The sequence below is a fragment of the Triticum aestivum genome, chromosome 2D (assembly GCF_018294505.1).
Source record: "Triticum aestivum cultivar Chinese Spring chromosome 2D, IWGSC CS RefSeq v2.1, whole genome shotgun sequence".
NCBI lineage: Eukaryota > Viridiplantae > Streptophyta > Magnoliopsida > Poales > Poaceae > Triticum > Triticum aestivum.
The window spans coordinates 430,725,854-430,797,330 of NC_057799.1; the positions used below are offsets into that span (position 1 = coordinate 430,725,854).

The 71,477-nt window shown below is 45.6% G+C and overlaps 3 protein-coding genes and 1 pseudogene across 18 annotated transcripts; 2 read left to right on the top strand and 2 right to left on the bottom strand.

The window, feature by feature from the left end:
• Positions 1-9,004: 9,004 nt before the first annotated feature.
• On the top strand, positions 9,005-12,693 carry LOC123053624 (F-box protein At1g70590). Of its 2 annotated transcripts, none has more exons than XM_044477120.1 (4): positions 9,005-9,667; positions 10,414-10,547; positions 10,971-11,153; positions 11,994-12,693. In XM_044477120.1, the coding sequence occupies exons 1-4, from the start codon at positions 9,100-9,102 to the stop codon at positions 12,165-12,167; spliced, it is 1,059 nt and encodes a 352-aa protein (XP_044333055.1). In that variant the 5' UTR covers positions 9,005-9,099; the 3' UTR covers positions 12,168-12,693. The 2 variants fall into 2 exon arrangements, with proteins under 2 accessions (XP_044333055.1, XP_044333056.1); XM_044477121.1 differs by having other exon boundaries at positions 11,998-12,693.
• Positions 12,694-15,134: 2,441 nt separating this feature from the next.
• LOC123053625 (copper methylamine oxidase) lies at positions 15,135-21,670 on the bottom strand. The gene is made up of 12 exons (XM_044477122.1): positions 21,128-21,670; positions 18,849-18,958; positions 18,453-18,758; positions 18,081-18,193; positions 17,644-17,974; positions 17,338-17,553; positions 17,015-17,251; positions 16,692-16,877; positions 16,355-16,495; positions 15,740-16,008; positions 15,570-15,651; positions 15,135-15,447 (listed from the first exon to the last, which is right to left on the bottom strand). The coding sequence occupies exons 1-12, from the start codon at positions 21,336-21,338 to the stop codon at positions 15,322-15,324; spliced, it is 2,328 nt and encodes a 775-aa protein (XP_044333057.1). The 5' UTR covers positions 21,339-21,670; the 3' UTR covers positions 15,135-15,321.
• A 2,032-nt stretch (positions 21,671-23,702) lies between these two features.
• On the top strand, positions 23,703-32,668 carry LOC123055821 (thylakoid lumenal 17.4 kDa protein, chloroplastic-like; annotated as a pseudogene).
• Positions 32,155-36,854, bottom strand: LOC123053626 (uncharacterized). 15 transcript variants are annotated; one of them, XR_006425720.1, is made up of 7 exons: positions 36,370-36,854; positions 36,016-36,145; positions 35,343-35,611; positions 35,199-35,238; positions 34,760-34,916; positions 33,197-34,684; positions 32,155-33,019 (listed from the first exon to the last, which is right to left on the bottom strand). XR_006425720.1 is itself a non-coding variant. In XM_044477124.1 (5 exons), exons 1-5 carry the CDS (start codon positions 36,474-36,476, stop codon positions 34,821-34,823), a joined length of 645 nt encoding a protein of 214 aa, XP_044333059.1. In that variant the 5' UTR covers positions 36,477-36,854; the 3' UTR covers positions 33,056-34,820. The 15 variants fall into 15 exon arrangements, 5 of the variants coding, with proteins under 5 accessions (XP_044333059.1, XP_044333063.1, XP_044333060.1 ...); XR_006425718.1 differs by having other exon boundaries at positions 34,760-34,919; XR_006425724.1 differs by having other exon boundaries at positions 32,699-33,019; positions 35,199-35,251.
• Positions 36,855-71,477: the final 34,623 nt, after the last annotated feature.

The following is a 71,477-nucleotide window of genomic DNA, read 5'->3' on the forward strand; positions in this document are numbered from 1 at the left end:
GACACACGAGGCCGAGGTAACATATACTGACAGTAAAAATAGGGAATGGAGATATCCAGTTAACCTAGCAACTAGGAAATGCAGTTGTAGGCAATGGCAGCTCTGTGGGAAGCCATGCATACATGCCCTACATCTGATGACTATTATAGGTGGTGAAGATGGTGAAGTTGATCAACACATCTATGACTATTTTTCTGTTGCCAGATTTAGGGCTACTTATGCTTCCAATGTGCCTGCACTCTTGGGAAAAGACCAATGGAACATAGTAGATCTAGGGTTCAAATTACATTCTCCTGTACTGACTAGACCACCGGGAAGACCAAGGAAGAACAGGATCAGAAGTGGTGAAGAGGGTCGTGTAAAAAGACAACATAAGTGAAAAAAATGTGGAACCCTAGGGCACATTGCTAGGCTATGTACCAATACAGTGGATGCTTCATTTGGAGAAGAGGAACAATGGGCAGCAAAAAATTCATAGGAGAATGCAGCATTAGAGAAGATTGAAGCTAATGCAGAGGAGAATGAAGCAGCAAAGCAGATTACAACTAATTCGGAGGAGAATGAAGTCACTGAATTAGCACTGCCAGCAGCTTGGCATGTGTTCAACAACCTTCCCTTTTTGTGCATTTATTATTTTTTGTCGATGGCTTATAATCTTTTTCTATTTGACCTATCTCTAGGAAAATTAAGGAAAAGGAGAGAAAACGCCAAGAGAGAAAGAATTAGAATATGAAGCCATGGCTTATGAAGGTTTTGAACCCTGTCAACTGGCCAGTGCAAGTTCTCCGTCAGCACCTCGACAGCCACCACCCAAAGTGAAGATCAGAAGGAAGAACAAAAAGGTGGATATCCCACCTAGGGAAACCAGGAGCAAGGCTGTTAAGCCATCTCGGAACACAAGGAGTAAGGCAAAGATGTGAACTTCGAACCTTGAATGCAAGTTGTAAACTTTGAACTTTAAGGATTTGTACAAAGGTTTCTGTCGTCAATTTGAACAACTGTGAAAACTTGTAACATTTAATAATTCTATTCGTACTTTGATGTGAAATTTTAGGGTGAATTTTAGGCAAAATTTGAATTTTAGGCAGAATTTGAATTTGAACCAACAGTTGAACTCCGGCATGTGGTGTGATGTTGCAATGTCTGCTGAACATTGTAAACGTCAGGTGATCAATCCGATCTCTTTTGCGTGGTAAAACTTATAGTCATGGGAAATGTGCTCCGGAGCTAGGGTAAACTGCCCCATTTGTAATCAAGTATTTTTTGGACCTACTCTAAAGGAGCCAAATATTTTTTTATTAGCACCTATTCAATCTATATAGTGTAGATTCGAAGTCTCACTATTTATTGAATTAATATTCATATTTTTACATTTTTTTGAAAATGATGTGATTTAATAGAAAACCATTAAAAACACGTTTAAAATATGGAAAAGGAAAACTAAGTTCAGATCCTTCTTAATCACTTTGAAATGAAGCTTTGGTGTTTTAAAAAAAATCCAAAAAACCTACCTCCTTTCCTTGAACTCTCTGTAACGTTGTACGTGATAGCTCATATTTGTGAAGGTTTTTTCATGAAAAAGACCATATAACAAGTTTATGATTTTTTTGGTAACATGTCACATACGACAACATTGTGCGCAGGTTTTATATTTTTTTGATTTTTTAAAATTAATGGTGCTCATTTAACCATGATCGTGCCAACTATGTTTTTTTAAATGACTGTAGACCAAGTTTAGTATTTTTTTTCCTCATTAGCATGTCTTATAAAACGACGATTCGCAAAGGTTTCATATTTTTTGGATTTTTTTATTAGTTATGCTCAGTTGAATATTGGTCAAACACTAGATAACCCCGTTGACCAACTCAAAACCCCTCTAAACCCCGCGGGGTTTCACCTAACCCTAGCTCCGAATATCAGCCGTCCAATCATACCCTAGCGCCAAGCGATGGCCCTCAGATATGGTCTTCTAGAAGGAATTCTAAGGCCAGGCTACATGCAGGCTCCGCGTCGTTGGATCACAAGGACGGCTCCGCATTGTTGGATCCTTGGGCGATTCGCGAGACGTTGGTTGTGCTCGCCCACCATTGCCTCTCCTGTCTTCTTCTTCTGCAGTGACCAGAGGAGCCACTCGTCTACTTCTTCTTCTCCGGCGACTAGATATGTCGAGCTACACTTCAGCCTCCCGCCCCTCTTGGCCCCAGTATGGTCCAGTGCCCATGGAGCGATGCCCTGACTACCCACGCACAGCGCCACTTAAAAGGTTGACTTCGAGGGAGGACAAGAATGGTAACTTTGGGCATGAGTTCGTGAAATGCGAGAGCAAGCCAGAGGGGCAGGTTAGATCTCATGATTTTTCCTTGACCCTTTCTATTTTCTATTTACTTCTAATTCTTTTTCATTGGATCTGAGATTTAGGGTTCATGATTTCATTTCAGATTGTGAAGAAATGCACACATTTTGAATGGATGGATGACTATGTTCGGAGGCTTCAAGGGGAGGACTTGCTTCAATTCAATGGGGCCGCAACCCGGGAGGTCAATCTGCCGTCAGCCACTCGGAATTTGGTTTTCTGAAAGTGCTGCTCCGACAGTTGAGGATGAGGATCTGAAGGGGGAATTAAAGAAGATGAACAAGAACTTGAGGCAGATGATTCAATTGAACAAGCACGTGAATATGATAGCTTTAGGATTTTATTTTTGTGTGGTTGCTCTAGGATTTGCTTACTTGCTGGTCATCACTCGTAAAAAAATTATTTGTGTCGTGTCATGTGCTCTATGATTTGCTTAAGGGTTTGTGGATCATGTGCTCTCTGTGTTGCTTAATTTGTGGATCATGTGCTCTCTGTGTTGCTTAGACCATGTCTTTATCTCCATCTTTGAATCTCTGTAGGTGTTAGTTTTTGACACTTTCAGTTTCGTCAAACAACACCGCGGGCAAGAGAGAAAAAACGTAGTTATTGGGCCCAAATGAAACCAAGCTCTACTTGGGCCGTCGCATTGCGTTGACTGTGAAAGGCCCACAAAGATTAAAGAGGCCTGGAAAAATAGTGCATGCGCTGGCTCTGTTTTTCCTATGTTTTTTTGCTTAGAGAGATTGAGTGCATGTTGGTTACATTACAAGAATAGGTTACATCATTTTGTTTCATGCAATATTGCCACCAAGAAGTGCTTTTTTTCCTCTGCTTTTTTGCTTACAGATATTGAGTGCTTGTTTTTTTGCTTACAGAGATTGAGTGCTTGTTTTTCCCTCTGTTTTTTTGCTTACAGATATTGCCACCAAGAAGTCAACAATTACCGTTTTGTTTCATGCAATATGGCCACCAACAAGTAAACAATGGGCTACCCTTCAAAAAATTATTTTCATCCTGCCAAATGGCCACAAACTATTCAAAAATTAGCCTCTTTTTGTTCATACAATACAGGTATCCTACAATATATATGGGCACCAACAATTCAAAAAAATAGCTTCTTTTTCTTCTTCTTTTCAACATCAACATGGCTCGTCTTTCCAGCTTTAGTTTCCTTTTTGACACCTCAACTAGTCCATTAGCCGTCCGTGCCAAAACTTGGAACCAATAAAACCTATAATATAAGGGCCAAAATTAATTTCATCATGCCAAATGGCCATAAACTATTCAAAAATTAGCTTGTTTTTGTTCATACAATATACGGAATAGGGCCACCAACAGTTAAAAATTATCTTTTCTCCTTCTTTTCAACATCAACATGGCTGATTTTTCTAGCTTTAATTTCCTTTTTGACACTTCAACTAGTCCATTAGGCGCGCTTGCCAAAACTTGACCCTAAAATATAAGGGCCAAAATACAAATATTACACAACATGAATATAACAAGACGAATGGGCTACCCTCCAACCATTTTTACAAGGCTAACCCCAGAACTTGCTGGTTTTCATTGAGGGATACCCTTTCATTGATTTATTTAGCAGAAGGGCTCGGCTACGACACCATATTCATCTAGCAATATCTCACGTCAAATAAGGGTACAACCAACGACATACAAAAGTAGCAAGCAAACACACGGATAACCAACGACATATCAAATAAGGGTAGCAAGCATAACATAGTTCTTAGGGTTCCCAACATGATATAACACGACAGAGATAAAAAGTTCACGGTACAACCAACAACATAATTAAGATAGAAATATATAAAAGATAAAAAGCCCTAACACCCTAGGGAAAGACAAGCTTCACGAGACCGGTCCTTCACCACCATCTTCACTGCACCTCCTCTTCGCTGCTCCTCCTCCATGCCGTCCTCGCCGAGGTAGTAGGGGAGGTTGTGCATACCATTGTAGGTGGGGAAGATGCTATTGAAGTCGGTGAAGATGTTGTAGGTGGTGAATGCGATGAACTCACACCCACACCAAAACACCTTGCCGAGAAGGTAGTACGCATCAAATCTGTTTGTAAAGTTGATGATGAGCCCTATCGGCGGAGTGCTGGAGTTTGGACGCACTTCCTCCAGTCGAAACATCATTGGCGAGCCCGCCGGGAGGTGGGCGAAGCCCGCACCAAGGAACCATTGGGCAAACTCCTTTGCACCCCTCCAGCGTGAGAATGCCCACACGCGGAGCGTCGTCTCCACGACGACGCTAGCGGGGTACCGCCTCCCAGCAAGGTCGGTGGGAGATCGAAGGTGCGGCCATTGTACTGCATCCTCGCCTTGCTTTGAGAGTGCTTTGGGTTTGGGTGAAGATGATAAGGGGACAGCGCAAATGGATGTGTGGAGAATAGGTGGAGGGGTGGGTGGTTTAAATAGGGGAAGGGAAGGGAAGAGGAGTGGCACCGGTCATGCTTTGGATTTGCTACGTTCAAATGAGCCGCGTCGATCGATATGCCACTTTAATTGCCAACAGTTTTTAATTGCCACGTTGAATAGATGCGAGTGGATCGAAAAGTCTGAAACCATGCTCTACATCAACGAGACAAGCGTGCGAGATGAGACGAACCAGCGGTAGCGACCGTGCCTGCGTTCGTGGTGGCTCGCGTGCAGAAAGAGGCCGGCCAGCGTTCGTGGCGGCTCACATGCAGAAGAGGTCGGTCAGCGCATCATGGCGGCAGGCATCGACGCATGCAGGCAGGCTAGCTACATGCATGCAAAGCAGGCTAGCTGGACATGCTCGTGCATGCATAGCAGGCTTCTGTCGTTGCGGCGCACGCAGGGCCCAACAGTCTAAGCAGGGCCCAACAGTCTAAGCACGGCCCAACGGGCGAATAGCAGCACCGTCCAACGCAGCCCCAATCGTCAGGCCCAACGGGCGACACAGTCCAGCGTGGCACCACTCGTCAGAGTTAACGGTCAAAGCACTAACCCGACGCATCCGCCGTTTGTGACCATTTCTGAGGGTTTCAGACAAGAGAGTGGGGAAAAGTGAGCAAATGTTAAGAGAGTGGGGATGAATGTGTATGGCTAAGGAACCAGGGGCACGGATGTAAAAATCCCTATTAAAAATAGTTTTGAGAGAAACCGAAAGCATTTCGGGGTTACCGGAAGAGTTTTGGAGTTTACCGAGTAACACCAGGAATAAGGTGGATTTTTTGGAGATGTTAAATAAATGATAAAAGGTTTAATGTTGATTAGGAGGCTTTTAGAATATATTTAATATCAATGAGCAAAAGAAAATATCAATAAGGCCTAATAGGGGAGAGTTGTTGGGTCTATAGGCCCAATAAGAGTATGGCGCCCCCCTAGCTTGTTGGACAAGCTTTGGGGGGCGAATTGGATTGGCAGAGGGACTCCCTCTCCCATGGGGGCATAGCAAGGGGTGGGTCCCTCCTCAAGTTGGCTGCCCCCTCTTCCCTACACCTATATATACATGAGAAGGGCACCCCTAGAGACATAAGTTTCTCCCGTTGTCTTGGGCGCCCCCTCTCTCCCTCTCTAGGTCTAATCTTGTTCTAGACTTGATCTAGTTCTAGTTCTCCAATTCCTCACAATAGAGAAGCCCCGTGAGGTTCTCTTCTCCCTCCTCTAATTCTTCGGCGACGATTAGCTCTGGACGGCTAAGAGCTGCCGGATCATGAAGCATGTATGCTTGCAATCTATAGAGAGGCTATGCCTTTGGTATTTTGTTAGAGGGATCATCATGGACTGTTCGAGGGACTTCAAGAAAGATCTACACCAACTCTTCTTTCGCTACAACTCGAAGTTGGTAACGATCCAATCTAACCCTGTATGCATCTTCATAGTGTTCCTAGGATTGTGATCGTACGATGATTTTATTTTATTTTCTACTACGTTTCCCAACAGTGGCATCATGAGCGGTTCTATGAGTAGATGCGGGTTACGATCTAGATCACATGTGTTTGTACTTTGTAGGGTATTGCACAAAGTTTTTAGTAATGATTTTGATTTATTGCTAAAAAGAAATAAGAACTAGATGAGTTTTAGGGCTTAATAAAATTGTGCGAGTAGAAGATAAGGTATTTTACTTGATGTTCTTGTTTGCTTCTCATGAGTGTTTCTTCGGTTCAGTTCATTGGCAGCATGATATAGCTTTCTACAAAGTTCTTACAATCGGTTGGCTCTAGCTGTCAACGATCTGTAAACAGTTCGTTGAGCTACATCATAGTCTACAATAGTGAACCGTCGCAAATACGAGAGGGCATGAAGATGCTTGATCTTCACGAGGGTCACGCGTATTGATGAAGTTCAATGTGGGGCTATACATTTTAATTAGGCCTCTTCCCTCGCACACCCTGCAAAGTTAATCTAGCAACAAGAATAATCATACTTGATCATAGACATAGGTAGCTAGTGTTCTCCGAAACCCTAAAAACCACACAAATTAAAATTTGCTAAGCCGATTAGAGGATGTCTAACTTGGTTTTGCAGGATACATATGATGTGGTATATCCTTCATCATGACAATGAGTTTATGTATGAGATGGTTATATGATGTAACATTAAGTTTCCCGCACGTCACAATACGACATGATGGTTGGAGCAAAGGATTGTCACTTTAACGACCTGGGTGTCAAACTCGTTATTTTAATTTTACTACTTAACAAGAGTGACGAACTTGCTATGGAGGACCCCGACGCAAGGAGGCTTCATCAAGGCGCGGAGGAGAAGGGCTGAAATGTTGGTGCCACAGCAGCGGTTTTTGAAATTGCTGCTACGACAACGATTCCTTCTCTACATGGAATTCTTTTGGAGTGGAGTTGCACTGTGGTCTTGAGATTCTTCAATGGAAGGTCGTTTGTTCAAATGGGAAGTGCTCCGAAATTGCATGTACGAATTTCATATACTTGTTGCAAGTACTGATGAAATGGAAGGTTACGTGGTTACATCCAATACTGGAGGGTTGGTTCTAGTTTTGCCCTATTGGAAAAGCCTTTTTATGTGGCTATAGTTTTGCACAAATTCAGTGGGAGATTGCATGGCTGATTGGTTCCCCGCGAGCCAATATTTTCTACTGCTTCAAGGAATACTCAAGTCTTTGTGGTTTCAAGCTACTACAATGGAACAATGCATGGACACTCGACTTGGAGTCCTCTACAATGAGCAGTGGAGGTTCTGGCCATATTTCATTTGATCTGACGGTTGCTCGTACAAGCTATGCTTGTGTGATGGATTTTCATCATGGGTCTCCAACAATAACCCAAGTGGTATGTTCTTTGCAGAAGTACTTGCAGTAGTGCACAAAATGCCTTCTCCTTTTCACTTGTTGACGAAGATATATGGTTTCAACATGATTACCAGCGAAATCATGGCTTAAGTGTTCTGCCATTGACATGGTGCGCTGCAACTTCTCACAAGCTCATCCATCTGATTTTGTAATTGTTGCTTTTGTACAATTGGCGTCCAAGTTCAATCACCTGATGGTTTGGATGATCGCTTGGGTGCCATGGTCCATTGACTTTGGGCCCTTATCTCTTGATAATCAAACCAGACAAAAGATTTCTATGGCAGCGACACCGTTGAGACTTCCAATGCTATGTGATCTAAGTGTTCGGTGTTCAGTTGAGCAATATATGCATGCCACTAATGTGCAGAAGTGGCCTTTAGTGAACGAAGAAATGCCATGGGTCACGTCATCATCATCAACCAAGCTCACATAGTTGTCTTCCTCGACAAGCCTTCACTTCTTCAACTGACGTTAAGTTCTCGTCGACCATGGGTTCTCGGTGGCGCTATAGAACATCGACTTGAGGGCAAGTAGAATCTTATAGAGGAAGGATTGTCAGCGGCTCTTACCCTCACTCGGTGGGCCATCATCATCGCAAGAGGCCCAACCCAGATGGTAGTAGGATCAGGCACTATAAAAATGGCTAGGAAGGACCACAGAATGGGTGTTTGGACGAATAGGCTTTGGCCTTTGGCTGGCAAGGCGTGCGTCTTCTCTTCTGTTCCTGTAACTGCTCGTCTTCTTCCCTTGTCTCCTCCATGAACTCTGTTAGATAGCTTCTGATTCCTTCACAAGTAATTTGTAATCTTTGAATGCTTGCTAGTTGAGGCAATACAGTACTAGGTTGTTAACATCCAGACCCATGTGTCTGGTAGAGTTCAACCCGGTCAAACCCGACCCGGCCGCCGGCTTGAGTTGTGTTCATATTGAAGATGTTTTTGATGTTGCAAACTTATTTAAAAGAAATGTTTCAAGTAGAGATAGGGGTTTCTCCTCTAAAGATTGGACGGTTCGGGATCATGTTAATCCGATATACTACTCCCTCCGTCCGAAAATACTTGTCATCAAAATGAACAAAAAGGGGTGTATCTAGAACTAAAATACATCTAAATACGTTCCCTTCTATTTATTTTAATGACAAGTATTTTCGGACGGAGGGAGTATTTCGGAACTTGTCCAAAGTAAGTGGGTAATGGACTCCTAAAAAAACCTAAAGAAATGAAACCTTCGCAGCCGACCGCGACGTGTCACTGTCAGCGGGCCAATTACGTGGCCACTTGGACGTGGGCCCCACCGGTCATCAAGACCAAACCGGCTTAACCCAACCGCAGTCCATTGACCTCCCCGGCCACCGCACTGGTGCACACCCCACCCTCTCAATCCCGTCCTTCCAAACCGCTTTCCCCCGAACGCCGGGCGGCTGAACGCGTCCCCATCCCTTCATGGACGCCGCGAGCCGCACCTGGCCGCCGCCCAACCCCTCGCCGGCGCCCTTCTCCTCCCGGCTGCGCGTGTCCTCCGACCCCCAACGCCGGCGCCGGCGGCGCCACTCCAAGAAGCCCAAGCCGGAGCCGCCGGCTCCCCCGCCCAAGAACGCCCCCGTCTGCTCCGGCGCGGACTTCGAGTCCCTCCCGCCGGAGCTCCTCCACCGGGCGCTGTCCGCGGTCGGCGCCGCCGACGTCTCGGCCGCCAGCCGTGCGTGCCGCTCGTGGCGGGACGCGCTGCAGCCGCTCCGCGAGGCGGCGGCGCTGCACGCGCACGGGCGCCGCCTCAAGCACGGCTCAGCCGTTCCAGCCGGACTCGACGGTGAGGGGCGCGAGGCGGCGAGGCAGAGCGCGCTGGGTCTTTTCAAGCGGGCGGCGAGGCTGGGGTCCGCGGCTGCGATGGTGGACGCCGGGCTGATGTGCTGGGAAGAGGGGCAACGGGAGGAGGCGGTGGGGTACTACCAGGCGGCGTCGGAGCTGGGACACCCTGTCGGCATGTGCAATCTCGGAGTGTCCTACCTCGAAGGTATCGTAGATTTGGCTTATATTTCCTTTCTTGGAGGGTTGTTCGAGCTGGTAGCAAAATGGTTAGTACAATCTTATTAGGACGAATTTGTCTGGTCCCATACTATCCTAGATTGGCAGGCGTGATTAGATTTGTTTACCGCGCAGTCCGAGACGATCTTTTATAGGGGGAATTATTGATTGTTCTGGCTCTGGCGTTTGCCTTCTGCTGGGTATTTTAGGTGAACTCTGGGGCTCTGCTCCAGGTTGATCATAAACTCTGATAGTAATGACGTGATCAACGCAATGAATGGTGGTGGCAATTCTCAGGACGGGCGGCTGCAATCTTTGATAACTGCTACCATATGTCTCGGGATCTTATTCAGGCCCATTTCGAGCACTGTCATAGGGAAGGAAATGCCGTAGCGCATGAGTTGGCTAGAATGGCTAGGTTTTCTTCTCTTAGTACTTGGTTTGATGATGCCCCTAGTGCCCATTATTACCCCTTTGCTTGTATTTGATGCTACTGTGATCACTAGTTAATAAAAGGAGTTTGAGTGTTAAAAAGAACTCTGGGGTTCTGCTGGCCTTTTAAGTAAAGTCTCGGGTTCTTTCAGTCTGATTATAACCTCTAAAGAGTGATAAATACCTAACTCGCAGAGGAGATACCTTTTATGTATTTTACCAACTTGTTTTCAATCAAACTCTTCATCTCGGAGCATTAGAAATTCAGAATTGACAATGTTGCCAAATCTCTTTACACTACAGCTGATCCACCCCAGGCCGAGGAAGCTGTTAGATGGTTTTATCCAGCTGCATCCGCAGGCAATGTTCGTGCCCAGTACAACCTAGCCCTCTGCTTGCAGAATGGAAAAGGAATCAAGCGTAATCAACGGGAAGCTGTAAGATACCAGCTCTGTGTTACACAGCTGTGATTTTCATTTTTTTTTCCCAAATCAAAGTAATTAGTTACTCCTGATGCTTACAAGTGGAACCAGTTTCATTGTTTTGATATCTAGTTTCTGTGGGATTTATTGGTAGCGCATCTCATGTGTGAACTAATTCTGCATTAGCCAGCGTCTAGGTGTTCTTATTTTTGGCTCTATGGGGATTTTGAAGCTGATTTGTTGTGCTTTCATGCTTTTAGTTGTTGAATTGCTTAGAGAACGGATTCATTGATCTTGGCACCCTACCAAGGTTATCAGGATTATATCACCCGGATCCATCATAATAAAGGAACTGGTCGATACAAGATTACCCTCCGTAGCATTTATGTTAAGGTTCTTACCTTTACATTTCAAACTGATAGAAACTTGTAAATGCAGGCAAAGTGGTACTTACGAGCTGCAGAAGGAGGGAATGTACGAGCCATGTATAATGTTTCCTTGTGTTACAGCTTTGGTGAAGGGTTTACACAGGATCCAGTGCGTGCAAAGAAGTGGCTGCAACTAGCTGCTGATTGTGGTCACAGAAAGGCTCTTTATGAGTCTGGTATTAAACTCTGTGCGGTATGTCATCCCTTTTCCTTTCATTCCTCGGGAATGCATGTATTACATATCTGAACTACTCCCTCCGTTCCTAAATATAAGTCTTTCTAGAGATTTCAATATGAACTACATACGGATGTATATAGACGTAGTTTAGAGTGTAGATTCACTCATTTTGCTCCATATGTAGTCTATATTAAATTCTTTTAAAAGACTTATATTTAGGAACGGAGGGAGTATTATCTTAAACTGATATCGTATTTTCATTTTGGAATGGTTTTCTTGTGAAGAAATGATGCGTTCATTGTATGTACTTATTTTTTCCTGCCATCCTGCATTGTGTGCCATTACATCTAATCATCTATCAATGCATAATCGTTGCCCACGGTGTGATGCTTCGTTGTTTTAGTTTGGAAGTCCTCAGGCTGCATACAATTGTAGGAGCAAGGAGCAGCTGACTTTCTACCTAGGACCTACACCAAACCACACCATTTTGATGTTGGTTTAGTTTGGCATAGATATATTCTCACAAAAGAGACCTAGGTAGACAGAAACGAAAGCAGCAGTATATAATATCTTTGTCAAGATGGTTGGTTTAAGGAATTTTTATTTTTTTTGCGGGTGGATTAAGGAAAATTGTGAACAAGCAACTATGGTACAGTGCCTGCATCGTAAACAAGCCATTGACACACATAATCTTTGTGATATGCCAACCATTCTTATCTTTATTTCTTTCTCTGAAAAGAAAGGTCAGATGCACTGTCTGTAACATTTTAATGACTGGTTCTTCAGTGTTCTAAGTCATGCATTACCTGTATCTTCTTGTTACATCCTTCTAATGATGATGCCTATGTTGTTTAGACAGGAGACAAGGTCAGGTCTCTCATGTATCTAGAGCTGGCAACACGCCATGGAGAAAGTGCCGCCTCGCATATGAGAGATGTAATACTCGAATCACTCTCGCCTGCGATTGCCCAACGCGCTCTTTCAGATGCTGATAGATGGCGACCAAAATGTCTCTCTGCCAGAAGATGAGCAGATGGTTCCTTCCAAATACTAGCAACCCCTTTATGGAGCTGGTCGTTGACTACATCGTTTCCAAGGCAGGCGCTTCCCAAAGGGCATCTACATCAAAATCATCTTCATGTCCTTCTCCTTTTGCAAAACCTACCATTGCAGTTGTGACGGGGAAGTTGGTCAAATGGCAATGAAGGGTTCGAAGCAGCGGAATGCTGGATAAAACTGTATAGTACAGCCTAAAAATGGCTTGGTTCAGGTGACCTGAAGACTGAACCATTGCATCTTTGTGATCAGTAGAAACAATTGGGTGCTACTCCCTCTGTAAAGAAATATAAGAGCGTTTAGATTACTACTTTAGTGATTCAAACGCTCTTATATTTTTTTATGGAGAGAGTACTACTCTTTAGTCACCGAAGGTATAGTGCTGTACCACAGTCGAAAGAAACGATGCAAACTAGAATTGCATCGCATCTTTATTTTGGTGATTGAGGAAATGTTGAAGATCAATAATATGCTTGCAAATGGGCTTATGTCTTGTCAATAGAACTGCCATGATGAGCAAGATTTGGGCAATGTTGGAGAAGCGTGCCAGTGTTGATGCCATAATGGCGTGTACAATGGGAAGGGAATTTATGGCTCTCAGGCCAGTGAACCCTATATGCACAAAATAATTTTGTAATTGCAGAAAAAGTAAAAAAAAAACTAATTTGGAAACAGATGTGATCAAGTATTGTACTTGTATACAAAGTTTTGCCAAGGAATGACTTCAATAGTATTGTGGGCGGAAAAAAACAAATCGAATGAAATATTACAAGTTGTTCATGCTATTTGTCATTGTTTTTTTCTTTTTGCCCGCTATATACAAGTTGTACATGCTATTTGTCCTTTTTTTTTTCCTTTTTGCCCTGAAGTCAATGTGAATTATTTCTTGGCAAAACTTTTTACACGAGTTCAATACGTGATCATATTTGTTTCCAGATAAGATTTGACTTTTCGTATGACTACTAAATTATTTTGTGCATATTGGGTGCACTGTCACCAGGGTATTTCCCGTGTACAATTGTGCTTACCTTAGCAATGCCACCTATGATAATTGCCGAGTTAAGCAAAACGAGAAATCAAAAACAAGGAAAGGTTTGTGTTTTCTCTTAGCTGAGTTGATCTTTTAGTAACAAGCCAGACAATTCTATCGATTGTACAAGATGTCATCTCTTAGTTATATATTTCCCCCACAAATTTAGGAGATAACAGTAACCATTGTATAGCACTTTTTTTTACGTCTACATGACATGCATGGCATAAGATGACTACGTCTATTCATTGCGTCAGTTGACTCGTGGTAGTGTTGACATTGTGCTTGCCTCTTGTACAGCCTAGTTCTGTTGCCATTGGCAAGGCCGTTGCCTATATACGGTTACACTTCACTATAGTAGTACCTTTGCGGCGTTCTCCTTTAAAGTTTGAACATTGTTGGTCTTCGAGGTGTTTGATCAGAAATTCAGACGTCTCAATCGGTTTGCGAGAAGATGTGAAACTAGTTTCTCATGGATTGCATTACGCCAGTCCAGTAAAAAATGATTGGTAACATAATAATCATTTTGTGCATAATAAGCAAAACCCCCTCGTCCCCCGCGTCCCTCTCTGTGGCGATTCGGGGAACCCTAGCGCCCTCCGCCGCCGGCCCCCCTCCACCCTCCCTCCCCCCTCGCCGCCGCCAAGGGACACAGCCGGGCAGAGCCCAGGCAGTGCCAGCGGCGGCGAATCCTCTCCCTGGCGCGTCTCTCTCTCTCCCCTGGCGGCGGCGCGAGTTCTTCCGGCAGCGGCGTTGGCGCGGCGGAGCTCCGGCGATGACTCGGTCCTACGGCGGGGTGGAGGGCAGGACACCGTCCAATGATGCTGCCTCCGCGGCGGCTGCGGCTTGGGGCCCTTGACCCCCGATGCGATCTGGATCTGGTGGTGCTTGGGTCTGGGCCATGGCGGCTGGCGAGGCGTGGTGTTCGTCGGGGCTTGTCTACCTCTAGGCATCATGGGGGTGCCGGCGGCGATGCGTGCCCGGCGTGGTGCCGCTGGTGGACGTGTAGTCATCTTCTTCCAGAGATGGCCAGCCAGAGGCTTGCTGATCGGATCTCGAGATCCATCATCTAGTCCCGGCTGCGAGTAGGGAAGACATGGTTGCCGGTGAAAACCGAGCCGACGGCAGGCGATGGCGGCGTTCTCGCCGTTACCTTGATGGAGGCATCGTCGTGTAACTACTGTCGACCCACTCGTGCTGCTCCGGGGGAAACCCTAGGATATGGTGTTCCAGATCGGACGATGGCGGCACTGCGGTGTCGTTTCTCTCTTGGGAGCATCGTTTGTGGAGCAGCGCTGGAAGTCAGAGGCAGGAGGTGGAGCGGCTTCGTCTTGCACGGAGTTTCGGTGGAGATGTCAAGTCATGCCTGACCGACAGGTGCTACGCTTTGTCATGCCTAGTCAGCAGGTGCTACGCACGACGGATCTTCCAAGGACTTCAAGCTGTGTCGGCTGGTGGTACTTGGCAGCATGGCGCTGAGGTGTATCAGTGGCGATCGCGACGTGCTCAGCTATTTGCACGCAGGGAGGAGGTGCCGTTAGGCGCCGTGGTGGTGTCGACGATAGCTAGACCGAGCAAGGTTGATACATCAGTACAGTTCTGAAGATGGAGCGATGGCAGTTGGCGGCGGCGGCCTCTGAGAGCACGCCATACCAGTGTGCGTCCCAGACTCGGCAAGTGGCTTGGCTGCAATGTCTGTTTGGTATAGGCCCAGGCTATCTGCGCCCTTGCATTAACTGGATAGGTGTAGCGACAATTTGTTGCTTAGACGGCGGCTTTAGTCTTACTGTTGTATGACTTTATAAGGTCTTGTGAGAATAATTAATAAAGTGATCGTATGCATCGCCCAGATGCAGAGGCCGGGGGTCATCCTCCTTTTAAAAAAAACATAATAATCATTGGCCCCAAGAGAAGGCATAACAACACACTTTTATTTATGCAGGCATTATGCCAGTCCAGAGATTATTAGATGCTACTTGTGCAGCTCAACATTCACAATCAATCAGTGCAGCAAACAAACATATTACAGAAAACGAAACAGACCACGAGATAACAACTTTTATTGCCAGTTTGTTCTTTTGAGGAGAGCTGCCAAGCTTAGAGCTTGGAAACAAGGGCCCCGTTCTGGATGGCCTTAGGCGACTCTGCTTCCTTGACATCGGCGGCATCAGAAGTGCCAGGAGGCACATCGACAGCAGGCGAGCAGTTGAAGAATCCATGTGGCTGTAAAGGAAAAAAACAAGCGTACTTTCAGCTGAGATCGTAAGTAATGACAGAACCTGACGATTTCCTCTCTGCAATCGAAGCTACAGAAGGAGGATTTTGGAAGGCTCAGACTGTGGTACCATGAGCATGAAGCCGATGTGTTCCACCGGCATGACCGGCCAGTCTTCCAGCCTTGGGATGTGGGTGAGCCCAAATACATACCTACAGATGCAGAATTTCAGTTGTAAGGATCATGAACTGCAAACTGAAGAAACAATGCTGGATATCAGCGTGCAAGGCAAATGTGTACCAGAGGACGATGTCAGTTTCCTCCAAGGGTCTATCCTTCTTCACCCAAGTAGCTAAACCCTCATGAAGACGTGGATTCTGGTTGGGGAACTCCCCTCCAGGAAACTTCTCATCGCTCTTGTATGGTGTCACCCAAAGATTGTGCTTTAAGAACCCGGCTCTTCGAAGAAACTTTGCCTCAGGCAGAGCAAATGGCAAACAGTTTGAACCAGGCACGAGTCTGAAACCAGTTGGTTGTCCGGTACGATTTACAGCCCTTGTGTTCCTAACCTGATCAAGATGCAAACAAGAAACATGGAAGAAAAGCAGTATGATCAGCTTCCCCAAGGCTCCCAAACAAAAAATAAAGTGATTTGCTGAGAGGTGTGAACATGGCGTCGCTAACATTTGACATGCTTCTTGGCAACTGGTATGTCGTTACTGACATGAACACTAAAGAAAATCAGGAGATATAGCTGCTTGATGACAGAAAATTCTGAAGCAACGCTTGCAGTTATGCACAATGTCATATGGTCTGTTATCATGGATGATTATAATTTGATGTGTTGCCATGAATAATCGACAATGACATGATAAAAAGAAGAGAACAAACAAGCATGTACGTATGTGCTCTTACAATCCAATGTCGCGCAGATGAAGGGTCACAATCTCTCATTGCTTGCAACTCGGATTTCAGTATTTTTTCTTCAGCATAGAAAGCATTGTTGTGCACATTATTTGTGCCTGCACTTTCGACTTTGACATTTACTTCAACCACCTGTGATAGAAACAAGCGCGTCAATGCACTATGCAAATATTTAAGGGTGCATTGTACAAAAAGAATACAAAGTTATTCTACAAGGCCAGTATAGTCAAAAGGAACTTCCATTTAGTAGATGCATGCAGTGGTCCATTTCTTAAACTAGTTTCTCATGGCATTTTGATAATAAGAAAAAGCATAAAAAAGGACCCACCTGATTATGAGCTTCGTTAGGTTTGCAATCAACAGCCATGTCCATACGGGCAACAAAGAAATGCTGGTGGACAGGTGCATACAGACTAGGAGCAATAGTTGTACCATATTTCCTTGATTCCCCAGGCATCAGAGCTCCCAAACTCAGAATTCCAGTAAGTTTTACTTCAGCTTCTATCTTACCATCCTGTAACCAAGGAAAAAACTAATAGTTACATTACAATAACTAAATCATAGAACATAGATGCATCATGCCATTCAATAGAAGAGCTGGATTCAAAATATTAATTTACTAAATCTCAAATAGTCTATTCGAATAGTTACCTGATAAAAGTGCCAGTAAAAACCATATTCATAATTGGCAACTGTGCAGATAAATGACACCGTGAGCCTCCTTGATCGCCTAACTTCTGCTAAACCAGTTCTCCAATCTTGGTGTTTCCAAAGGATTCCATGGTCCTCCTCGTGCAGACACACACAGTTCTCAATTGTCTCCACATGACCGGTAAAGTTCGTGAAGTGTGCATCAAAATACTTGATGTAACCCAAGCAGTCACACCCCTATACACGCAAAAAAGATAGAGAATATAGTCAGATGAAACTCAAACTGATAAAAGAGAAAAAACGCCTAGAACTGAGCAAATGACCTTCTTAAGAGAATGAGCATTTTTGCCAAGTCCATCTTCTCCAGCATCGAAAGCATTCTTGCGATAATGTGGTTCACTTGGATCTCCATAAGGAACAACCATCTCAACAAAGCTCAGCCTATGAGCTATAGGTCTACGTCCACGGCTACCATCAACATATGCAACAGAGTAGATGACCAAACCCTCTTTAGGGGTGAAGCCAATACGGAAATTCCACTGCTCAACACCATTAGAAGTGTTATTAACTCTAGGTGACAAGTTTTTTTAATACTGGTATGATAGGTTAAACATTAAGCAACCATGTACCTTCTGCCATTCCACAAAATAGCCATTAATACGGAAGCTTGGGCCCTCAGGCTGATTGATAATAAGAGGTTTCACATCACTTCGATCAACACCACCTCTAGTTTCTCCAGGAGTGTAGTTTCTCAAATGATCTGGTGGGGGCAGAGGAACAAACTTCCTGTCTTCAAACTCTATGACAATATTATTCTGCATATCAACAACAACATGGATCCCTTCGACAGGACGAGCATAACCATTCTCCATGGGACTATCACTCTCAGTTCGGCAAAAGATTAGAGGCCTGGCAAGTCTGCGACTGGGAGCATCAGCATCACTGTAGTAGCCAGCACACCTGACGGTTTATGAGCGAAGTTCAAGTCAAATAAAATGATGATGTAAGCTGAAAGATAACCCACAATGGAAAATGCGATGGAATAAAATTTCGGCAGCTAGCTTACCAGGCATCTACCATGACAAGTTCCATATCGTCCACACCTCTTTTCTTCATAGCTTCAACAAATGGAGGATAATTTTTGACAGTAGCTTCACACTCAGCATATTCCATAGCATCCTGTGATATATAATAATTAAAAATTCGCAAGAAAATATTTCAAACTAAATGCTGCATAAGGTTCAAAAGGATGTCAAAAGAGACTGTTCTGGCAGATGCGTAGGCGTAAATATTGGAGAACTAAAGAACTGTTATCTGCAGCAATCATTAGTGGTATAATGGTTGCATATCATTGCATACTATTATATGGAGTAACTGGTTCGCAGATTAACAATTGGAATTTGAGACGATGAAACTTAAACAAATTAAGTAGGCTTACCATTGCAGGCTGTACATCTGGAACAACTTCCGATGATATCACCTTCCCTCTGTGATGTCCACCTCTAGTAGCTGCATGCACTTCGGATAGTTCTACTATCCAAATGGTAGTCTCATTTGAATGTCTATTGTAGACAACAAGCTTAGCCCTCCTGGGAGGCAACCTGCTCGGAATGACGGCAGAGCCTTTGGTTCTAGGGAGCAGTGATGGTTGGAACGGCGGGAAAAAGTAGGCATCGGCTAATGCTACAACATTCTTTTCTGGTTCCAGTAGCACAGCTTCAACAAAACGCATGCTGTCACGTTCCTATAATTTTAGAATGCTGCTTGTCAAATCGTTTTTCAAGGTTGTACAGGGAGAACCGGAGAAGTATCAGAAAGATTCTTGTTGACAAACCTCAGGAGATTTTCCAGCGGCTCTTACAGTTGCAACAGCCACTGCAATTTCGGCAGCAGATAATGGGTCCAAAGGGTGGAATCTTTGAGCTCTCGTCATTATGGGTATCCCTGCATTGTTTTTCACCCAGCAGAACATTAGGAATGGAATGAATAGTATGATATAGTTCAGCTAAGACAAGGCATACATTTCAAACTACTATAATAGTTGATCCCTACTGGACTCACTCAAATAACTTCCAACAAATTTTAACACGTAAGGCACATACACCAATCATAGAGCAACGGATATACATGACTCTTCAATGACATAGGTCAAGCATTCATAATAGAAAATTTGGCAGGTCAAGAGCACCATGCTCCATGTGCATATCAGGATGGCAAAAGGGGCACTTGATAGAGAAATGGCTGTTGTTGACCTCTCTCCTATAAGCAACTAAAAAACTGCACTGACATGGACCATACTGTGTGAATGCAAGTCTTATAATATTGTTCCATCCACTAACGTTCCTTCTTGTAGGTTCTTAGTTAGAAGAAATAATATAAACATAGATATGAAAACACACATCGTCTTTACCAACAACGATTGTGTAGACTAAATCAGAAAACAGTGTTATCTAATTAGACAAAGCACATAATAATAGCATCAATTATGTACAATCCTCTCACTAGATAATACACAAATTAAAGTTTGACAGCTGAAACGTAGACATTTCTTACGATCAGGTTAAATTATGTCCGTTTCCAAATGTTTTTTTCATGAAGATATCTGTTCAGACAAAATGAAACAGGGTGCTTGTCAATTTCCTAAACCGAAGAGATGGGCTACCAAGGTTAAATTATGTCCGTTTCCAAAAAAAAAATCGTGGAGATATCTGTTCAGCCAAAATGAAACTGGGTGCTTGTCAATTTACTAAATGGAAGAGATGGGCAAGAATGATTTGTCTGATATTTAATGATAATTTTGGTTTATATTACATATTCAGATCCTGTCAGACACCACAAAAAACTACAAATCTTTGAGAGTAAGATGAACTTGAAAAACCAGCTAGAATGGGTCTCATCAGACAACTATCGAGTGTTCGGCGTGTGCACACTGCAAATGATGCAGTTGGACGGCGCAGATAAAGCGTGTACCTACATGGGAGCTTAGCCGTAACTTTCCCTACAAACACTGCTTTAAGCATGTCCATTGCCAACCGTGCCCGATATATTATTGTGCATGATTAGCAGCACCCGACAAACACTACTACGATGAGATAATATGTTCACCGCCCACTCTGCGGGCCAGGCAGATCAGATTGCATGATCAGCTTGTCCATGCTGCCTAGTGGCGCATCCAGAAAGTGTGAATGCCAAAGTTAAAAAAAAAATTGTGTTGGCCCCATCACTCAAATAATCAAGAAGCTTTTTGGTCCATCTATTGTCAATTAACAAGTAACATCATTATATATATACATATATCCCTCGCACTTTCCCAGCTTTCCCTATACGAAACCTCAGCATCAACCAAAAAGTTAGAGGAAAACAAAATGATCACTGCTACTAGTGATCAGAGAAAAAGTTCAAGCCCCAACAACTATCAACTATCGAGCACAAAAGCCAGAATAGCGAACAACAAAACGAAAACTTGAAATGTTTGTGACAGCACTGCCCACAGTAGGCAGGCAACAGCACGTCATGCCCCAACTATTCAATTATCAGGTTACCTAAATAAGATACTGTAAACCACAAAAAAAAATTGATGATATGGTCGATTAGTATTTCACTAAAAGATCTAATCGGATGCTGATGAACAATGCCCCTGCTACAAAACAATGCATGGCTATCTGCATACCCCGATTGCATACATACCAGAACTATGTGAATAATTGTATAAATCGCATTTTGGTTTTAATTCCTGCATCTCGAATCTGGTCCTAGAACAATAATTGGCTGATCCTTCTTCGTCTCTGCGCTTGCATGCAAACGGGAAGTGGAGAGCTACGCACTCTATACAGATCCCACCACTACTGGGTTGCATTCCCACAGTCGCATACGAGACCCCACGAGAAATCGTGATCGACACAAACACCGTCACGTGCCTTACCCAGCTTTCGCCATCCATGCGCCGCACGGCACCCATTTCCCATGACCCGATCGGCCGCGCCCGCTCACAAAGATCAATCATACACTCTCGTCCCTCGCAAATCAGTCGCATGATCCAACCCGATCGAGAGAGTGAGAGGCAGCGAGAGAGGGAAAAAAGGGAGGTGGCTATTCCCGAGTCCCCATATATACCTTTAGAGGAGGCCTTGGCGGTAGTGGGCTGGGCCGCGGACGCGATGTCGTCCATCACGGCGCCGCCCCCGGCAGCGGAGACGACGCGCTCACCGCCACCGCCGGCCGCGGACATGGAGACCGCCTTCCCCGGCGCGGCGATCGCCGCCCTGAGGGCATCGCGCGCGGGGCCCCCGCAGCAGAGCGCCGCCTTTTCCTGAGCTGAGGCCATTGGAGCGGGTTCGCGAGCTGACCGTGTCCGTAGTCTCCTCCGCCGTCTCCGCCTCGCCGGATCCCACGATCTGACATACAGCACAGGCCTCCGCCTCCCCGCGCCTTCGTCCTCCCCCCGCTCCCGCTCTCACTCCCCCGCGTCAGGGCCTCCGCGTCTAGGGGTTCTACGGGATCGGGCCAGGGTTTCGGGCACCCGTCCTCTCCGCGAGAGAGCCGAGGATCGTGCGCCGGGCTAGCTCACACCGGAGTGGTGGTGGTGGCGGTGGGGAGAGGAGAGGAGAGGAGCGGGGAGAGGGCTTGGGGTTGGGCGTCGGGTGTTCTGTAGAGCGAGGCGACGGGGGGATCACGTGCATTTATAAAAGGCGAGGGGAAAGGTGACCGGGCGTGCGATGTGGGTGGGTGGGCTGGCCTGGATTCAGGATACTTCCGGCTTATTCGCTCGGCTAGATGCACACGCAACCGTACCCTGACCGTCGCTTCGGCCAGGGCCGTTAGGGGGGGAAATGTTGAAATGTTTATCACTCCACGAAACGCACTCCCCGTGTTTATTCCCTCCGTCCTAAATTACTTGTTACAAAAATGAATAAAAATGAATGTATCTAGAATTAAAATACATCTAGGTACATTCATTTCCGCGATAAATAATTTTGAATGGAGGGGGTATAAGTCTTTTCAGAGATTCCAACGCGGACAACATACGGAGCAAAATGAATGAATCTAAACTCTAAAATTTAAGTCAACATACGGTGTAAAATGAGGGAATCTAAACTCTAAAATGCGTCTATATATATCCCCATGTAGTTTGTATTGTTATCTTTAAAATGCCTTACACTCCCTCCGTTCCCAAATATAAGTCATTTTAGAGATTCTAACAAGTGACTACATACGGAGCAAAATGAGTGAATCTACATTCTAAAATATGTCTACATACATCCATATGTTGTAATCCATTTGAAATGTCTAAAAAGACTTACATTTAGGAACGGAGGGAGTAATTAGAAATGGAGAGAGTATAAAAGTATAGCAATAATACAAAATTATAGCAGTGAGTGCATTGCTATTTTGTTTTATATTTTGAGAAAATCAGGTAACGCACCTAGGAGACTTGTTTTCTGCTAAGTCCACCCACATGGTGCCCCAAATTCACGCTGAACAGTGGGTTGGCCCAAGCTTGTGGCTTGACATACTCCTATATGGTTATACATTGATTAGAGCATTAATTATGATTAGACCTTTCCCAATTCTCTTATTCATATGTTGATCACGAATGCAAAGAATTACAAATTAGGTAATTGTGTCCATTTGGAGTCGAATTTTATTTCGGTCTTCTGTATTCCAGAATAAGTCACTGCTAATGCACGCAAAAAACTCCACTACAGCAAAGATGGTGGATGCAAGTAATCTTTGGTGGATGGTGATGGTGTGTTGGGAGTATAAGATGGTCTAACTTTTTGAGACACGTTTTAGTGTATTTGTTCATCCATTTTATCCATATAACATCCATATTAAAATGCCAAAAATTATCTTACATCATGAACGGAGGGAGTATTCCACTATGAACTGTAGCTTGCAGACTGGCCATACAAAAACTTGGCTCATCGATATCCATGCAGTTAAGCTTTTTTTTATACTAAGTACGATGTGCATGTACTAAAGTGCGTGCATTGCGTGGGGCGTACACCATCAGTTAAGTTCATGGTCACGATTTCACCAAGAAATCCTGTGGACATGACATGAGGGCAATAGGGATTAATTTAGGCGAATGATTGACACTGGTACTTAGCAGCTGGTTTGTTTTGTGCGTATACTTTTCCTAAAATAAAAAGGGCAACTTGTGCTGCTGATATTCTTGCGGCAGGAAAGCACTTTTGTCTCTGCTGATTGGCATGTATCGAGAGAGGAATATCGCAGCATGGCAAAGCAGGGCGGGCAGTACTGCGTGCATGCGTGTACTTAAAGTGGGCGAATCTTTTCTATCGCGCTTGATGATGATTACAGTACAAAAGTTAATTGGTGGTAGCACGTAAGTAGTACTCCTATGTGTGAGGACGTGTGAGGACGTGAGCCGTGAGAGTGAGAGCACCGATGGAGCACGGATGCCCCGTGACAAGGATCGGTCGATCGATCGGGAGCTGAAGGCCGACTTATCATCCATCCTTGTGCACGAATATAGCGTGCGTGGAATCCCGTTGCATTCTCATCTCCCTCAAAGCATCTCCAGCCGTTGAGCCCTCAGGAGGCATTTTTTTCGTCGCTTGGGGGGCTGTCGGCGAATTTTTTTACCTGAGAGTAAAGAAATTTCCACTCGTTGCGCCCCCAACGGCTCTTCTCTCCTCTGCTCGGCCATGCCGCCTCCACCTCCATGGCCACTTGCTCCTGCTCCTCCTCCTCTCCACCCGACCTCGCCGGCAGCAGCGACAGTCGGCTCCGCATCTTCCCAGGCCGCGCCCGCTCGCCGGCCGCGCTCGCCCGTCCGTGCCCAGGCCGCGCCCGCTCGCCGGCCGTGTGCTCCCGCCACCGCGGGGCACAAAGGCCATGGCCAGGGCGAGCGAGGCAGCAACAGAGGCCGCGGGGGCGCGTGATGCCGGAGCAGCAAGTGGCGGGCGGAGCCGACGAGGTTGTGCGGCGGCAGCAAGCAGCAGGCCACGCACATGAGGGTGCGAGCGAGCTCCACCCCGGCGACGAGTGCCAGCTCCGGCCACGGCGCCTCCCATGTGGCTTGCTCTCCCTTGCGGCTCGGCGTGTGTGCGTGGGATAGGCAGAAGAAAAGAGGAAAGAGAGGAGAGAGAGGGGGATGGGTGGCTGACGTGGGCCAATTGGATTGGTTAAATAAAGTGCCGGTGCCCCCAGATGCCCCCTGATGGCCTGGGTGTGGCCTGGGCTCGCCGGCTGTATTTTTTGCCCAATCCGGTGAAAAGTGAGGTCTTGAAAACCCGAGTGGGACTTTTTTGCCCGCCGGCGCCTAAAAAATGGTCTGGGGAGACTTCTTGGGGGCACTAGTGGAGATGCTCTCACCGACGCCGGTAGCTTTATTGGTACTCGATGATAGCCATTGTTGGCGCTCCTACCCGTCACCAACTCCTTGATTACTAAGTTGAGTTTGTAGGGATTATTAAGTTGGGTTATTGTGTTAGCTAACAAAAACCCAATTTGACATTGCCTTTTTGTACGGTGCTGCCTATCTCGAAGATTCTTCAGTGCTTGATATGGACTAGGAAGCCATCATACAGTATGGTGGGACGGGATTTTCAGTTCAAGTTACTTAGTATAGTGTACACCGTGCCTACCACATAATTCCCTTTGGCTTGTCAAACAAAGGCATATGTCTATAGTTTTAATTTCCCATATTTTGCGGGAGACTGATTTACGACACCACCTTTGAAAGGGTTGCTCGCTGAGCGCACACCCAAGTACTCCAGATGCACCACGATTTTTTGTGTAGGGTAAGCCAACGCGAGACGTGCGAAACTCCCATCAAAAAAGAAAAAGAAAAAGAAAAAGAAAGGGTTGCTCGCTTTTACGTGCTTGATTCGAACACATGGGGAGACATGGGTGCCAAACGGAACTTGGTGTCTTGCTACTAAAGCACGGGCAAATGCGCACCTGATGCATGCATGCCGGCCTGCATCGTCTATCTCCAAGCAGTAGTAGTAGGTTTCTATTCTCCTATGACAACAAGTTCCATTTTGGCATCGGTGTTTTAACCAGACACCCGCAAAAAAAAGTGTTTTAACCAGGCACTGTAGCTCATCGCTTGGGGTTGGGGGTAAAAATAGGATGACAGACTTGTGGAAATCAGGCAGGCAACGGGTTTGGCCTGTGATGAAGGCGTCCGTCCATTTTGGTTGGGGTACAGTAAGATAAGAGGGCGTCGTGATAGGATAGGAGTGTGCGGGTATGCATGATATGATAGGAACACGCACTAGTCAGTCATGTCACCGGCTGGCTGGCTGTTGCCCACTCGCCCCGCAGCTCAGCCTTCCCTTCGTCACAGGACAATGCACTAGATTTCTGTTTAGGCTGGCCATAGTAGGGTAACATAACCGGTAACATGCATTTGAGACTAGCAAACATGCTTATGTGGCACACAATTAAAGAAGAGAGAGGGTTAGAGTAACATAGATAAATACCATATCATGTTAAATGATATGCTACTTTGTGTCATGCATGCCAATAAATATGGTCATCTATGATACTACTTTATAATACTATGCACTATGGAGGTAGTATTATATACTATTATCATATGCATGATACTAGTATATGTTACTCCCCACTATGAGTAGCCTTATAGTTCAACGCGCCGAGTAATGTGGCCTTGAATTTCCTTCACAAATTTTCAAAGCGGGTCACTCTCGAGTCACACACTCATACTCTACTATTTTGTGTTTGCTGTAATGTTTATTACACCACGAGTCCCGCTGGATTATTCCCTCGCTGGACGGCTCCCCGTCATCCTGGGCCCCGGCCCGCATTATCGCTGACAGGCCACGTCACCAGGGCCCAGGCCTGGAAAAAGCGTGGACTCTGTGGCGATTTTAGCAGGAAGACGCGGTAGGACTCGCTGCATTCGCACGCTGTCGATGACACGCTGGGCATACACGCGTTGGGGCGCGCTGTCAGTGGTCCCGAGTTGTATTCTTTGTGTGTTTGATGAAGAAAAACATGCATCCTTCCCCTCATAATTAATATTAATGATTAATAAGAAAAAAAAGGAGAAAGACATGCACGGATAGCAGAGTACAGCCTGCTTTGATCGATCAAAGCGTGATCAGTGGAGGCTGGTGACCAGTCGGATTAGTGGTTGACCCGACCCCCCGTAACACCTAAGCAACGCGCCAGACGATTTCACTGCAAGGTTTTCTGAATTTACGGAGTCGCCGACGTGATTTTTTTTGGAGGGTGACTGGTAGATTCGACTGATGCAAGTACTCGATGTATCATCAGTATTTTTCCGGGTAGCAGTATGCTGCTGATTCCTTCCCAGCACACGTAAGGATCATGGGTCGGCGAGAATGCAATTTTGGTGCTATGTGCACTGCCAGGTTGCGTGGTGGAATCCAGCACTTCGCACTACCACTACAGTACATACGTACTCTTAGTTAAGGTTCATGGCGGTAGCGCAGTGTGGCCACGTCCGTGGTTAATTACTGATTTGGCAACGTTGACATCACAGCCGCACTCTAGCTAGCTGAGAGCATCTCCGGCCGTCGGCCCTTATCAAGCTTAAAAATCGTCGCCTGGGGCGAGCCGGCGCTAAAATCGGCGCTGGGGCGATTGGGTTTCCCGCCGTCACCCCCGTCACCGATATCGGCTCATTTTTTACGCAAATATAACCGCTTTTCGGCCTAGTTTCGGTGATAAATTGGTCCGATATCGGCGCAAATCGGCCCATATTTGTGGTGGTTGGGCGCAAATTCAACTAAAGTAATTTTTTTATCACATAGTTCATCACAGAAAATCAATAAAAATTAAATAGTTCAACAACAAATAGTTCAACAACAAATAGTTTAATACAAATTATATAGTTCAACAAATAAAAACCATATTTCATCACACGTCGAGTTAGGCGTTGCCCTTGAGCCTCCATAGGTGCTCCACCAGATCCTGTTGCAGTTGTTGATGCACCTATGGGTCTCGGATCTCCTGACGCATATAGAGGAAAGCAGTCCAGGTTGCCGGTAGCTGGTGATCAACTTGCGGAAGAGGACCCTGACTGTAATATGGTTCAGTGTCAACCACTGGCTCTTCCTGTTCGCTCTCAATGATCATGTTGTGCAAGATGACACAACAAATCATGTTCTCCCACATTTGATCTTTCGACCAGGTCTGAGCGGGATACCGGACAACAATAAATCGAGATTGGAGCACACCAAATGCTCGCTCGACATCCTTCCTGCAAGCCTCATGAACCTTCGCAAAGTGGGAGCTCTTGCCTCCTGGCACAGCGTTTGAGATAGTCTTCACAAACGTAGACCATCTCGGATAGATGCCATCAGCTAGGTAGTACCCCCTTGCTGTAGTGTCGGCCATTTACCTCGAAGTTCACCGGAGGAGCATGACCTTCAACAAGCTTGGCAAAGACAGGGGGGCACTTCAGCACGTTGATGTCATTGTGAGTTCCTGGCATACCAAAGAAGGAGTGCCAAATCCAGAGGTCCTGTGTGGCCACTGCCTCAAGTACCACACTGCAACCGCCTTTGGCGCCTTTGTACATCCCCTGCCAAGCAAATGGACAGTTTTTCCATTTCCAGTGCATGAAGTTGATACTTCCAAGCATCCCAGTAAATCATCTTGCTGCATTCTGTGCTAGGATCCGAGCAGTGTCTTTAGCATTGTGTGATCGCAAGTATTGCGGTCCAAACACAGCCACCACTGCCCTGCAGAACTTGTGGAAACACTCAATGGTCGTGGACTCGGTAATGCGCCCGTAGTCGTCGAGTGAATAATCGGGAGCTCCGCATGCAAGCATCCTCATAGCTGCCGTGCACTTCTGGATTGAGGTGAATCCAAGTTTGCCGGTGCAATCCTTCTTGCACTTGAAGTAGCCCTCGAACTCCCGGATGGAATTCACAATCCTGAGGAAAAGCTTTCGACTCATCCGATAAGGCGCCGAAATACTTTGTCGCTGTGCAATGGAGCATCGGCGAAGTAGTCGGAGTAGAGCATGCAATAGCCTTCCAGACGATGCCGGTTCTTTGCTTTCAGCTGCCCCGGCGCCGAGCCTCCTCGCCGCGGCTTTTCATTGCTCGCGAGCAGGCCATCGAGGGTGGCGAGGACCATCAGATGCTCCTCGTCCTGTAAGTCGGCATCGGCCTCCTCCTCCAGCAACGCCGCGAGCGCCTCCTCGTCATCCGAGTCCATCGGCCGAGCAGGCAAATCGCCGAACACCTGGCAGGCGCGGTGGGCGCAGAGCCGCCGGTATGCCACCCTGCATGGCCGGAGCGCCGGAAAACTCGTCCGGAAGATGGTGGAAAGGTTGCCGCGGCGAAACCTTCTCTTTTTTCCGGCGGGGTGGCCTATCTAGCGGTGCTGGGCGCGGAAAAAGTCGCCCTGAGGGGTCTGTTGGGGACGCGGCTGGAGATGCTGTGAGGTGCTGGTGCATGTCCCTGTCGATCAACGCCTGCAAATCAGAGCCACGCGATTGTTCTGCATCAGCGCCACTGCCACGCAGCCATGCCATGCGCTTGAAAAGTTTAGGGCTGAAGCTCATGGTGCTGCCCATGCAGTGCAACTAGTGTTCCTAATTATAAGCTTTCGGCGCTCTCGTGACCCCTGAAGCTAGCTTTGTGGAAGCTGGCGTGAGCAGAGGTCAAAATCGAGCTCCGTTTCTGGGGAGACCAGGTGATCTCCACCCCTAAAAAAAGGTTCTCATCTGCTCTCACCATGCACCCATGCCGCTTGCAAGTGGCGGATACGATGGCCGAGCATCACATTTGCCTCTTTCCGTTCTCCTTTTTTATACGTACTACCACAACAAAAGGATTCCAGATCCCGACGTATGCATTGCGGTTACGTGCTGCTTTGTGCTACGTCTGAGAAGGACGCGTACGGTCCACTTGGTTGCATAATTGCAAGCACGCACGCACGCACGCACACGCATGCCATGTCGGAATCCGATGCTAATGTAATGGATTAAGATGAGATCTCCACTAGGGACTCCGCTGCACCTCCCAATCCGTAAGCAAGATTCCAACAGATGGTTAGGGCAACTCCAGCGCGCGAACCCATCCTGTACGGGTGCGTCCGTTTGGAGTAAAACGGACATAACAGACAACCCAGCGCGCGGACGTAAACGGATTTTTGTCCGTTTTATGTCCGCTTTTGACCGATCCCGGCCCAAGTTCGGGTCGCTTTTCGGGTGAAACGGATAACACGCGGACGGGCGGGCCGTGTGCGCTTGTCTCCCCTGGCCCGCCCGTCGGTGGCACAGGGATCCTTTTTCTATCCGCCCCTCCCCCTCCAGCCATACCCCCTCCACTCTTCTCCACTCTTGCCCCTCGCCGCTGTCGCCGCTGCCATTGCAGCTGTGCAGCTCAGACGCGCGCTCGCCCAACCCCCTTTCCCTCGACACCCCCGAGTTACCCAATCACGGCCACCTGATTTGCGCACCCGTCGGCCGAATTTGGAGCGGATCCGGTCGGGCTTGAGCTCGCCCGGCTGTGGGAGGCCGCGCCGCGCCATGGACTGGCTGGGCACCGGGCCAGAAGGCCCCGGCAAGGCCGCAAGGCGCATGCAGGTACTGACTCCTCCTCTAGCCGCTCGGATCTACACCATCGGCGGTCCGCCGACAGATACATGAATGGCGGTCGGTCGGGCTCGGTGCTGGCCCAAAAGCTCGTCGGCGCACCGTTGCCACTCATGAAGTGCGACGACTGCCCAAAGAAGGTCTTGCGCGGTGTGTCTACAACGCCGGAATATCCCGAATGGGTGTTCATCAAGTGCTCAACCGATGGGGTATGTGCTACTTTAGCTTCGGTTGTGCTCTCGGATTTGACTAGTTGTGCTAACTTAAAAATTTATTGTGTAGAATGGATGCAAATTTTGGTATTGGAAGAAGAGTACATTGATATATTGATAGAGCGCAATTTAGTAGATGTTCGTGCACTTTTAGCTAGCATAAAGGCTAGAGATGAGACTAGTGCACTTGTTGCTAGAATAGAGGCTAGACATGAGACTAGATGCGAGGAAGCAACGTCTACTTCTTTACACTCGAAGAAGAAAAAAGCACGCAAGATCGAGCCTCCGCAGATAAACAATGAATGCATCGAGAAGGCACTAATCGACCTTACATGAGCAGTTATGAAAGTTGGATATCTTCTAAAATGTATTCTTGTGGTTCTTGTTTTATTTGGTCTTGCTTTTCTAGTCAAAATTTGGTGATGTATTTTCATGTACCAAAAATCAATGATGAAAAAAAGATATATGTTTGCAAAGAAAAATGTACGCGGCCGGGATGCGTCCGCGCATTGGGCGCACGGCCACCGCATCCGAGAAATGGCTCAGACACGATCCCATTTCCCTACCCAAACAGACAGAATCCGGGCAAAACGGACGTCCGTTTGGGGTCGTGCGCTGGAGTTGGCCTAAAGCTGTGGCCATCCCTCTCTCCATAATTCTGAAGATATGAAGATTCAGATTCGATATACACTGATAATGCCGTAGAGTATGTATGCGGCCGGATATGGTTGCTGCAGCTTTTAGCTAGCCAAACCGTAGTGCGCCTCATAATGCACCATAAAATAGCGTCGAGATGGTACTAGTACAGTAGTAACAGCCAGCCAATAGATCCCAAAGAATGTCATCGATATTCGCGAGGAGGTACGCTGCCTGTACGCGCACCACCAATCTGAGGGAGCCCACGGCAACGACGGGCCAGGCCAAACAGAAGGAAGAGCCAGCAAGCGACATGCCATATCCAAAACCAGGGGGGCACCAGGTATGGCGCATCAGAAGTGCATCATGGACTCATCATACGGAGAGATTCAAAAAAAAAAAGGACTCGTCATATGGGGCCTGGAGGGCCCTGCCACTGCCAACGCGCATCAACAACGATCGTGCTCGTGCCGCACAGCTGGATGCGTGAAGCCACGGTCCACGTACGACGGGCCAATGGCGCGACCGCAGAGTACACCCGGCAATAACTAGTGGAGTCCTGTTCACCGCCAACTGCGTGCATGTCTGCATGCATGCGTCCCTACACTGCACCCATGCCGATCATGCGGCCACCATGCATGGTGCTGCTAGCTTGCCGCGCTAGGCGCCGTTGGCGGCACGCCTGCACGTTGTCGCCTGATGGCCATGCATGGCGTGATCGATGGCACCGAGTGCATGCATGCGGCTGTTCTCGTCGCGCACGTACGGGTACGAGCGGACGCACGCCCATGCACGCGCGCGCGCGCGCATGTCCGGCGGGCGGACGTGTCGTCGCGTCCCCGGCCCGAGCGCGTGGGCGGTGCGCTTCCCTTGAGTTGCGTGATGTGTGGTCGACGACGGTTTCACGTGTGCTCCTGCAGTCCGGTGCTCGCCATGCGTATGCGTGTCTGCATATGCTGACTTTGTTCTTTTCTCTCTGCTTTTCTTGAACTAGGAAAAGTGCCCGTGCGTTGCAACGGGAGAATACAGTAAATGTAGCACAACCCTACTGAGCAAATGCTAGAGTCCAATTAAAATGTATAACTGTGTTCCATTTTCACTTGGTCACGTAATATTGGAAAAAAACTCGTCCGCTTAGGAAAATAAGTCAGAAGTGTGTGATTTTGTGGATATGCTTGAACAAAATATCACATGGGATTACACTAATACAATATCCCAAGTCAGTTGAGAGATGTACTAACAAAATATCAAACCTGAAGTTTCTTAACCAACATGCATACAGACTACTGAATATTGAAGAACAGTTGTACCTGAAGTTGATGGGCAGCAATTTCTGGCTCCAATTTAACCATCCAAGCTACTATATGAAAGATCATCAGTTTGTCAAGTAGAAAATCTTTTCTGATGTAACATTATTCCCTGATTGCTATGGTTGTTGGAGGTTGCCTCTACCATCAACCAATCCAAAGAGATGTGAGGCTGGATTTTATGGTAACACGGTTGGTAAGGCAACTGGGGTGTAGGTGTGTAGCACCATCTCCGGTTCTATAATTTCGCAAACGATAAAGATAATCTGAAAGGCAAGACTCTATCTGCGGCTTTTATGTTGGACGCAAAGTTTGAAGGTGCTAACTTGATAGAAGTTGTCATTTTTCAAGGCCTATGCTGTTGGTGCATGTTTCAAAGGTAACAGAAACATAACTACACATGTTAATTGGTTTTATACCACACTGCTTTGTTCATTGTTTTCATTGCTTCCAAATACTGACCCTTTCATATGTACCCTTACATTGATCATAGACAGACATAAAATGCTTGTTTATTCACCACAGTGTATTGTTGTGATTTCTCCCAAATACAAACCCTTTGAGATATAACTTTGCTCCAAGCATGTTTCATTATGAACATGAAGATAGACACTTCTCTTCGAAATACTTTCAGGCACGAGCTTCACGAACGCTGCCAATTTTGGAAAAGCCGAAAGCCCTCAATTCTTTTTGAAAAGCTGATGTCAAAGCTGCAATCTTTAAGAACGCCGTCTTGTCAGGACCAACCTTCGACGATGCTAATATGAAGGACGTTGATTTCGAGGGCACACTCACTGGCTACATTGACCTTCAGAAGCTATGCAAAAACAACAAAATCAATGGAGGCACAAGATTTGAGCTGGGATGCAGGTCATTAAATCATAGACATGTTTATGGCAGCATCGGCATCCTCCAACACGATTAGTAAGCAAGTCTGTTATAGAGCACATGCAGGTTGACAACAACTGCCCTTTTACTCCCCTTGAAAAAATGTGTGTACAACCCTCTGCATATCATAAATATTCAGCAATACATACACAGCTGCAGTTGATCTGTACAAACACAATTTACACGGAAGGAAGTTTCCCATGATTTTCTTTGTAGATGTATGGTTCACAATTCAGCAACAGCAAGCCATCACTTATATATGATGCATGAGTTGGATGGCATGCATTCTGAACTCAGTACCAATGTACACACAGGAAGTGATCAGACCCTATAGTACTATGTGCGTTTGCTTGACTACATTATTTGCCTCCTCCTGGGTTGGTTTGTCCTGCCATTATGAAAAGGAAGTTTAGGTTATTGTAGGAAAAATATCTAACATGTGGCATACACCAACTTGTAATGTAAAAACTGAATATTTTTTGGAATTGATCAAGTTCTTTAGCATGCCATGCTATAGGTATAGAGGGAGAGCAGGTGTAGAGAGAGAATTTTGAGCGATGCAGACCTTGCAGCAGTGCAGTACGGGGTGGGCGAGGAGGCCAGCCTCCACGCGTCGGAACGAAGCAAGGTACAGTCCCTATTGATATCGGTGTGTGACGTAACTGGTGAGGAGGATAGAGGTACTGATGCTAGCCGCCATGACGGTGCAGATGAGCAGATGAACCCGGGTAGGGGAGGAGATGGTGGTGGAGGAGCTCGTGGTTGTCTGCCCCAGTGGCACCTCAAGGCAGAGCTCGTTCCCTCGTGCCGCTGCTGCGTCAATCGCTTGCTTGATCCGAGAGAAAGGAGCACAGGGTGCAGGGTCGGCTCCAGGACAGACGGATCCACCCTGGGGAGCTCGTGGTAGCCGGATCCCAATGGTGGCACTTGCTCCGAGAGAAACAAACGGTGGCTGCAAGATTGGTTCCGGTACCTACGGATCTGACGCTGGGAGCCCGTGGTGGCCGGATCCCGACGGCGGCGAGCCTCCGTGGCACATGTCCAGGCTCTGTCAAGCAGCACGTTAGGAGTCTCGGGAAGGCCCTTGCCGCCGGCATCAATGTTTTGCTTCTCTCGTCCGCATCCACGGGATCCAAACCCCACTCCGCTCCTCTCCCCAAAGCCACCGAAGACGGAGAGGATGCAGAGTTCGACTCTGACTAAGAGTTCTCTTGAGGGATGACGCACGTATATATACGAAAATTCAGTAACAGGATTGCTTCGTTCCAGTTTTCTTTGTCTCTTGATCGCAGGAAAGCAGATCTATCAACAATTGTATTTCCAGGACAGAATGCCCTACTAAAGTTATAACCATTGTTCTTTGATCTATTTGAATTGATAGTTCATCAAGCTAAATTCAGGACCTTGATTAAGAAACACAGATACCATACTGAGTGTGTTCTATCTTGTTCACAATTTTTCTCATCTCCACCTTAGAAAAATTCGATTATAGTTTATTAAACAATACTTTTCAGTTTTGTATTGTAAGAAAGAAAGCCAATACACTTCAACGACAGAGGAAGGTAGAAAATATTTTGCAAAAACAGAGTGTCTGATTGTGCTTCGTCCCTGGTTTAACTCTTGAATGTAAAGAAGTGAAACAACTTGCCCGGTGAAGCTATTTCACATTTAACACTGACCCAGACCCTTTAAGCTACGTGAAGTAACCATGATGTATATCTTGCCTTCAGCATGATCAAATTATATCAACTGAAAAAACTACACACACCAATTGCCAAAGCCAAACTTGCCATTATTTCAGTCAGAAATGCAGAACATATACATATCAGATTACCGAATGAATTACTATCCCTGATGGTAGACAAAGGAAACTGCTCACAGAACAATTCGTACTATGATATTATGGGCATATACTAAAGCATTTTGAGAAGCATAGAACTAAGCAAAGAGACCATGAATCTATTTTGATACTCTTCTTCTGAAGCTATCATTTCAGGTATCAAAATTTTGATGTGTGATCTGGTGTCCGAAGTAGATTTGAATGCTAGCATACCTGAAAACCAACATTTTTTCTATTTGGACCTTCTTTAAGTAGGTAAGTATTTTTCGGATAACAACTTCGCTTTACCTCAAAACTGATCAACCGATGTGCCAACAAATAGAACTATAGAATTCAGTAAAGTATGTGCTTATGTAATCCCAGATCCTTGTGATTCAAACAGTAAACTTCCAATGATGGGACTGCCTCTCACGTCCTTTAGCAGCGGAACTCCATCGATTAAATCCTGCTGATGTAAAAAGAGAAAGTGATTACTACAGGGTAGTTATAGATTAGCCACCAAGAAAAAAAAGGCAAATACAAAAGGAAAAATAAAGCTGGAATATTTATCCATTGCTTAGTGTAAAGAGAAAGCACATGCAACCATGCATTTTTTATCAATTATAATTGTTTCTACTGGCTTCCCTTCTCCAAATAACCTGGCAAATTGTACTAACAGACTAAACATATACAAATTATTGATAGCTCAGTTCATGCCTAACAGAGACCCATCGCCGACCCGACGCACCTTGAGACAGATCTTCTTCCTTTGTTTCTTGACTGATATGCTGCATAAAAGTTCTGTTTACCATCCATAGTAATTAGATTTCGATCAAAGTAACCAGGCAATTAAGCATATACTATTTCTACAGTGACTCGTAACATTATATACCTGTAGAGCTTCTTCATATACAACTCCCTCATTGCAACCAAGAGATCTATTTTCCACATTTGGATGGCTTTGCATGCCAAAGCCATTAAAAACTTCAGCATCATTAACTGGATTAAAGGACAGCATTGAGCCATTGACGGAGGAAACATCCCATATGTATGCGGTGCCAAAGCCATTGAAAACTTCAGCATCATTAACTGGATTAAAGGACGGCATTGACGGAGGAAACATCCCATATGTATACAGGTGTCCATATCTGTAGCCATCATCTGACAATTTGAACAGGGGAAAAGGTTAAAAAGCAAGGCAACAAACCTCTTTAGAGAAGGCTAATATTTATTTCTTAACTGAGGTGCTAAAACCACACAAAAACTTATAAATACTAATTCTGAAGAGTGAACAATATGAGATCAGTCTCCCTAGAATTAGTACATACTACACAATGCGTCGACAGTATATGGCAAACAAAGACATATGCATAATCTAGAAGACAACCATGCTAGCATATTCATGAGGCAGCGAAGACAACATATGAAACCTGAACCTGCATCATTGTACTGTTTAGTCTTTGCTTTCCTTTTTATACCATGTCTTTTGTTCCACATGTTCCTCTGAATTTTCACTTGAACAACTTTCTGTTGAACTAAAAGACAATACCACCAATGTCAATTACCAAGATGACAATAAGAAAAAATTTGTTAGCAACCTGTGAGAGGTTAGCCAACATATTCCGTAGCTGATGGTCCATCTTCGCATGTAAAAATTCAGAATAGAGGTGTGTCTTTGTCAGCGGCTCGTCTAACCTGCAGAATCGTGCATCATTCTATCATTCCCTTGCTTATAGAAGCACTACTCACTGGACCACTCAGCAATCACACAATTAAACTGCCCATGTAAGATTTTCCACACAATTTAATTAGCAAGATGAGTGTCCTCAACTGAAAGTGCATATATTGGTTCAAAAGGAAAGTGTGATAACTGAATTAATCAAGTAGATATTGAGGTTAATGTACGTATGTATTCTTACCTGAGCCTCTTGTAGGATTTGGGGCAGCTTCTTGGTGACCACTCGTTAAAGTCCTCCTGCAATGACGGTGGCTGGGTGGAGAGGATCTGGAAGATCTTGGCTGGCATGGGGCAGCTGCTCTACTCCTCGATGAGGCGCTGTATGGCAGCAGTAAGCCACATCATCGCCACAGGGGAGCGCAGCAGGCGCGATGCCTTAAACCTCGCAGGGCAGCGCGCACGAGCGGGCGTAGGGTGGGGGTGTCCGTGCGCGCGAGACGCCTCGCCACCGCCGCCGTTCCCATGCGTCTCCTGGACTTGGGACGGGAGGAGGGCTGCCGGCGAGGTCGAGGCTTGAGGGAGAGGAAGGCGTCGAAGGGATGGATACCTCTTCTCCCGGCGTGGATTTCGGCCGCGGACTCAGCGAGGAAGGCGGCGGCGGCGACCGCCCGTGCGTGGGGGACAGGAAGGGGATCGTGGCGTGATGTATGATTTGAGGGCTGCGGGTTGAATGTACTAAACTACAGGGACGTTTCTGAAAAAATGAAACGTTATCTCACGTAGTCACTCAAAAAAGGACTGCGGGTTGAATTCTAAATAACAGAGGGACTTTTCTGTAAAATTACAGCGACGCTAAGCGACGGACGACCAGACGCGATAGGTTGGTTTATTATTAGGGAGAGATATAGAACCATGGCCGATTCTTCCACGTAAAATAGAAAAGTGGGCCTTTACGACGGCACTGCTCCTGTGACGAAGAAAGATGATACTCATAAGTTTGGCGCAAAACCAGCCATGTCGTTTGGTGGCTAGTTGAGACTGTTTCATGTGGCTACCAGAATTGAATCCTACGAGCATCTCTAACCAATCCCTTAAAATTTAGAGGAGCAAACGGTAAAATAAACATAGTAAAGCAAAATTTTACTCATATAACAGTGACCGAGCCTAATCGATACCTCAAATGTAACTCCTCAAACGGAGTAACTGCCTCTTCTTCCTTCTTGCTTCCTTTTTGTTCCGGCACATTCCTCAAACAGAGCTGTTGTTCCTGTCCACGTCCACGTCCCCGTCTCCGAGCGGCTCATCGTGGTCGTCCTGTGTTCTGGTCTTGCATTTATGGATGGCTCACACGGTTCTTTGAGAGATTTCACATACCTTATGCAGGTTTAGCCTTTTGTGTTTTTCCAGGGAAGACTTGCAGAACCATCAAGATGGAAAGAATAGAGTCAGACACATGGACTTCGAAGGGCTCTAAATCGGTGTTACCTCTTTTTGGTATTCTTTCAAAATTTCTTGATCTATTATCTTTGCTTGATAGGCAAAGTCAGTTCGTTAAAGAGAGAGGGTGTATGGCAGATGCTTTGTAAGATGAGCAGATCACATTTCTAGTATTTGTCTTCGTTAAAAAAACATTTCTATCTATGTCCTGAACATACAAACGTTTTCCCCTGAGACCACCAGGAGTTTGCATATACTCTAGTTAATCCACATTCTTTTATCAGTATCAGGGGCGTTGAGAAACATGTTTCACACAACCCTTTGGGGCCAGTTTTTTTTTGCGGGTGAAAGAAATTTCATTTCTCATTGGGGTCAGTTTTTGAATCAGCTTTCGTTTTAAAAAAGAAGCTTTTGAATTACGGAAAAACTAACGCCCACACGTGTGGGCGTTACCCAACTCGCCCACACGCCTCGATCGTCGTCCAATGCTTTTTGCACGAATCTTGGCACAAAAAGGCTGATTTTGTGTGCCACGTAGGATAAGTGGTGTGTGCGGCCTGTAAGGGAGTTCGCCCGCACGCCGGTTTTCTCTCTGAGGTCAACGGTTGCCAGTCGGGGCGTGTGGTGGAACTGCCGTCGCGCCCGCACGCCACGCCCGACTGCGGTTGCCGTCTCCCACGTCTCGCCACTTCGCCCCCCACCTCACGGTTCATTTACTCCCGTCCCCATTCATTGCTCCCCAAACGCACTATCCAGACCAGTTGCATTCGATTGAGGAGAAACCGAGAGGAGAAGGCGACGGCGGCGGCGGAAGAGTCGACCGCATTCGCGACCGTTGGTGGGCTCCATCCCACGCTCACATTCCTGCCTGCGATTTTCGCCCCCTCCCTTTGTGGTCAATTTCCGCTCGAGTTTTCTCGAGATTCCGGCGGATTCGCGGTGCTCTGGCGCCCCCGTCGGCGGTGGAGTCCCGTGCTTGCCGTTTAGGGTGGCATTGCGCAGTTTCGTCGTCGCCGCGGTGGCACTAATGCCGGTGTGGCTCGGCCTGTCCATAGCCACATCCGGGTTTGCCTTGCGATTGAGCGGGCGATTTTTGTAGATGTTAGTTATGTTTTGCCTCGAAATGTTATGGCCATCAGTGTAGGGAGTTTTTTGTTGTTAAATTTCAGGGTATGATAGTTGCGAATGAACCTTAGATCTAGTTAGGTGCATTTCAAAGTGTAGGATAATGGCAGCCATGGCATTTTCAACAACTATCTTCACTGATGGCAACTAATTTCCTGATCAACCGTGTCAGTTACCACAACTATGCTTTCCATGTGGCAACTAATTTTGTGAACACACTATGGTTGTTGCCATGTCATAGGCAGGATAATGGCAAATTCACTGTATTATAGTTGATTATTGTAAGGGCATATTTATCCCTAAGATGTTTTGGTGATTGATGACAATGCTTTTGCGGACTAATCGTGTGCGTTGAGTGTTTTTCAGAGGTTCATTCTTTTGGCACGAGACGATTTCCTCCCCTCGGAGCTTAAAGCGAAGACGGTGTAGTCCTTTCGGATTAGTTTGGTGGACTAGTTTCATAGGGATCACCGTACTATCAAGAGGGGGTCCGTTTTGGAAAGGCTAGGGCGTAATCATCACATACACTTCCTTTGCCCCTCCCTCTGAGCCTTTCCGTTTCGATGATGGGCTTGGTTCTCCTCTCTTTGTGCCCTCTCTGGTCCCTGCGGTAGTACCGCGGGCCAGAGCGGTAGTACCGCTTGGGTGCTACAAGCGGTAGTACCAGTCTGGAGCGGTAGTACCGCCCAGAGCAGTAGTACCGCTAGTAGCCCCATGTGTGTACTATCTCTGGTCCCTGCGGTAGTACCGCGGGACGGAGCGGTAGTACCGCTTGGGTGCCACAAGCGGTAGTACCGCTCTGGGCGCGGTAGTACCGCTCCGGAGCAGTAGTACCGCTAGTGCCCCCAAGCCGTAGTACCGCGGTGGTCTCGTGCTAGTACCGCCTCGATTCGAGGGCTCCTTTTTCGTGTCGGGTTTTACGGTACTGGCCGCGGCTGTGGGGGGCCGTAGTACCGCTCCTGTGCGGTATTACCGCCCTCCCTCCGCGGTAGTACCGCTGTGGGCCAAGCGGTAGTACCGCGCTTTGGGGCAGTAGTACCGCTTATACGGCTAAGCGGTAGTACCGCTGGTACCGCTCTCTTCGGGGCAGAAGGGGGGTAACGGTTGGTTTGTTCCCCTACTATATAAAGGGGTCTTCTTCCCCAAAGTTGACCTACCTCTTCCCCCAAAAGCTCCATTGTTGCTCCAAGCTCCATTTTCACCCGATCTCTCTCCCTAGCCAATCAAACTTGTTGATTTGCTCGGGATTGGTTGAGAAGGCCACGATCTACACTTCCACCAAGAGAAATTTGATTCCCCCCACTTATCCCTAGCGGATCTTGTTACTCTTGGGTGTTTGAGCACCCTAGACGGTTGAGGTCACCACGGAGCCATAGTCAATTGTGGTGAAGCTTTGTGGTGTCGTTGGGAGCCTCCAATTAAGTTGTGGAGATTGCCCCAACCTTGTTTGTAAAGGTCCGGTCGCCGCCTTCAAGGGCACCAATAGTGGAATCACGGCATCTCGCATTGTGTGAGGGCGTGAGGAGAATACGGTGGCCCTTGTGGCTTCTTGGGGAGCATTGTGCCTCCACACCGCTCCAACGGAGACGTACTTCCCTTCAAAAGGAAGGAATTTCGTTAACACATCCTCGTCTCCACCGGCTCCACTCTTGGTTATCTCGTTCCTTTACTTTCGCTAGTTTACTTGTGTTATATCTCTTACTTGCTTGCGTGCTTGTTGTCGTTGCATCATATAGGTTGCTCACTTAGTTGCATATCTAGACAACCTATTTTGATGCAAAGTTTAATTTGGTAAAGAAAAGCTAAAAATTGTTAGTTGCCTATTCACCCCCCCCTCTAGTCAACTATATCGATCCTTTCAATTGGTATCAGAGCCTCGTCTCTTTATTAAGGACTTACCGTCCAAAGAGTATGGTTGACGTCGTAGACGGTGCGGAGGAGCACTCCGGTGAGAATCCAGTCTCGTCTACGGGAGATGGGGGAACCGCGGTCTCTCGTGAGGAATTCAATATGGCGTTGGACACATTGAAAACCTCCATGACGACCAAGGTCGAAAGCATGTTGAATAAATTCTTAGAAGGGCTTAAACTTACCACCGCACCGTTGAAAGTGGGTGATCCCGCTAACAAGGTGACGGATGCTACCTCCGACAAGGGGGAAGCTTCGAGCGAGAAGGCTCCTTGTTCTAGTGATAAAAATGGGACCGTCATCTTTGCCCATGTGGAACCTCCACCCGTCTATGGTGGACCGCTCCCTTCCACTCATTTGAATCATGCCGGCCCGGCCCCTAAGATTGAGAAGAATGTAGATTTTGATTCTTGGGTCTATCGTTTTAAGCGTCATTTAAATCATGTGAACACTAACCTTTGGAGAATCATTGAAGAAGGCTTTTATCCGCATGACCGAAGTAACTTCACTCCTAGAGAAGTTGTGGATCATCAATTCAATGAGAATGCTCTCTTCATCATCCAAGAAGCCATCCCACCCGAAGATCTTCCTCATCTCCGGCCTTACACCGTGGCCAAAGATGCGTGGCTCCAAGTTGTTTCCCTTTATCGGGGAAGCGCAAGCATTCAACGCTCCAGCTATGAAGTGGTGCAAGATGAAGCCGACGAGTTTGCAATGAAAGAAGATGAAGAACCTCGTGAGCTTTTTCGGAGAGTAACCAAACTCGCGGTCTCGCTCCGAGATCATGGAAGTAAGGACACGGATGACAATTGGATCAAGCGCAAGTTCCTCAAGGCAATGATGCCCTACCACAAAGCCATGTCCTCCGTAATTCGTCAAAGGCCGGACTTTCACACCTTGTCCTCAAGTGAAGTGTTGGATGAGTTTGTGGCTATGAGCATCTTGGACAAGACCGCCGACAATGCGGTTCTTCGCTCTCAAAGAGTTAAGAAGCCCAACCTCGCTCTAAAGGCCAAGGTTAGTATAGAGGAAGAGGATGAAGAGGAAGAAGAGGAGGGCAACCTCGAAGATACGAAGTATGCCTATCATGAACACATGGCTCTTGCTTCAAGGCAATTTTGGAGCAAGAAGAACTCGAGGCCAAACTTCAACAAAAGCAACTCAAGTGGCGCAAAGGGCAAGCAACGGATGAGGACTTGCTTCAATTGTGGCAATGTGAGCCATTTTGTTGCGGAGTGCCCTTACGAGAAGAGGGAAGACAATGGTGGCAAGCTCATTAGAAAAGACAAGGCCAAGTCGTTCCCCAACAAGAGCAACTTCACCAAGAAGACTCCTCCCAAGGCATTGGTGGTTCAAGAAGAGTACAATGAGGATGATAACAATGATGAAGATGGTGAGTCGGTTGCCATGGCCTCCGTTGCCATTGCGAAGACTCCACGGGTGTCTCTCTTCGACTCACCCAATGAGAACATCACCGCCAAGTGCCTCATGGCTAAAGCCACCAATAAGGTAACCTCCAACATCAAAACTACATTCATTAATCATCCTTCTTCGATGGATAGCATTGATGAACATGAGGGGACAAATGTGGAGGAAAATGAGTTTGAGATCTTTATGGGTAAACTCAAGGGTAAATCCAAGAAGCACTTCGTTGCTCTCTTGGAACAACTTGGTGAAGCCAATGACATGATCGAGGCTCACGAGGATACCATCTCTAAGATGGAGGGGCATAGTTGTGACTATGCCGATGAGATTTCGGATCTTTCCAATGCTCTTGACGAAGAGCGTGGTCTTCGTTTGGATCTTGAGGAGTCATACAACGATGATCATGCTAAGTTAAAGAAAGATCTTGATCATGCTCTTGTTGTGTCTCGTGTGCTAAACTCCGAGAAGGCAAAACTTGGGGTTGATCTTGCTAGACTCAAAGAGGAGTTTGGCATTCTCGACAAGGCTCACAAAGTCTTGAAGGGTGTTCATGCTAGCCTCAAGGAGTCTCATGATCAACTCCAAGTGAAGCTAACAAAGGAGAAAGCCACCTTTCCTCATATGGTGTTAATTGATAATGCAAATGCTACTAACCCGTGTTGTGAGCATGCGCATCTTGTTGAGGAGAATGCTAAGTTGAAGGAGCAACTTGAGAAAGGCCTTGTGTCATGCATACAAGGTGAGAAGAACCTCAACAACCTCTTGAGCAATCAAAAGGAAGTTGTGGCCAAGGAGGGGATTGGGTTCACACCCAATCCCAAGAACAAGAAGAAGAATGACAAGACCAAGCGACCTCCTCCTCTCAAGCAAACTTTTGTGAAGGAGGGAGAGGGTGCTTCCAAGGAGAAGAAGAACAAGGCTAAGGGTGGCGGTGTCAAGAAGAGCAATACCACTCCTTCCAACAAAGCCGGCGACTTTAATCCTTCTTATGTGTTATGCCGTGCTAGTGATGGGCATGTTTATGCCAAATTCGTTGGTTCTCCTCATGAGTACATTGAATGGTCTATTTGGGTTCCTAAGACCCTTGTTGCTAACATCAAAGGACCCATTACTAAATGGGTACCTAAAACCAAGCATTGATCTCTTGTAGGTGTTTGCTTCCGGTGGGGGATCATGGTTGCTCGATAGTGGAGCTACAAATCATATGACCGGAAGCAAGGACTTGGTGGTGGACGTGCACAAAATTCCATCTATGCCCACCAATGTCGAGTGGGGTGATGCCTCGTCTTCTAAGGTATTGGGACTCGGCAAAGTCGTCATTTCTCATGATTATCTCACGATCGAGAAGGTCATGCTAGTTGAGTCCCTTGCATACAATTTACTTTCCGTTCGTCAACTTGCTATCATGGGTTTTGCCACCTTCTTTGATATTGATACCATGGCCCTCTTGTGGAGCAAGACTCTTAAAGTAGCCTTTGTTGGGCATGTCGAGAACGGTCTCTATGTGATTAACTTTTCAGAGCGACCCACTAAGACCGTGACATGCCTAATGGCTAAAGTTGACGTGGGATGGCTTTGGCATCGCCGTTTAGCCCATGTCAATATGAGATCTTTGCAAAGTCTTCTCAAGGGGGACCATGTCCGTGGACTAACGAACGTTAGTTTTGCCAAAGATCGTGCTTGCAGTGCTTGTATCGAAGGAAAGCTTCATGAGAAGGCTCACCCTCCCACGACTCTTATTTACTCGAAGAGGCCGTTGGAGCTCCTTCATTTGGATCTCTTTGGGCCTCCATCCTTTGATAGTCTTGGGGGTAGAAAGTATTGCTTGGTAATTGTGGATGATTATTCTAGATACACGTGGGTGTATTTCTTCAAGAGGAAGAGTGAGACCCAACAAACGGTCATTGACTTTGCAAATGAAGCCCAACGTCAACACAATGCAAAGATCTTGACAATAAGAAGTGACAATGGCACCGAGTTCAAGAACTACACCTTGGATGAGTTTCTCAGTGATGAGGGGATCAAGCATCAATATTCCGCACCTTACACCCCTCAACAAAATGGTGTTGCGGAGAGGAAGAATCGGACATTGATGGATGCGGCAAGGACCATGATGGCGGAGTTCAAGTATCCATACAACTTTTGGGCCGAAGCCATCAACACCGCGTGTCATGCTTCAAATCGGCTCTATCTTCGCAAAGGCTTGAACAAGACTCCATATGAGATCCTCACCGGTAACAAGCCCAACCTCAAGTACTTTCGGGTGTTCGGGTGTAAGTGTTTCATTCTCAAGAAAGGTGTTCGTTTGTCTAAATTTGAGACTAGAGCTCATGAGGGCATATTTGTTGGTTATGCTACAAACTCCCATGCTTACCGTGTTCTCAATAAGTCCACGGGACTTATTGAGGAGACGTGTAACGTGGAGTTTGATGAAAATAACGGCTCCCAAGTGGAGCAAAGTGGTACTTGTGATGTAGGTGATGAAATTCCTCCCCAAGCCATAAGAAGAATGGGTATTGGATATATCCTACCCATTGAGGAACCCCTTGTGGCCGAAGGAGAAGGACAATGCTCCACTCAAGTGGAGCCATCACCAACCCAAGACCCACACGCTTCCGAAGAACAAAATGAAGGCCCTCAACCTCATGAACAAGATCAAGGGCAAGATCAACCTCAAGATGGTGGTGATCCACCAAATGATGCCCAAGGTCAAGTTCTTCCCCTCGAGCTAGTTCAAGATCAAGAACAAGCTTAAGACGACGCTCAAGATGATCAAGTAACCCCTCCTCACTTCACTTCCGAGGAGGAATTGGAGCGTCGTGCCGCTAAGATCACTTCCAAGCTCACCACCAAAGGTCATCTCATGGAGAATGTGGTTGGAAGCCTAAGAAAGGGGGTAAGCACTCGTAGACAATTAGCAAACTATTGTGAACATCATGCGTTTGTTTCTTGTGTCGAACCCCAAAAGGTTTATGAAGCGCTTGAGGACCCGGATTGGCTCAACGCCATGCATGAAGAACTCAACAACTTCAAACATAACCAAGTGTGGAAGTTAGTGCCAAGGCCAACCGGGAATCATAATGTCATTGGCACCAAGTGAATATTCAAGAACAAGCAAGACGCTCATGGAATCATTGTTCGCAACAAGGCTCGTTTGGTGGCACAAGGCTACTCCCAAGTCGAGGGTATCGACTATGGTGAAACCTTTGCCCCCGTTGCTCGCCTTGAATCTATTCGTTTGTTGATTGCTTATGCTTCTCATCATAATTTCACTTTGCAATAAATGGATGTGAAGAGTGCTTTTCTTAATGGTCCCATAAATGAGTTGGTATATGTCAAACAACCCCCCGGGTTCGAAGATCCCTATTTCCCCGATCATGTGTATCAACTCCACAAGGCGCTCTATGGCCTTAAACAAGCCCCACGTGCGTGGTATGAGCATCTTACGGAGTTGTTACAAGATCGTGGATTCGAAATCGGGAAAATCGACCCCACTCTTTTTACTAAGAAGGTCAAAGGGGAGTTGTTTGTGTGCCAACTATATGTTGATGATATTATTTTTGGTTCCCCTAACAAAGCTTTCAATGAAGAATTTGCCGCTCTCATGACCTCAAAGTTCAAGATGTCTATGATGGGAGAGTTGAAGTTCTTTCTCGGATTCGAAATCAAACAAAGAAGAGAAGGAACCTTCATCAACCAAGCCAAATACACTCAAGACATGCTAAAGAGATTCAAGCTAAGTAATGCCAAGCCGGCTTCCACTCCAATGCCCACCAAGTGCCAACTTGACATTGATCCCAATGGTAAAGCGGTGGATCAAAAGGTATATCGCTCTATGATTGGATCCTTGCTTTACCTTTGTGCATCTAGACCGGATATCATGTTGAGTGTAGGAATATGTGCACGGTTTCAAGCCGCACCTAAGGAAAGCCACTTTGTGGCGGTCAAGCGAATCTTTCGATATTTGGCTCATACCCCAAACTTTGGCCTATGGTACCCAAGAGGATCAAACTTCAAGCTTGTAGGTTTCTCGGACTCCGATTGGGCGGGAGACAAAGTGGATAGGAAGTCCACTTCTGGAGGGTGCCAATTTCTTGGTTGCTCTTTGGTAAGTTGGTCTTCTAAAAAGCAAAGTTGTGTGTCTCTCTCGTCCACCGAAGCGGAGTATGTGGCGGCCGGAAGTTGTTGTGCACAACTCTTATGGATGAGGCAAACTTTAAAGGATTACGGTGTCATTTGTGACAAAGTGCCTCTTTGGTGTGACAATGAAAGTGCTATCAAGATCTCTCTCAACCCGGTGCAACACTTCAAGAGAAAGCATATTGAGATTCGGTATCACTTCATCCGGGATCATATTAGGCGAGGGGAGATCGAGCTCAACTATGTCAACACTCATGATAACCTTGCAGATATTTTCACGAAGCCATTGGATGAAGCAAGATTTCGCGAGTTAAGGCATGAGCTAAATATCATTGATTCGAGCAATGTGGTTTGAACCTTTGCACACCCCTCACATTCATTGTGCTTTCTTGTCTAGGTGTAGGCATGGACGTAGGGGGAGTGTTGTTCTCTCAATGAACTTTCCCTCCCCCCACAATGCATAAACTGATCTCACTCTTTCACATTAGCCATTTTTTATGGTACTTGTGCTTCAAAGACGAGCTTTGGTCATGGGCCCAAGGATAATTCTTCGCGGTGCCATACCAAGTGACTCAAACATAGGTGGCCTCGGCCACCGCCCTCTCGTATAGAGGCGTGTGTTTCTTGTTCTCTTGCTAGTGCTCTTGTTGGTCTTCTTGCCGGTGTTTCCCGTCTTTAGTTTTGCACCATATGTGTTGAGTCTGGTTTGAGTTGCGCTGGGCGGTACTACCGTTGTGCATGAGCGGTACTACCGCTGGAGCGGTACTACCGCTTATACGGCTAAGCGGTACTACCGCCCCTCACCACGGTACTACCGCTGAGGGGCGGGGCCAGGGGGTTAAGTCGTGGGCAGGGGTGGTTTCCTCCACCCCATACCCATTTGCTTCGTCCCCTGGTTCCTCTTCCTCTCTCTCCAGCGCCATCTCGCCGCGGGAAGGCTCCGGCGGCCCTCCGTCTCCGGACCGTTCCTCTCCATTTCCTTCGGTGGAGTCGATCCCCACCTCGTCCTCTTGCCATGGATGCCGGTATTGCCCCTGTTCCTCTTCTCTTCTTGTCTAGCTTTCAGATCTCGCGTTTTAGGGGCAATAGTAGTTGCATCTCTAGATTTTTGGCCAAATCTAGGCTTGAGTAGGTTGGAGAAGGCAACTAGACTCTTTGGATTGATGTTTGTTAGGTTTATTTTTGAATTTGGCATCCCCGGTAGTGCCGGATCTGACCACGGCAGTAGGGATCCGCCGTGCCCCATCTCGGGCGGTACTACCGCCCATATGGCACGGTACTACCGCTGGAGCGGTACTACCGCTTATGTGGATAAGCGGTACTACCGCTGAGCAGGCACGGTACTACCGCTGGATGCCCAGTTCCATTGTTTCCTACCACATGTTGATCCATCTTTGTTGTGTTTATTTGGTTTTGATCGTTCCTTCTGGTTGTTTCTTGTGTCCGTGTGTTTGGTTCCAGGTGATGAACATCCTAAGCAGCAAGTCCGCCGTGTCAACCCCGGGCGTTCAACGTCGAAGCGGTACCGCTCATCTGAGACTGCAGGTGGTTCTTCCAGTGCTCCACAGCCGGCAGGGGGTGCTTCCTCAAGTGCTAATCCTCCTCGCAAGAAGAAGATTGCCAGCTGACCGAAGCCAAGTGGCAAGAAAGTGACTGAGATGTCTAGCAAGGAATTCTGGGACAGGCGTCGGCGCAACCCCTATGAGGAAGAACAAGAACCCAATCTTGTCAACCGCCCGTTCTGGAACCGGTTTCAGTATGCCACATACTTTGATGTGATCAAGGCTAAGAAGAATCTCTTTGTCAATGTTCATTCCATCAACACGGATGCTATGGAGAAGGACCTTGAGTACTTTGGTGATGCCCTACAGATGTGCTCTCAGTTGAACATTCTCAGGATCATGCAGTTCAACAAGGACTTTGATGCAGATTTGCTGGCACAGTTCTTTGCCACTGTTCACCTAGGGATTGACGCAGAAAGGACTCTGACTTGGATGACAAATGGAAAGGTGCTAGCTGTCAAGTGGCAGGCCTTCATGGGGCTGCTTGAGGTGGAAGATCAAGGGCTCGAGACTCTAGTTGGTTTTCGTCCTCACCAAAATGTCACCTCCACTCACAAGCAAGCCCTCTGGCCCTACTGTACTCGGAAGGTCCACCCTGAGACCAGGAAGGAAACCTATGAGTTGTCTACCTATCTGGACATCCTTCACCGCATCTTCCGCGAGACTCTCTTCCCTCGTATTGGGAATCTGGACATGGTACACTCTTACCTTGTGGACATGCTTCTCTTCTGCCAGCGTGAGAAGGACGCAAACACGGGCGAGTCTCTGGACATCTCTCATGTCATGTGGTCTGAGCTTCTAGCGGCTGTTTCTGAGCGCAAGTGCCCAATTTATGGCCCGTTCATCATGTTGCTTATTGAGAGGGCCTGGAGACATACCTATCCTGAGGAGCAGCTGGAAACTGGAGAGTTGGTCTCTTATGAGATCAAGCGTCTGAGGAAGAAGGATAATTGGGGTAGATCTGGAGCTCCATCTTCTGCTGCTGCCATGGAGACCGAGGACGAGGCTGATGCCGGTGATGATGATGAGGAGTATGTGCCTCCTGGGACAGAGCCTTCTGCAGCAGAGCCCTCTTGGGCAAAGAAGCTCAAACGCAAAATGAAGAAGCTGTTCTGCCTAGAGTCTCATGGTCAGTACATGACTCATGTGGCTTAGAAGAAGGCAAGAGGATGTCACAAGGAGCTGATGCGTCAGATGGGTGCGACAGTCACCAGCGGCTCAGAGGGTCAGAGTACTGAGGAGGAGGAGTGGATCCAGCAGCACTGTCCGTGGACCGACTCAGATGCCGAGCAGTTTCCGGGCGAGGATGGCAGTGCAGATGATCACGCAGAGTCCTGATGTTCGAGATCCTCAGCATGCTCTCACCTGGAGCCGTAGGCTAGCTCTTTGCCCCTTTTGGTGTCTCGATGCCAAAGGGGGAGAGAGTTTAGGGATTTGCGTGTTGCGAGTGTGTCTTTGCCTTTGTGCTTTCGTTATGTGCTACTTTGTGCTTTGCATAGGAGTTGTCTTTATTATTTTGTATGACCTGCGTGTCATTGAATAACGCCATGTAAATTACTTTACTTTGTTGCTAAATGCGTTAGCCATAGAAGTAGAAGTAATCGTTGGCATGACGACTTCATGAAGACACAATGATGGAGATCATGATGATGGAGATCATGGTGTCATGCCGGTGACGAAGATGATCATGGTGCCCCGAAGATGGAGATCAAAGGAGCATAATGATATTGGCCATATCATGTCACTATTTGATTGCATGTGATGTTTATCATGTTTTTGCATCTTATTTGCTTAGTACGACGGTAGTAAGTAAGATGATCCCTTATGATAATTTCAAGAAAAGTGTTCCCCCTAACTGTGCACCGTTGCGAAGGTTCGTTGTTTCGAAGCACCACGTGATGATCGGGTGTGATAGATTCTAACGTTCGAATACAACGGGTGTTGACAAGCCTAGCATGTACAGACATGGCCTCGGAACACACACAATACACTTAGGTTGACTTGACGAGCCTAGCATGTACATACATGGCCTCGGAACACGGAGGACCGAAAGGTCGAGCATGAGTCGTATAGAAGATACGATCAACATGGAGATGTTCACCGATCTTGACTAGTCCGTCTCACGTGATGATCGGACACGGCCTAGTTAACTCGGATCATGTTTCACTTAGATGACTAGAGGGATGTCTATCTGAGTAGGAGTTCATTTAGTAATTTGATTAGATGAACTTAATTATCATGAACTTAGTCTAAAATCTTTACACTATGTCTTGTAGATCAAATGGCCCACGTTGTCCTCAATTTAAACGCGTTCCTAGAGAAAACCAAGCTGAAAGATGATGGCAGCAACTATACGGACTGGGCCCGGAACCTGAGGATCATCCTCATAGCAGCCAAGAAAGATTATGTCCTAGAAGCACCGCTAGGTGAAGCACCAATCCCAGAGAACCAAGACGTTATGAATGCTTGGCAGCAGCGTGCTGATGATTACTCCCTCGTTCAGTGCGGCATGCTTTACAGCTTGGAACCGGGTCTCCAAAAGCGTTTTGAGAAACATAGAGCATATGAGATGTTCGAGGAGCTGAAAATGGTTTTCCAAGCTCATGCCCGGGTCGAGAGATATGAAGTCTCCGACAAGTTCTTCAGCTGTAAAATGGAGGAGAATAGTTCTGTTAGTGAGCACATACTCAGAATGTCTGGGTTGCACAACCGCTTGTCTCAGCTGGGAGTTAATCTCCCGGATGATGCGGTCATTGACAGAATCCTTCAGTCGCTTCCACCAAGCTACAAGAGCTTTGTGATGAACTTCAATATGCAAGGGATGGAAAAGACCATTCCTGAGGTATATTCAATGCTGAAATCAGCGGAGGTGGAGATCAGAAAAGAACATCAAGTGTTGATGGTGAATAAAACCACTAAGTTTAAGAAGGGAAAGGGTAAGAAGAACTTCAAGAAGGACGGCAAGGGAGTTGCCGTGCCCGGTAAGCCAGTTACTGGGAAGAAGTCAAAGAATGGACCCAAGCCTGAAACTGAGTGCTTTTATTGCAAGGGAAGTGGTCACTGGAAGCGGAACTGCCCCAAATACTTAGCGGACAAGAAGGCCGGCAACGCCAAAGGTATATGTGATATACATGTAATTGATGTGTACCTTACCAGTACTCGTAGTAGCTCCTGGGTATTTGATACCGGTGCGGTTGCTCATATTTGTAACTCAAAACAGGAACTACGGAATAAACGGAGACTAGCGAAGGACGAGGTGACGATGCGCGTCGGGAATGGTTCCAAGGTCGATGTGATCGCCGTCGGCACGCTACCTCTGCATCTACCTACGGGATTAGTTTTAAACCTCAATAATTGTTATTTAGTGCCAGCTTTGAGCATGAACATTGTATCTGGATCTCGTTTTAATTCGAGATGGCTACTCATTTAAATCCGAGAATAATGGTTGTTCTATTTATATGAGAGATATGTTTTATGGTCATGCCCCGCTGGTTAATGGTTTATTCATGATGAATCTCGAACATGATGTTACACATATTCATAGTGTGAATACCAAAAGATGTAAAGTTGATAACGATAGTCCCACATACTTGTGGCACTGCCGCCTTGGTCACATTGGTGTCAAGCGCATGAAGAAGCTCCATGCAGATGGACTTTTGGAGTCTCTTGATTACGAATCATTTGACACGTGCGAACCATGCCTCATGGGTAAGATGACCAAGACTCCGTTCTCCGGAACAATGGAGCGAGCAACCAACTTATTGGAAATCATACATACCGATGTGTGCGATCCAATGAGTGTTGAGGCTCGCGGAGGATATCGTTATGTTCTCACTCTCACTGATGACTTAAGTAGATATGGGTATGTCTACCTAATGAAACACAAGTCTGAAACCTTTGAAAAGTTCAAGGAATTTCAGAGTGAGGTTGAGAATCAACGTGACAGGAAAATAAAGTTCTTACGATCAGATCGTGGTGGAGAATATTTAAGTCACGAGTTTGGTACACACTTAAGGAAATGTGGAATAGTTTCACAACTCACGCCGCCTGGAACACCTCAGAGAAATGGTGTGTCCGAACGTCGTAATCGCACTCTATTGGATATGGTGCGATCTATGATGTCTCTTACCGATTTACCGCTTTCATTTTGGGGCTATGCTTTAGAGACTGCCGCATTCACTTTAAATAGGGCTCCGTCGAAATCCGTTGAGACGACACCGTATGAATTATGGTTTGGGAAGAAACCTAAGCCGTCGTTTCTAAAAGTTTGGGGATGCGATGCTTATGTCAAGAAACTTCAACCTGAAAAGCTCGAACCCAAGTCGGAGAAATCCGTCTTCATAGGATACCATAAGGAAACTATTGGGTATACCTTCTACCTCAGATCCGAAGGCAAGATCTTCGTTGCCAAGAACGGGTCCTTTCTGGAGAAGGAGTTTCTCTCGAAAGAATTGAGTGGGAGGAAAGTGGAACTTGATGAGGTGATAGTCACCCCTTCCGAACCGGAAAGTAGCGCAGTGCGGGAAGATGTTCTTGTGGTGCCTACACCGACTGGGGAGGAAGTTAATGATGATGATCATGAAACTTCGGATCAAGTTACTACTGAACTTCGTAGGTCCACAAGGACACGTTCCGCACCAGAGTGGTACGGCAACCCTGTCCTGGAAATCATGTTGTTAGACAACGGTGAACCTTCGAACTATGAAGAAGCGATGGCGGGCCCGGATTCCGACAAATGGCTAGAAGCCATGAAATCCGAGATAGGATCCATGTATGAAAACGAAGTATGGACTTTGACTGACTTGCCCGATGATCGGCGAGCCATAGAAAACAAATGGATCTTTAAGAAGAAGACGGACGCGGATGGTAATGTGACCATCTACAAAGCTCGACTTGTCGCTAAGGGTTATCGACAGGTTCAAGGGGTTGACTACGATGAGACTTTCTCACCCGTAGCGAAGCAGAAGTCCGTCCGAATCATGTTAGCAATTGCCGCATACTATGATTATGAGATATGGCAGATGGACGTCAAAACGGCATTCCTTAACGGCTTCCTTAAGGAAGAGCTATATATGATGCAGCCGGAAGGTTTTGTCGATCCTAAGAATGCTAACAAAGTATGCAAGCTCCAGCGCTCAATCTATGGGCTGGTGCAAGCATCTCGGAGTTGGAACATTCGTTTTGATGAGATGATCAAATCGTTTGGGTTTACACAGACTTATGGAGAAGCCTGTGTTTACAAGAAAGTGAGTGGGAGCTCTGTAGCATTTCTCTTATTATATGTGGATGCCATATTATTGATGGGAAATGATATAGAATTCTTGGAAAGTATAAAGGCCTATTTGAATAAGTGTTTTTCAATGGACCTTGGAGAAGCTGCTTATATATTAGGCATCAAGATCTATAGAGATAGATCAAGACGCCTCATTGGTCTTTCACAGAGTACATACCTTGACAAGATATTGAAGAAGTTCAATATGGATCAGTCCAAGAAGGGGTTCTTGCCTGTATTGGAAGGTGTGCAATTGAGCACGGCTCAATGCCCGACCACGGCAGAAGATAGAGAAAAGATGAGTGTCATCCCCTATGCCTCGGCCATAGGGTCTATTATGTATGCCATGCTGTGTACCAGACCTGATGTAAACCTTGCCGTAAGTTTGGTAGGAAGGTACCAAAGTAATCCCGGCATGGAACACTGGACAGCGGTCAAGAATATCCTAAAGTACCTGAAAAGGACTAAGGATATGTTTCTTGTTTATGGAGGTGACGAAGAGCTCGTCGTAAAGGGTTACGTCGACGCTAGCTTCGACACAGATCTGGATGACTCGAAGTCACAAACTGGATACGTGTATATTTTGAATGGAGGAGCAGTAAGCTGGTGCAGTTGCAAGCAAAGCGTCGTGGCGGGATCTACATGTGAAGCGGAGTACATGGCAGCCTCGGAGGCAGCACAAGAAGCAGTCTGGATGAAGGAGTTCATTACCGACCTAGGGGTGATTCCCAATGCGTCGGGCCCGATGACTCTCTTCTGTGACAACACTGGAGCTATTGCCCTTGCGAAGGAGCCCAGATTTCACAGGAAGACCAGGCATATCAAGCGTCGCTTCAACTCCCTTCGTGAAAGTGTTCAAAATGGAGACATAGATATTTGTAAAGTACATACGGACCTGAATGTAGCAGATCCATTGACTAAACCTCTCCCTAGAGCAAAACATGATCAACACCAGGACGCAATGGGTGTTCGATTCATCACAATGTAACTAGATTATTGACTCTAGTGCAAGTGGGAGACTGTTGGAAATATGCCCTAGAGGCAATAATAAATGGTTATTATTATATTTCTATGTTCATGATAATTGTCTATTGTTCATGCTATAATTGTATTATCCAGAAATCGTAATACATGTGTGAATACATAGACCACAACGTGTCCCTAGTAAGCCTCTAGTTTACTAGCTCGTTGATCAACAGATAGTCACGGTTTGCTGATTATGGACATTGGATGTCATTGATAACGGGATCACATCATTAGGAGAATGATGTGATGGACAAGACCCAATCCTAAGCATAGCATAAAAGATCGTGTAGTTTCGTTTGCTAGAGCTTTTCCAATGTCAAGTATCTTTTCCTTAGACCATGAGATCGTGCAACTCCCGGATACCGTAGGAGTGCTTTGGGTGTGCCAAACGTCACAACGTAACTGGGTGACTATAAAGGTGCTCTACGGGTATCTCCGAAAGTGTCTGTTGGGTTGGCACGGATCGAGACTGGGATTTGTCACTCCGTGTGACGGAGAGGTATCTCTGGGCCCACTCGGTAATGCATCATCATAATGAGCTCAATGTGACTAAGGCGTTAGTCACGGGATCATGCATTGCGGTACGAGTAAAGAGATTTGCCGGTAACGAGATTGAACAAGGTATTTGGATACCGACGATCGAATCTCGGGCAAGTAACATACCGATTGACAAAGGGAATTGTATACCGGATTGATTGAATCCTCGACATCGTGGTTCATCCGATGAGATCATCGTGGAACATGTGGGAGCCAACATGGGTATCCAGATCCCGCTGTTGGTTATTTACCGGAGAGGCTTCTCGGTCATGTCTGCATGTCTCCCGAACCCGTAGGGTCTACACACTTAAGGTTCGGTGACGCTAGGGTTGTAGAGATATGAGTATGCGGAAACCCGAAAGTTGTTTGGAGTCCCGGATGAGATCCCGGACGTCACGAGGAGTTCCGGAATGGTCCGGAGGTGAAGAATTATATATAGGAAGTCAAGTTTCGGCCACCGGGAAAGTTTCGGGGGTCACCGGTATTGTACCGGGACCACCGGAAGGGTCCCGGGGGTCCACCGGGTGGGGCCACCTATCCCGGAGGGCCCCATGGGCTGAAGTGGGAGGGCAACCAGCCCTTAGTGGGCTGGGGCGCCCCCCATGGGCCTTCCCCCTGCGCCTAGGGTTGGAAACCCTAGGGTGGGGGGCGCCCCACTTGCCTTGGGGGGCAAGTCTTCCCCCTGGCCGCCGCCCCCCATCCAGATGGGATCCTGGCCGGCGCCCCCCCTCCCAAGGGGCCTATATAAAGGGGGGGAGGGAGGGCAGTAGTACAACAGCCTTGGGCGCCTCGCTCCTCCCCTGCTACACCTCTCCCTCTCGCAGAAGCTCGGCGAAGCCCTGCCGAGACCCGCTACATCCACCACCACGCCGTCGTGCTGCTGGATCTCCATCAACCTCTCCTTCCCCTTGCTGGATCAAGAAGGAGGAGACGTCGCTGCACCGTACATGTGTTGAACGTGGAGGTGCCGTCCGTTCGGCACTCGGTCATCGGTGATTTGAATCACGGCGAGTACGACTCCGTCATCCACGTTCATTGGAACGCTTCCGCTCGCGATCTACAAGGGTATGTAGATGCACTCCTTTCCCCTCGTTGCTAGTATACTCCATAGATGGATCTTGGTGAGCGTAGGAAAATTTTAAAATTATGCTACGATCCCCAACAGGGCAACCATTAGAGTTTTCATTTTTTGTTCATTGAAGATATCAAGTGAATATTTACTTTATGCATTTTTTTCTGTATCTGTCGGCTGTGTTTTCATTTCAACCTAACGTGTGTTTTGTTCTTACCTTAGCACAATGGCTCGCGGCAACCATCAAGACGATGATGATGACTTCATGGAGTTACCGCAACAGAATCGCGCAACTGGTCGGACAAAAGATGGCGATGAGGTCACTTTCCACCCCCATATGTTTTTAATGTCACATTGTTTTTGCAATCTTCTGTTAGAAACTAAATTTTAACGACATTGAAACATGGCAACAAATGATCCTTTTTCTGCTATGCAGAAGAAGAAACGTTATCGCAATAGGGCTTCGCAAGAACGCCTGACTATATTGACCGAGGGATTTACTAACGAGCAGAAGGGAGCTGCTGGTGAGATGGGGATGCAGGCTCTGATGGATGTTCGGTGCAAGAATCTAGTGAACCCTGTATGCGACTGGCTCGGTGAGATTTATGATACTGCCTCCAGGGAATTTGTGATTCCGAGACGTGGAAGACTGCCTTTGGATGAGGAATCCGTGTTCTGCACTTTGGGTGTGCCCTGTGGAGAAATCAAAGTCCCGTATGAGGTGAATAATAAGATCGAGGAAGCGTTGTTCGCCCATTTGTTTCCTGGGATGGCATCCATGCCGAACACGACTTTGTTGGCAAATTCGCTGAAGAGCATGAAAACCCATGGCAAGGTTTTTAAGATGAAGCTCCTCATGTACCTGATCTCAGCTGTTTTTGTGCCTACCACATCTCTTCGCCCAAGCAACAAGTGCTTCCCCATCCTGGTGAATGCTCTCTCTCTACTTCTTTCTTCCTTCAATCTTTTGATTTTGATGTCATCTGGAAGCTAGTCACTGCCAGTTTTTTGATGCTTTTCATTTGAATGCTGATGCGGCAACTTTTTGTCCTGAAATTTGTGTTGTGCAGGTGAAGCTGAAAGATGTGAAGAACATGAATTGCTGTAAATTCATCGCGGACTTCTTGCATGATGCATTCTCAAACAAGATGTACTGGAAGGGCTGTCGCGTGCACTTAATGGTATTTTTTCCCTACTCTTTTGCAAATACTCTTACCACGGTTGAATGTTTTCCTAAATCAACATGTCAGCTGTTGATAAGTGTGAACCGTACAAGATGATGCATGGCAACCCTTTGTTTTCAGTTCTTTATGTGAATTGTTTACATGTGCAAGTGACTTCTTTTTTATCCATGGCATCTGTGGTTGCTGCCTACAAGGCAATAGCATTTTTCAACAACACAAAAAAGTGTTCATTTCATACATGCACTCTCTGTTTATACAATCTGCATGGCAACCATGATTTTGAGCTTGTGGCAACTATCAGCATAACAAGATGGCAACTGCCAGCATAACAAGATGGCAACTGCCAGCACAACATGATGGTAACTAACACAGATAGATGGAAAATCTTTTCCCTTCATTCCCCTTCAACTTGATGACTGAAGGACTCTACATTAGCTTCTTTTTCAACATAGCATGCTCGCAACTGACATATTTTCTTTTTAATTGTGTACCAGCTCATGTACGTTGATCGTCTTGATCTGTCCACCGTCGACTTTACTGGGATAGGAGGCCCGCCGCCTCCACATAAGTTTGTTGTCTCTGCGTGGACGTACGATGCTGTCAAGGCTGTGCTTGCTGTCGACAGGATAACTGATACGAAATATGGGAAACTGCAGGTTAGTTCTGCCTCCTTTCTTGCACGGCATTCTTCAATTTCGATGCTGCATAACATATGTAAAAATCCCCATACAGCAACCATCCGTGGCTAACAAGAGATAAATACCTTGTTAGCCATGGATGTATGCGCATGGCATCCATTTCTGATGCCACATGGCAACTCCGCCGTCCGTGTTGCAACTTCTTATTTCTCCCTCTTTTTTTGCAACACATGAATTGTTAGTCACTGTTCCTTATTTTCTCTCTTACATCTTAGTTGTTTTTGATGATTTCCAACTGATGGCCAAGCATGCTATAGACTACAACGTTTTGGTGGGCCTCAAAACTTTGGCAAGTGGATGGATGTGCATTCAGCTCCATCTTGTCCTGCTGAGGTAATCAAGGATGTTTATTTTGTTTTTTGAATTTGTTTTCCTCTTTTTTCATATCTCTATGGTTGTTTTGGGTTGTTTGTTCTTACGCACGTGACTCTAATATGGTTGGTTACTGTTACTTTTTGTTTCGTGCGCAGGCGAGGGTTGAGCATCTAGTTGGGCAGTTTGCTTCCGGCATGACCAGCTTGCTCGGGAAGTTGGTTGAGGGTTGGACGGCACTTAATGGCTTTGACAGCGACGCGGTTGTGAGGCAGTTCACACCATTTGTTGGAGAACATACACATCGGCCAACTGGTTGCCGTGGCCGGTACGACTACAACAGCTCCCAAGAGCTCCCTGACACGCAAGATGAACTAGATGGAGATGCTGGTCTCGACAAGGATGATGATGATGACATGGAGAATGTGTAACATGAAACCGACGACGATGAACATGTTGAAGTTCGTGCAGGTGGTAAGAAGGACAAGGTTGCACCAGATGTCCCCCCACCGGAGAAAGTCATTGAACGGACATTTGCAAGAGACAAGGGGGTGTCGCCCTCAAAGAGGGGCAGGGCTCCAGAGGATGTTGGGCAGGGCTCTATTGGCAAGAGGTCTAGGACCGATCCCGTAGCTGCTAGGAGGAGGTTCAACATCTATTTAGTGTTTTGTTTGTCTCTCATTTTTAACAGACCTAGCCTTTTTTCATTGTTTGCTAAGCGTGGCATGATTTTTTTGTCTCACACTTGGTACCCTTTGTTGCCATTTTTTCTACGTGCAGTGAGGTGACAGCTAGTGGACGAGCAGTTACGAAGAAACAAGCACCAACGCCAACCCGTGTTTCTGCCCGATTGAACAAGGGTGCTCCCACTGCTGGTGACACCCCTTCCACTAGGTCGTCTCTTCGTACGTCGACGTCCAACACTGGGGATCTTGTCGCGTTGGAAGACTTGAGGAAGACAGTCAAGAAGTAGGTTCTCCCTGTTTTTTCATTGTCATAGTTCTATTTTTTTGCTTGATGCATTCTGGATCATACACAACTTTTTTAGTTGATACATTTATGCGGAAACTACCGTCTGCTTTTTCAATGCAGCTGTCCAGCTTGCCACATGGGCTACTGCCATCAGTCCCACATGGCAACTGCTGTTTTCTCATGATCTATTTTTTTCTGCATGGCAACTCCTGCTTGTTCTGCATGGAAATTGCTAACTAGGTCACATGGCAATTCTTATTGCATTTATATGGCAACTGGCATCTTTCCACTGGCTTCCACCCCCCTACATTTATCTTGTGTGCTCATCCATACCTTGTTCTCAAATGGCAGCTCAGGCACATCACACATTTTTTCATTTTTAAGATGACTACCATGGCAACTACTTTATTCAAATTTTTATAGTCTTCATGTGCTTTCCTGCAGGGTGAAGAAGACTACTACACGCGTGACCAAACAGAACCCTAGAGACCCACTCGAACGCATTCACTCAAAGCTGTCAACAAGTGGCAACTTAGATGTTTATGAGGCGCCAGTCGACAAAATTGCTGCTGCACCGTCCACTGTTCCCACTAGCTCTAATGCAAGCGGCCGACCATCTCCGCTGGTTGCAGATGTGCAGGCTACAACAACAGGCATCCGTACATCTGGAGTGATGAGTCGGTATCTGCCAGGACTGCTGAGATATTGCCCACTTTGCTGGCAATGAGGGATGCTGCTATGACCCATGCCACCCGATCAGCAAGTGTTGAAGTGGACGCTCCCAAGATCAACCTAAGCAAGGAAGATTCCCGCTCATCTGATATGGATTCCAAGCGTCTGGCTGGTGGCACTTCTGCGTCCATAAAAGAAGGGGTTGCGGCGACAATTCAGAATGAGATGCCATCCACAGGTGAGACTCTTGGCACAAGAGCTACAGCTTCTGGTGGTGCAGAGGTTGCTATGGCAACCATTGCACGAGCTGGTCTTCCACCTAGGCGGCGTAGCCCCCGCAAGCAATTTGCAGACATACTGAACGTACCAGATGTAGCTAGGAGCAGCAGAGATGACTCTAGTTATGTGCTTGCGTCCACACTGTTCCCACCACCTGCCAAAAGCAATGGTATGGAGAAAACGGAAGTCTGGAGTACAATTGACGCAGGTGGCAAGCCGGGCACGACTGATGAAGGTGAACGTCCGGATCAGACCGCGTCTTTACCCGCCGTGGAGAAACCCAGCTTAAATCTGCGCACTTCTAAGCTCCCAGTCAACATTGGTGTCCCATACAACCCAAATAAGAAGATTGCCAAGAAAAGTTGCGGTTGATACCGCTGGCAGCACACCCCGCCCTACTAACAAGCCTGATGGTACTGCAGCAGATGAGGCATAAATGTTTGTTGATCTATCACTCGTGGATTCTGCAAAGCAACTTGCTCGCGATCCGGCTGGTAGGGAGGAGAGGCACCCAATGGCCTTCACCCCACCGAGCTGTAGCCTTGGCATCGATCGCAGTCAAGATGAACCAGTGGTGCAAGATCCTATGCCAGCTGCCTTTGCTTTCCCAGCAGGCATGGTCCCAATGATGGTGCAGCCAATGGCTGATGGCAGGAAGGCTGTGAAGTTTGCAGAGCCGATAGTGCAAGGTACATTTTTTGTGTGTTTATCACTTTGTTTTCTACATTTTTTTAGTCTGACATTTGTCACAAGTTTTTTTGGTTTCTCACTGGTGATGGCAAATCTCATTTGATGCACATGGCAACTGGAGTTCCTGCAACATGGCACATACAGTTGTTGCCATGTTGCAATTCCATTCGCCAAGCACATGGCAACTGGAGTTGCTGCAACATGGCAACTTTAGTTCAATGTACTTGGCAATTGCAGTTGTTGCCACATGGCAACTACATTGCAGTACACATGGCAACTGGAGTTGTCTCCACATGGCAACTCACTATTTTTGCACCTACATTTCATATTCTGCATCCTTTTTTTCATAATAACTTGTTTGTTCCCAAGTACCCTAACCCACTGTTTGATCCTTGCAGCCACCCCTGAGGAGATTACGTCGTCACTTGATGAAGCTTACCGCAGGATTGAGGAGGCAGCATTGTAGAGGAGGTCCTCACGAGGACAGGGGCAATCAAGTCCTAACGTGCCTGCTGAGTCGGTATCTGAGGATACCGTTAGAAGTGCCACCCCTGGTTCTTGAGGCAACATAGGGTAGTTCACGCACCACCCGTCGATGACTATGAGCCCGAAGTCAAGGCCACAAAGGAGCAGAACAATCTGTATGATATTGTCAAGCGTTTTGGAAATGTGAGGTCCAACAGCAAGTACGTGAAGGAGCTGAAAGCGTAACGTCCACACCACATAACCCCTCAATTGCTTTTCTCTTATTTTTTTCCTTTTGCTATTCCAGCCATGCTTTGTTTACGTTTTATTTCTTTTTTTACTTAGTAGACATGATTCTTTCATGTTATATCATTTTCATACAGCTCATGTTTGGACAGAACCAAAATCATACAATGTGATGCGACGTACGTCGACCAGGGTGATCTTGCCGAGTCTATGAGGCCACTCAGTAAAATGTCGATGAATGTAGTTGCGTGTGGGATTGACTTCATCAACAGGCATATGGATATTTGTCCCGCAAGACGATCATGCAGTACAGTGTGACCTACAAAATATGGGATGGTGACATCCACCATAAAATCCTGAGGAAGCATTTTGCCGCGCACGGTGATTTCAAGCTCACACTGAAGAAATGTGTGAGTGTTCCTTCTTGTTTGCACATATTTCTTCCATGGTATGTTTTTGTCAGTAGCTATGCTTCACATGTGGGCTACACACTGTTTTGTGATAGGTGTTTCATGTGGCAACAGCTGCCATGTAAAATAAGTTTGACTGCTTTTTAATACAACTTTATGTGGCAACTTCAATTAAAATACTGGGCAACTTTGTTCATACATGGATGGCAACTTCTTTTAATTACACATGGCAAATAAACATTCACTGTGGGTTTTTTTGGACACTTGCTGCTTTGTCATTCATGTACCTCTTAGTGCATCCGGCGATATCTTTAGATATCATTTTTCCAACTACATCATTGATGTGAACTCTGCTTTTTCCTTTTCCTTTATATTACTTGCAGGTACTGTTCCCAATGTTCTAGGAGCTTGCACCACACGGCCCACATGACAAGTGCGGTCACCACTACGCGATTTTCCTTGACCTGAAGAACCAACGATTTGAGGTGCTTGATTCAATGTGTTCAGAAGCTGATGCAGACCTTACTACACATGTTGAATTCTTCATCAACAACCTCAAGGAGACATGAAACCGTCACTACGGAAACTCAAGGGTCCAGATCGGTCATTTCCCAATCGAGTATGTCGCGACTACGAAGCAAGGAAACCGGTAATTACTATATTTTTCATGTGTCCTCCACACCAATCCTAAACCTTTTTTGTCACCTCTGCATTGAAGTTTATGATTTTTTTTCTGTTCTCTTTAGTTGACCTGATTCTTTTCTTTATAGGCATGACTGTGGCTTTGATGACCCACAAGTATAGTGGATCTATCGTAGTCCTTTCGATAAATAAGAGTGTCGAACCCAACGAGGAGCAGAAGGAAATGATAAGCGGTTTTCAGCAAGGTATTCTCTGCGAGCACTGAAATAATAGGTAACAAATAGTTTTGTGATAAGATAATTCGTAACAAGCAACAAGTAACAAAAGTAAATAAAGTGCAGCAAGGTGGCCCAATCCTTTTTGTAGCAAAGGACAAGCCTGGACAAACTCTTATATAAAGGAAAGCGCTCCCGAGGACACATGGGAATTATCGTCAAGCTAGTTTTCATCACGTTCATATGATTCGCGTTCGGTACTTTGATAATTTGATATGTGGGTGGACCGGTGCTTTGGTGCTGCCCTTACTTGGACAAGCATCCCACTTATGATTAACCTCTATTGCAAGCATCCGCAACTACAACAAAAGTATTAAGGTAAACCTAACCATAGCATGAAACATATGGATCCAAATCAGCCCCTTACGAAGCAACGCATAAACTAGGTTTAAGCTTCTGTCACTCTAGCAACCCATCATCTACTTATTACTTCCCAATGCCTTCCTCTAGGCCCAAATAATGGTGAAGTGTTATGTAGTCAACGTTCACATAACACCACTAGAGGATAGACAACATACATCTCATCAAAATATTGAACGATACCAAATTCACATGACTACTAATAGCAAGACTTCTCCCATGTCCTCAGGAACAAACGTAACTACTCACAAAGCATATTCATGTTCATAATCAGAGGGGTATTAATATGCATAAAGGATCTGAACATATGGTCTTCCACCAAATAAACCAACTAGCATAAACTACACGGAGTAATCAACACTACTAGCAACCTACAGGTACCAATCCCGGACTTAGAGACAAGAATTGGATACAAGAGATGAACTAGGGTTTGAGAGGAGATGGTGCTGGTGAAGATGTTGATGGAGATTGGCCCCCTCCCGACGAGAGGAGCGTTGGTGATGACGATGGTGATGATTTCCCCCTCCCGGAGGGAAGTGTCCCCGGCAGAACAGCTCTGCCGGAGCCCTAGATTGTTCCGCCAAGGTTCCACCTCGTGGCGGCGGAGTCTCGTCCCGAAAGCTTTCTTATGATTTTTCTTCGGACGAAAGACTTCATATAGCAGAAGATGGGAACCGGAGGGCCAACAGGGGGCCCACGAGGCAGGGGGGCGCGCCCAGGGGGTAGGGCGCGCCCCCACCCTCGTGGCCAGGTGGAGGCCCCCCTGACGTATTTCTTCCGCTCAATATTTTTTATTATTTCCAAAAATAACTTTCGAGGAGTTTCAGGACTTTTGGAGTTGTGCATAATAGGTCTCTAATATTTGCTCCTTTTCCAGCCCAGAATTCCAGCTGTCGGCATTCTCCCTCCTTATGTAAACCTTGTAAAATAAGAGAGAATATGCATAAGTATTGTGACATAATGTGTAATAACAGCCCATAATGCAATAAATATCGATATAAAAGCATGATGCAAAATGGACGTATCAACTCCCCCAAGCTTAGACCTAGCTTGTCCTCAAGCGAAAGCCGATAACGATAAATATGTCGACATGTTTAGAGGTAGAGGTGTCGATAAAATAAAATACAGACATGAGGGCATCATGATTATTCTCATAACAGCTACATATATGGATATTTTCATATGATTTCTTATGCTCAAGTAATAATCTATTCACAATGCAAAGTATGAATCAGAAACTTTATTGAGAACTAACAAACTATAATCTCAGTCATTGAAGCAATTGCAATTTATCATAACATCAGAAAGAGTCTATGTCAGAGCTTTCTAGCAAGTCCACATACTCAACTATCATTTAGTCTTTCATAATTGCTAACACTCACGCAATACTTGTGGTTACGGAGTTTTAGTCGGACACAGAGAAAGATAGGGGCTTATAGTTTCGCCTCCCAACCTTTTACCTCAGGGGTAATGTCAACAATAATAGTTCATGCTAACCTACATCCAATTGGATATATCTATCAGGATCTTTCCAACACCCTGTGCTTGCCAAAGGATAAAATGTAAAAAGGAAAGGTGAAGAACACCACGACTCTTGCATAAGGTAGAAGATAATAGTAAAAGATAGGCCCTTCGCAGAGGGAAGCAGAGGTTGCCATGCGCTTTCAGGGTTGGATGCACAAAATCTTAATGCGAAAGAACGTCACTTTATATTGCCCCTTGTGATATGAACCTTTATTATGCAGTCCGTCGCTTTTATTTCTTCCACATCACAAGATCGTATAAAGCTTATTTCCTCCACACCAATCAATCATACATATTTAGGGAGCAATTTTTTATTGCTTGCACCGATGACAACTTACTTGAAGGATCTTACTCAATCCATAGGTAGATATGGTGGACTCTCATGGCAAAACTGGTTTAAGGGTTTTTGGAAGCACAAGTAGTATCTCTACTTGGTGCAAAGAATTTGGCTAGCATGAGGGGGAAAGGCAAGCTCAACATGTTGGATGATCCATGACAATATACTTTATCTCAGATATAAGAAAACATAACCCATTACGTTGTCTTCCTTGTCCAACATCAACTCTTTAGCATGCCATATTTTAATGAGTGCTCCCAATCATAAAAGATGTCCAAGATAGTATATTTATATGTGAAACCTCTCTTTCTTTATTACTTCCTATTAATTGCGACGATGACCAAAGCTATGTTTGTCAACTCTCAACAACTTTTAATCATCATACTCTTTCTATGTGAAGTCATTACTCTCAATAAGATAAATATGATCTCTTTATTTCTTTTTTCTTTCTTTTATTCACTCAAGATCATAGCAAGATAATCAAGCCCTTGACTCAACACTAATCTTTATTATATATAGCTCACGGACTCGATTACAAAGAGAGATCATAAAGCAAAACTCAAAACTAGATCATACCAAAAATTTATTCTACTAGATCAAGATACTACTAATAGGATCGAACTAAGAAAAACGGTAAAGATAGGAGATGTGGTTGGGATACGATACTGGGGCACCTCCCCCAAGCTTGGAAGTTGCCAAGGGGAGTGCCCATACCCATGTGATTATGTCTCCTTTATTGGTGAAGGGATTGTTGATGATGTAGGCTTGTCGTCCATCTTCCAAGGCATAGGCTCACCATCATAGAAGGATGATCGAGTCTCCGGGATCCTTAAATCTGCAGCCAAACTCATCCTTTTGAATCTATATTCATACTCACAGTTTGGTTTTGCAGGTCATAGATTTGAGCTTGGAGGTGCTGGATTTTCTCGTGGAGCTTGAAGATGGCCTCTCCAATGTCCTTGGCATCCAGCTTGTGGTTGTTGGTGAACTCCGTGATCATTATGTGATTGGAGTCAAGTCCACGCTCCACCATCTCCTGACACTTGAAAACTTGTTGCTCCATTGCTTCAAGCCTTGTCTCCATGCTTCCGGTCCTCCGTGGTCCCTCAACATCGCGGATGTGTAGCAACCCATCACGCATCTCAATGGTTTGAGGGTGTTGCAGCACCTCCGCGAGGTAGGGGTTGATGACCTTCTCGAAGAACTTGTCCTTGGGGGCGCTTGGAGACGTCATGATGATCTAGATCTGTCAGAGAAACAGCTCGAAACGAAAACAGAGGATATTTGCGTGATACAGGAGTCAAAACCTTCGGGAGATTATATAATGAATTTTTACCGACCAAAATATGTATCATGCAAGAAAACGGAGTCCGGAGAGCACACGAGGTGCCCACGAGGTGCCCACGAGGTAGGAGGCGCGCCCAGTAGGGTAGGGCGCGCCCTCCACCCTCGTGGAGGCCTCGTGTACTTCCTGGACTGTTTCTTATTTTTCTATTTTTCTAAATATTCCAAAACAGAGAAATATTGCCATAAAATCTGTTTTGGAGTCGGTTTACTTACCGTACCACATACCTATTCCTTTTTGGAGTTTGTAACGTTCCGGAGAGTGTCCGTTATGTATTCCTCAGGGGTTACGGTTTCAATAACATTGGTTTCAACATTTATAGGATTACCTGAGATATAGTGTTTAATTATTTGACCGTTCACCACCTTCGGATTTGTGCCTTCGAAGTTGTTGATTTTTATGGCACCGGAACGATAGACCTCCTCGATAACGTAAGGGCCTTCCCATTTAGAGAGAAGTTTTCCTGCAAAAAAATCTTAAACGAGAGTTGTATAGCAATACATAATCACCTATATTAAACTCACGCTTTTGTCTCCTTTTGTCATGCCATCTTTTAACCTTTTCTTTAAACAACTTGGCATTTTCATAGGCTTGGGTTCACCATTCATCAAGTGAGCTAATGTCAAATAACCTCTTCTCACTGGCAAGTTTGAAATCACAATTGAGCTCTTTAATAGCCCAATAAGCCTTATGTTCTAGTTCGAGAGGTAAGTGACATGCTTTTCCATAAACCATTTTATACGGAGACATACCCATAGGATTCTTATATGCAGTTCTATATGCCCATAATGCATCATCAAGTTTCTTGGAACAATTCTTTCTAGATCTATTGATAGTCTTTTGCAAAATTAATTTGAGCTCTCTATTACTCAATTCTACTTGACCACTAGACTGTGGGTGATAAGGAGATGCAATTCTATGATTAACATCATACTTAGCAAGCATTTTACGGAAAGCACCATGAATAAAATGTGAACCACCATCAGTCATTAAATATCTAGGGACTCCAAACCTCGGAAAAATAACTTCTTTAAGCATCTTAATAGAAGTGTTATGATCAGCACTACTAGTTGGAATAGCTTCTACCCACTTAGTAACATAATCAACAACAACTAATATATGTGTATATCCATTAGAGGCAGGAAAAGGTCCCATATAATCAAAGCCCCAAACATCAAATGGTTCAATAACAAGTGAATAGTTCATAGGCATTTCTTGACGTCTACTAATATTACCAATTCTTTGACATTCATCACAAGACAAGACAAACTTACGGGCATCCTTGAAGAGAGTAGGCCAATAAAAACCGGATTGCAATACCTTATGTGCAGTTCTATCTCCAGCGTGGTGTCCTCCATAAGCCTCGGAGTGACACTTGCGTAGGATCTGTTCCTGTTCATGCTCAGGTACACAACGTCTAATAACACCATCTACTCCTTTATAAAGATGTGGGTCATCCCAAAAGTAATGTCTCAAATCATAGAAAAACATTTTCTTTTGCTGGTATGTGAAACTAGGTGGTATAAATTTAGCAACGATGTAATTAGCATAATCAGCATACCATGGAGCAGTACGAGAAGTATTTATGACATTTAATTGTTCATCAGGAAAGCTATCATCAATATGTAGGGGGTCATCAAGAACATTTTCTAACCTAGACAAGTTGTCTGCAACGGGGTTCTCAGCTCCCTTTCTATCAATAATATGCAAATCAAATTCTTGTAGCAAGAGAACCCATCTAATAAGTCTAGGTTTAGCATCTTTCTTTTCCATAAGATATTTAATAGCAGCATGACCAGTGTGAATAGTCACTTTAGAATCAACAATATAAGGTCTGAACTTATCACGTGCAAATACGACTGCTAAGAATTCTTTTTCAGTAGTAGCATAATTTCTCTGAGCATTGTCTAGAGTTTTACTAGCATATTGAATAACATTTAATTTCTTATCAACTCTTTGCCCTAGAACAACACCTACAACATAATCACATGCATCACACATAATTTCAAAGGGTAAATTCCAATCAGGTGGCTGAACAATAGGTGCAGAGATCAATGCTTTCTTAAGTATTTCAAATGCTTCTACACAATCATCATCAAAGACAAATGGTATATCTTTTTGTAATAAATTGGTCGGAGGCCGAGAAATTTTTGAGAAGTCCTTAATGAACCTCCTATAAAAACCGGCGTGACCAAGGAAACATCTTATACCTTTGATGTCCTTAGGACATGGCATATTTTCAATAGCATCAACCTTGGCTTTATCAACTTCAATACCTCTTTCAGAAACTTTATGCCCCAAGACAATACCTTCATTAACCATAAGTGGCACTTCTCCCAATTCAAGACAAGATTAGTTTCTTCACATCTCTGCAAAACTCGATCAAGGTTGCTCAAGCAATCATCAAAAGAGGATACATAAACGGAGAAATCGTCCATGAAAACCTCACAAATCTTTTCACAAAAGTCAGAGAATATAGCCATCATGCATCTTTGAAAGGTAGCAGGTGCATTACATACACCAAAAGGCATATGTCTATAAGCAAAAGTACCAAAAGGGCAAGTAAAAGTAGTCTTTGATTGATCATTGGCTGACACAGGTATTTGAGAGAAACCAGAATAACCATCTAGAAAGCAAAAATGTGTATGTTTGGATAATCTTTCTAGCATTTGATCGATAAAAGGTAAGGGGTAATGATTTTTAGTAGCTTTATTTAATTTGCGGAAATCAATTACCATCCTATAACCTGTAATAATTATTTGCGAGATCAATTCATCTTTATCATTACGAACGACGATAATACCTCCCTTCTTAGGGACACAATGGACAGGACTTACCCACTGACTATCAGCGACGGGATAAATTATACCTGCCTCAAGGAGCTTTAGTATTTCTTTTCTTACCACTTCCTTCATCTTAGGATTCAGCCGTCGTTGATGATCACGAACTGGTTTGGCATCTTCCTCCAAATTTATTTTATGTTGACATAGAGTGGGACTAATGCCCTTAAGATCATCAAGAGTATATCCAATAGCAGCACAGTGCTTCCTCAGAGTTTTCAATAATCTCTCTTCTTCATGCTTTGAAAGGTTAGCACTAATAATAACAGGATATATCTTTTTCTCATCAAGATAAGCATATTTAAGAGTATCAGGTAACGGTTTGAGCTCAAACACGGGATCACCCTTGGGTGGAGGAGGATCCCCTAGGATTTCAACAGGCAAATTGTGTTTCAGGATGGGTTCATGTTTAAAGAATACTTCATCTATTTCCCTTCTTTCATTCATAAACATATCATTTTCATGGTCTAGCAAATATTGTTCTAAAGGGTCACTAGGAGGTACGGCAATAGAAGCAAGACCAATTATTTCATCCTTACTAGGCAATTCCTCTTCACGGTGTTGTCTACTAAATTTAGAGAAATTAAACTCATGAGACATATCACCCAAACCAATAGTAACAACATCCTTTTTGTAGTCTATCTTAGCATTAACAGTGTTCAAGAAGGGTCTACCAAATATAATGGGACAAAAGCTATCTTGTGGGGAACCAAGAACAAGAAAATCAGCAGGATATTTAGTTTTCCCACACAAGACTTCAACATCTCTAACAATTCCCATTGGTGAAATAGTATCTCTATTGGCAAGTTTAATTGTGACATCAATATCTTCTAACTCAGCAGGTGCAATATCATGCTTAATTTCTTTGTATAAGTCAATAGGTATTGCACTAGCACTAGCACCCATGTCACATAAGCCATGATAACAATGATCTCCTATTTTAATGGAAATAACAGGCATGCCTACCACAGGTCTATGTTTATCTTTAGCACAAGGTTTAGCAATTCTAGCAGTTTCATCACAGAAATGAATAACATGCCCATCAATATTATCAGACAAAAGATCTTTAACAATAGCAATATTAGGTTCAACTTAATTTGCTCAGGAGGTGTATAAGTTCTAATATTGCTTTTATGAACCACAGTTGAAGCTTTAGCATGATCCTTTATTCTAACAGGGAAAGGTGGTTTCTCAACATAAGAAGTAGGAACAATAGGATCATTATAAGTGATAGTCTTTTCTTCAACTTTAATAGGTGCAGCTACTTTTACTTCTATGGGAGGATGATATTTAAACCACTTATCCTTAGGGAGATCAACATAAGCAGCAAAAGATTCACAGAAAGAGGCTACTATCTCAGAGTCAAGTCCATATTTAGTGCTAAACTTACGGAAAACATCGGTATCCATAAAAGATTTAACACAATCAAACTTAGGTGTCATACCTGACTCCTTACCTTCACCGAGATCCCAATCTTCAGAGTTGCGTTTAATTCTATCCAATAAATCCCATTTGAATTCAATAGTCTTCATCATAAAAGAGCCAGCACAAGAAGTATCGAGCATGGTGCGATTGTTATCAGAAAGCCGAGCATAAAAACTTTGAATAATTATTTCTCTTGAGAGCTCATGATTGGGGCATGAATATAACATTGTTTTAAGCCTCCCCCAATCTTGAGCGATGCTTTCTCCTTCGCGAGGCCAAAATTTATATATATAATTGCGATCACGATGAACAAGATGCATAGGATAAAATTTCTGATGAAATTCCAATTTCAATCGTTTGTAGTTCCATGATCCCGTATCATCACATAGCCTATACCATGTCAATGCATCTTCCTTCAAAGATAAAGGGAAGACCTTCTTTTTAATAAAATCACTGGGTATACCTGCAAGCTTAAATAATCCACAAACTTCATCCACATATTGTAGGTGCTCATCAGGATGCTTTGTTCCATCTCCTGCAACAGGATTAGCTAGCAGTTTTTCTAACATACCCGAAGGAATCTCAAAGTGGACATTTTCATTTTCATTTTCAGTAGGTTCAGTAGGTTGAGGAGCAACTCTTTGCTCTACTGGTCGGGGTGAAGATACCCCGAACAAGCCCCTCAGAGGATTACTTTCCATAGTAACAAGTGACAGTAAATTTCGGCACACTATATAAATTTTTCCTTACCAAATTCTACCTACCAAAGGCGCTTCACTCCCCGGCAACGGCGCCAGAAAAGAGTCTTGATGACCCACAAGTATAGGGGATCTATCGTAGTCCTTTTGATAAGTAAGAGTGTCGAACCCAACGAGGAGCAGAAGGAAATGATAAGCGGTTTTCAGCAAGGTATTCTCTGCGAGCACTGAAATAATAGGTAACAGATAGTTTTGTGATAAGATAATTCGTAACGAGCAACAATTAACAAAAGTAAATAAAGTGCAGCAAGGTGGCCCAATCCTTTTTGTAGCAAAGGACAAGCCTGGACAAACTCTTATATAAAGGAAAGCGCTCCCGAGGACACATGGGAATTATCGTCAAGCTAGTTTTCATCACGTTCATATGATTTGCGTTCGGTACTTTGATAATTTGATATGTGGGTGGACCGG

Coding starts and splice junctions, on each gene's coding strand:
- LOC123053624 (XM_044477120.1), top strand. CDS start 9,100: ATGGACGCCGCGAGCCGCACCTGGCCGCCGCCCAACCCCTCGCCGGCG. Junction 9,668..10,413: donor CGGAGTGTCCTACCTCGAAG/GTATCGTAGATT, acceptor TTTACACTACAG/CTGATCCACCCCAGGCCGAG. Junction 11,154..11,993: donor CTGGTATTAAACTCTGTGCG/GTATGTCATCCC, acceptor TATGTTGTTTAG/ACAGGAGACAAGGTCAGGTC.
- LOC123053625 (XM_044477122.1), bottom strand. CDS start 21,338: ATGGCCTCAGCTCAGGAAAAGGCGGCGCTCTGCTGCGGGGGCCCCGCG. Junction 18,759..18,848: donor CCGCTGGAAAATCTCCTGAG/GTTTGTCAACAA, acceptor CTAAAATTATAG/GAACGTGACAGCATGCGTTT. Junction 17,554..17,643: donor ATTTTGTGGAATGGCAGAAG/GTACATGGTTGC, acceptor GGTGTTGAGCAG/TGGAATTTCCGTATTGGCTT.
- LOC123053626 (XM_044477124.1), bottom strand. CDS start 36,476: ATGCCAGCCAAGATCTTCCAGATCCTCTCCACCCAGCCACCGTCATTG. Junction 36,146..36,369: donor AAATCCTACAAGAGGCTCAG/GTAAGAATACAT, acceptor ACGATTCTGCAG/GTTAGACGAGCCGCTGACAA. Junction 34,920..35,198: donor GGAAGAAGATCTGTCTCAAG/GTGCGTCGGGTC, acceptor TTTTTACATCAG/CAGGATTTAATCGATGGAGT.